The sequence below is a fragment of the Xiphias gladius genome, chromosome 22 (assembly GCF_016859285.1).
Source record: "Xiphias gladius isolate SHS-SW01 ecotype Sanya breed wild chromosome 22, ASM1685928v1, whole genome shotgun sequence".
NCBI classification, from domain to species: Eukaryota; Metazoa; Chordata; class Actinopteri; order Istiophoriformes; family Xiphiidae; genus Xiphias; species Xiphias gladius.
Window position 1 is genome coordinate 30,255,598 of NC_053421.1, and position 60,948 is coordinate 30,316,545.

At 44.1% G+C, this 60,948-nt stretch overlaps 4 protein-coding genes and 2 long non-coding RNA genes across 9 annotated transcripts; 4 read left to right on the forward strand and 2 right to left on the reverse strand.

Moving 5' to 3' along the window:
* Positions 1-741: 741 nt before the first annotated feature.
* LOC120784678 lies at positions 742-2,828 on the reverse strand. The gene is made up of 3 exons (XR_005706474.1): positions 2,676-2,828; positions 1,015-1,356; positions 742-874 (listed from the first exon to the last, which is right to left on the reverse strand). It is a non-coding gene; the product is annotated as an uncharacterized LOC120784678 (long non-coding RNA).
* Positions 742-14,965, forward strand: bnipl (BCL2 interacting protein like). Its single transcript, XM_040118659.1, has 10 exons — positions 742-919; positions 6,350-6,430; positions 7,702-7,754; positions 9,443-9,697; positions 10,486-10,680; positions 11,571-11,673; positions 12,315-12,446; positions 12,680-12,766; positions 13,753-13,851; positions 14,133-14,965. The coding sequence occupies exons 1-10, from the start codon at positions 885-887 to the stop codon at positions 14,155-14,157; spliced, it is 1,065 nt and encodes a 354-aa protein (XP_039974593.1). The 5' UTR covers positions 742-884; the 3' UTR covers positions 14,158-14,965.
* A 2,577-nt stretch (positions 14,966-17,542) lies between these two features.
* Positions 17,543-22,375, forward strand: LOC120783672 (thioredoxin-interacting protein-like). 2 transcript variants are annotated; one of them, XM_040116797.1, is made up of 7 exons: positions 17,819-18,086; positions 18,823-18,898; positions 18,996-19,143; positions 19,831-20,043; positions 20,131-20,277; positions 21,142-21,474; positions 22,073-22,375. In XM_040116797.1, exons 1-7 carry the CDS (start codon positions 17,819-17,821, stop codon positions 22,118-22,120), a joined length of 1,233 nt encoding a protein of 410 aa, XP_039972731.1. In that variant the 3' UTR covers positions 22,121-22,375. The 2 variants fall into 2 exon arrangements, with proteins under 2 accessions (XP_039972730.1, XP_039972731.1); XM_040116796.1 differs by having other exon boundaries at positions 17,543-18,086; positions 21,142-22,375.
* A 5,031-nt stretch (positions 22,376-27,406) lies between these two features.
* On the forward strand, positions 27,407-34,490 carry LOC120784611. 2 transcript variants are annotated; one of them, XR_005706466.1, is made up of 3 exons: positions 27,407-27,503; positions 33,967-34,137; positions 34,400-34,490. It is a non-coding gene; the product is annotated as an uncharacterized LOC120784611 (long non-coding RNA). The 2 variants fall into 2 exon arrangements; XR_005706467.1 differs by lacking the exon at positions 27,407-27,503 and adding an exon at positions 33,472-33,859.
* On the reverse strand, positions 27,895-34,105 carry polr3glb (RNA polymerase III subunit GL b). Of its 2 annotated transcripts, XM_040118550.1 has the most exons (7): positions 33,965-34,105; positions 33,300-33,429; positions 32,881-32,949; positions 29,789-29,845; positions 29,375-29,469; positions 29,014-29,133; positions 27,895-28,749 (listed from the first exon to the last, which is right to left on the reverse strand). In XM_040118550.1, the coding sequence occupies exons 1-7, from the start codon at positions 34,076-34,078 to the stop codon at positions 28,663-28,665; spliced, it is 672 nt and encodes a 223-aa protein (XP_039974484.1). In that variant the 5' UTR covers positions 34,079-34,105; the 3' UTR covers positions 27,895-28,662. The 2 variants fall into 2 exon arrangements, 1 of the variants encoding a protein (XP_039974484.1); XR_005706465.1 differs by having other exon boundaries at positions 28,664-28,778; positions 29,014-29,469.
* Positions 34,491-36,336: 1,846 nt separating the features above from the next.
* Positions 36,337-57,545, forward strand: LOC120784518 (immunoglobulin superfamily DCC subclass member 3-like). The gene is made up of 15 exons (XM_040118385.1): positions 36,337-36,359; positions 40,542-40,555; positions 45,355-45,660; positions 46,945-47,089; positions 47,380-47,510; positions 47,614-47,751; positions 47,848-48,006; positions 53,401-53,566; positions 53,652-53,902; positions 54,626-54,790; positions 55,229-55,417; positions 55,796-55,903; positions 55,999-56,122; positions 56,266-56,365; positions 57,109-57,545. The coding sequence occupies exons 1-15, from the start codon at positions 36,337-36,339 to the stop codon at positions 57,187-57,189; spliced, it is 2,100 nt and encodes a 699-aa protein (XP_039974319.1). The 3' UTR covers positions 57,190-57,545.
* Positions 57,546-60,948: the final 3,403 nt, after the last annotated feature.

Sequence of the window (60,948 nt, forward strand, 5' to 3'; positions counted from 1 at the left end):
CTAAAGCAAACCCTTGGTCTCTGTACTGGCAGGTCCGCTCTGCGCTGGAGGTTTAAGGTTTCTTTTTCCCCCAACCCGCAGGTTGACGGGATTGGTTCATCAGGCGTGTGACGTATGAAACCCAGACTGTCTGAGAACGTGTTTTTTAGACTGTCATTGGTTCACTTCAGTTCCAAGATGGAAATACTCAGCCATGGCGTTGACTGTTTGTTTTGCTCATAATGTATCTTGTATCATATAAAAAACACCTTATGGACATGTTAAAAAGGTTAAAAACTTGATTTTCATTAGACCGGGTCTTTCAAGTCACAGTATATTTTGGATGACTAAAACAAAGATTTGAACTTTTGTAATTATTTAAGTTTAGAGCTTGAGCTAATTACAGAAATAGACTTTCAAACTTACAAATATTACTTATTTACTTTTTAAGTTAAAGCATTTTTTCCTGTATAATAATTTTTACTCACCATGAGTGTTTTTATTCATCATTCCTGATTTACCTGTGTCTCTGTAATAAAACATGATAAACTTTTGTCTCAGCAGAGGATAGGCAAAGGGACCCTGAGGACTCCTGTCACTTCCTCCTGCTTTAAATAGCCTCAGCAGCTGATTGATTGATATTAATGAGGTCAGAGGGAAGCTGATCTGCCACTTCAACTGTCTGCAAGGAACAGGTGAGCTTCAGCCAATCCGATGGCGGCTCAAATGTGAAATGTAGCCGAACCTGTCTGGAAAAGAGAGAGAAAGAGAGGGCGTGCAATCCCATAGAGTCAGAGTGGGAACTCCCTCAGAGAGAGAGGAAGCTGTGACTTCGACACACACACAGCGGCGTCCAGCAAGTCATATATGTTGGTCAGAACACGCTGTGACATCACTGTGACATCATGAGTGGGCGCACGGAGAGGAATGCGGAGGAAAGGTACGTTAATAAATATAATTAAAACACTCTGTCTGTGTTTGTGTGTGTGTGTGTGTGTGTGTGTGTGTGTGTGTGTGTTTGTGTGTTTCCTGTACCAGCAGCAGTAAGAGGAAGTTTGGTTGAAGTTGTATTTTGGATGTCAGCGTTCCATCTTCCAGACGGTCTGTGAAGGGGTCGCTGTTGTGCATTCGCTGTCATCTCAATATTTTTTTTTATTAGTGGGAAGTGATGTCAGCTGACTTCATGTCTGCTGTGATGTTTTGTTTCTTGGTTCAGTCCAGGTCCAGGTCCAGGTTCAGACCCACATCAGTGCCTTGGTCTCTGCTTTCTGTTTCATTCGTCAGTTCTGCAGCTCTTCATGGATCCAGATCACATTTCAGAGTTTTTTCTCTCCCCAGAACCTGAGGTCATCAGACATCTCTGGCTCTAAAATGAGTCTTAAAACAGTCAACATGGACAGTTTAAAACAAGAAGGACGAAAATCGACGCAGCAGAACCAGAGACATTTTATGTTTTCGCCATTCACTCTTCTTCTCTTGTCAAAACCTGGTGCTTACATTACCCACAATGCACCTGGGCTTATGGGTGTGTCTTGCTAGTAGGTGCTAATGTGTGAGGAGCAGCTAAGAGGTCTGTTGAGCTCACTTCTTTCTTACATTTATCAAACTCCACACAGCTCCCTCTGCAGATACCGAGGGCTTCACACTGCTTTAAAACACATGCAGTCACACCCCCAACAACTGGAAACACCCGGAGATGTGCTAAATCCCCCTGGAACAACCTGAAATAATCTAGGAACCTCCTCATCAGAAATCCTGGAACCTTGTCAAGCACTCCTTAAACTGCCTCAAGAACCCCTGAGTCCCCCTCAAGCATCCTGGACCTTTCTCAAGAATTGTGGAACCTCTTCAGGTACTTCTGAATCTATCTAATCAAAACCTGGAACTCCTCTCAAGAGTCTTGGATCCTCCTTAAGTACCACTGGAAGCACTTCAAGTACTCTGGAACCTTTTCAGGGACCCTGGAATCTCCTTACAAAACCCCAAGCCTCACTCAAGAACTCCTTGAGCCTCATTAAACATGTCTGGAACTTCTTCAAAAAGTCCTAGAACAACCTAAAATAATTGCTGAAACGTCTCACCAGACTAGAATTGCCCCAAACACTAATTTAACCTCTTCAAGCACTTGGAAACCCCATCAAGAACCCTGGAAATTCCTCAAGAACTCTTTACCTCTCAAAGAACTGTTGGAAACTTCTCAATTTTATCTGGAATCACCTGAAAAATACCTTAACCATCCTGAAACCTTCCTGGAGTTTTTTCAAGCACTTCTGGAATCTCTTCAGGCACTCCCCAAAGATATCTGGAACCTCCTTAAGCACTTTAAAAAACACCTTTGAATTTCTCAGGAAACCTGAATCCCTCTCTAGAGCCCTGGAATCTGCCACAGAACCATCAACTGGACAAATAAGGACACCCGTAAGACCCTTAGGGATAACACCGAAGCACGCTGAGTGTTTCTATCCGCTGGATGTTTCAGTTCTGTTTTTTCCCAGCTGGACCATGAAGGCAGCACATTGGAAACATGACCCCACCACCACCACCACCACCTGAGGAGGACGTCCCACTTTCTGTTCCACATCTGATCTCCTTTACCTGTGACCTGAGCTTACACCTGAGTGGGTGTGTCAGATAAAGCGTCTCAGTTCTGCTTCAGTAACAAGAAACGGAGGAACAATAGAGCCCCACCCCCTCACCTGCTCAGGTGTGTCTCTTTGAACAGTCAGAATCAGAGCAGTCAGGCAGGTTCGTTCCGTCTGATCGGATTCAGATTTTATTGGAACTTCGAGCTCCTCACTGGCTCGACTGGATGCCAAACTGAGTTGCCTGCCAACACGTGACAGGTGAGAGCCACCTGACTGCATGTCTGACCAGAAATAACCTTAAAATGAAAGAAAAGTACATGGAGTCTGGTTTCAGAGAGCAAACACAGGAATATTTGTCTGCGCGTGCGTATGCGCATATTTATATGTGTCTGGTATTCATGATGTTGTGGGGACACATGTTCCCACGGTCTCATTTTGAGGGCTCACCGGTCCTCACAAGCTTAAATGTTTATTTATGGTTAAATTTTGTCTTTAAAGTTAAAGTTCATGATTACTAACATGTTGAGCTCAGATTGACCTCGAGAGAATGAATGTAAATGAATACAGTGTCCTCACAGTTGGAGTAATCTGTGTTTGTGCAGGTCTGTTTTGGTTGTGTTGACAGAACAAAAGTTCAGTCTGTTGATTCAGCGTTTGTTCCAACTTACAGCTCCACTGTTTTCTCTCCGGAGGGTTTGCGAACTTTTCAACTAATGTGGTTTTTGCATTATTCTGAGAGGGTCCCTGTGTCCAGATTGTAGTCTCCATTCTGCCCACGTGAAGGGTGTAGGTCTGGTTTTAACTTTTGTAGGAACGTTTTTGTCAGATGACCAATCTGGAGGATACAAACGAATCAGTTGGATATCCTATTCTGTCCATGTCCATGTCATAATGAGCCATATGATAATATCTGAACTCCTGGTCCATACATGAAGGGGGGTGTGATGGTGTTAGTTATAATATAGTGTTAATACTTGTCTGTTTTAATCAACTCACCTGCACAATTATACCTTTTTGATAGTGGACCACCAAAGACTCTGTACATGTGTGTGTCTGGTTTTATCAATGATTTAGTTGATCATTTTTATGTAATTATTTATTTTTTATATATTAATTTTTTATTTAACCTTTGCAGTGCAGTCAGTGAGCACAGTGCCAGCATTTATCCATCCAAAGCTCTTGACATCTTTTTACAGGAAACACCCAGATGTGGCAACACTGCTCAGATCTGACCGGTAACACTACGGGGTGTTAACGTTATTGTTAAAGTATCGGTAGGGACAGTTCCCCAACACCTGGACACCGAGCAGCCCCAGATCTGTTCAGACATGATGAGCATCACCTGTGGGGCGGGGATCAAATCTTCCCTGTGCTCATCGGTAATTTAACACATGGTTCAGGACGACATTTTAACCCTGGTGAAATGACAGGATCTGGTCTGTAACAGACATGGACATTCAGCAAGACAAAGACAAAGACAAAAACCTCCCCAAGAGGGCGCCGCAGAGCTGAAGGGGGGGCAAAGACACTGAGGTGAATCAGTCAAAACTGGTCCTCCTTCTCAGATTCCTGAGTCAGACCTGGACACAGACATGAAACACGTTGATATGTTTCAGTGAGACTTCCACTTCCCGAGGACGTCATTATCTCTGATGTCTCTCCAGAATAAAGCTTCAGAAATCCACTTAGGAACCAGAGGAAAAAGAGGCTGCAGAGCTTCATTCAGAATCTTCATGTTTTTAAGTTTCCTTCAGTATCACAGTGATTCAGTGACAGTTGTCTGAACATCCACGGCAACACTGAAAACGGGAGGTGGTCACAGCTGATTCAGCAGCTTTTACTGGGACAAACTCTGAGATCCACTTTAAAATCCTCAGTAAAAGTTAAAATCACCAACAGAAATCCAGTCTGAATGTACCTATTCCTAATAAAATAGTGTTTGATTAAAGTGACAGTAAACAAAGCGAGGCACTGAAGCTGGAGCCTTGTGCAACACAGGGAGATACAGGGTGGAACATACCGCAAGGAGGACTGGAGCGGCTCACCAGACAATATTTGCCCCCTGACGGCTTAATCCACGCATGTGTTAAAGTTTATGACAAATCTACAGAGGGAAGAAGAAAACACAGATCTGACATCAGTTTCAGCAGAACCAGTTCCGATCAAACTCCTGATTTGGTTCTTTGGTCTTTCTGGTTTTTCAGAGTGTCTGAGGACAATAAGCAAATATTTATAGTTTTAACACGACACACCTCCACCTGTCTGTCAACCAAATCTCTCTCACTGTCTGAAGTCTGTTCGACCAATCAAAAAGCCCGTCAGTAAGTGGCTGGAGTTGGAAATTCGGTTGATGTTTGTTTGTTTTGCTGTCAGTTTTCATGTGAAGGGGAAAAAACTGTTGAAACTAAAAAAGTCAGACTGTCATTTAAAACCTTAAACATTCGGGATTTCAGAGCTGCACGAGTCCTGACTGTCCCTGAACTCACCGTACTGTCCTGACACTAACACCTGACTGATTACATTATGATGATGATGATGATGAAGTAAACCTCGGTCATAGTCTCTCAAACAGCCACGTCGGTCTGACATGAGCTTATAAGATACCGTGAACTAACGCAAACCAGATCCGGATACATCACATGCTCTTTTTCACGACATTACAGAGTCCAAAAATATAAAAAAAAAAAAATTTGAGAACTGTTGTGTCTATAATATCATTTATAAATTACATACATGACACATCAGAGAAATCAAAGTAAATACCGATTAATTACTCCATTTTACTTGTTCTCCACACTTCTGAAACAACATCTAAAGAAACTTAAACTCCTCACAATGAATCATTCTCATTATCTGGGCAGCAGAATCATTTAGGGTTGTGTTGAGCCTTTTTATGGAAAACTGACCCTTTTTTTCCACTTCTAGAGAAAAATATTGTACAACTAAAGATCTCTGACATTATGTATAAATAAGATGTAGCGTGATTCAGAGCCGTATTTAGTTTAATATACAGATAAGTCCTGAAAGGAGGAGTCCGTGATTCTGGAGAAAGACTTGATACCTGAACTCAGCCAAACAAATACTCCCTTCAGCGCTCCTTCAGAAGCTCCGCCCCCCCAAATCATGGACGCACATCGCCAAGGCAATGACAACATTGGGACCCGGGAAAAATCCCGGCAGGCCGCTCTTTACCGGCCCTCTCTGTGCGCCTGTCATGCGGGAATCCAGCGCAGCGTTTCTTTCCCAGTCCGACCGTTGGAAAACCTCACCGGCGTTAACGCGGGTCTTCCCTCCCGCCTGATCATACCACTCCTTTCTCAACTTCTGTTCCTCACACCTTCTCCTCTTAGGCTGTTAACTGACAATCTCTCCTTCTCTGTCACGTTTCACGTTAGCACGCGCCAGAATTAGCGTCTCTCTCGCGCCCACTGCCCCTCCCGTGCACGAGCATGATCGCCCTCAGGTGCTGATTGGCCGGAAGACTCGGTCCAAGCCTCTGTTTGTTTCCCATTTACAGAACCAGGCTTGTGTAGGAAGTCTGGTTCTTTTGGTTTTTGTTTTTTCTGCACACACGGACAGCTAGAGGACTGTGAGGCGATATTCACTGAATTTGACAAGAGGTGCATTGGATTAGAATCACTCATGTTATTGTGCCCAGAAATACTGAAAACCATTTTTTTTTCTCTGTTCCAATTTGGATTAAAGTTCTTTAAAAAAAAAGCTCAGATTAGTTTTGTCGTCAGTTGTTGCTGTTGATTGTAATGGTCCCTCTTTTTTCCCTGCAGGGCTCCTATAGAGACGTCGGACCCCCCCAACATCCAGGACATGGAGCTGAGGGAGGAGTGGCAGGACGACGGCTTCCCCAGGTCTGTGCAGTGATGTTTGACCTCCGACCTGTTAGTTCACCTGCCGCCTCAGTGAGAACGCACAGACACACTGAACCTCTGGTTTTATCCATAAAGCAGCAGCTGGCTGATGACATGTTCGCACGTACAACGGTTTTTCTGCAGTGATAATGTGGATAAATCTGAAAATATGTTTTGCAGCACGTCAGGTTGTTCTCTGAGTTTTCTGTCTTGAAACAGAAAAATACTGAAATCTTTTTCTTCGTTTTGCTTTCATTCAGTTGTTTCCTCCTCTTTCTTTTAGCAGATCCTCGGATCTGTTCCGTCTCCGCCGAATATCTGATCTTCTTATCAAACAGTCCAGCTCTTGTCGTTGATCGCAGTTTTCGTGACAACAGACACAGATTTGTCAATGAGAAAAGGACAACAGCTGAATTTGTGTTATTGGCTTAAACAAGATATGACGGAAAAGAATGACAGCTGGTTTATATTCAATGATAATAATAATCATCTTTATTGACCTGAATATTGAGGTTACGTTTCCGCGATAAAATAAAACAGATATATCAATCAATAAATCACAAGGCAGGTGTTTCTCTGCCCCCCTGTGGATCGGTAAAGTCGAATCTCTGTTCACTCCAGCATTTTTAGATTTTTCAGTCTGATCCTCTCTGGAAAGCGTTTTCCGTCTCAGTGTGGATGAAGATCAGACTGACAGTTATAGTTTAAATCAAATCATCACCTGTGTGTTTTCAGAGTCAAACTGCAGCTCAGATTCAACCCAACAGACTCTGTTTCTTATTCTTCGCTCAGTTTCTGCAGCTGGAAGCTTCAAACAGTCGCTCGGTGAAACCGGTTTCCAGCAGCAAACTGGAGGTTTCTGTTCACTGTGTTACAGCCACTGATGGTGGATGAAGCCTGATGAGACTTTGGGGTTTTCTTTCTGTTTTTGCTGAAAAAAGATTCAAAGTTTCTGGCTTTCAATGAAGCAAACACAGCGACATCTGGTGGTTTGTAAAACTTACAGCAGCTGAATCACCAGAGCACCTCACTGATTTTAATTGGTTTTAGTCTCATGTGGCAATAAAAGAAAATCTCTAGTATTTTTGTTCAGAGATGCTGCAGTAAATATGGATGTTACTGTGCATTATGTTGCAGTAACATTATTAATAAATGTATTGTCCAAAATGCCTGGATAAAAATATTTTTATTGGTATGAAATATGAATGTACCTTACTGGTAGACTTTGTTTTTAACTTCATTATTTCATGTTTCTATTCACTGCGATCCAGGCCTCTCCCCGAGGATTGTGGGAATCCAGAGGAGGCAGAGAGCCCGTCAAGAGGTGAGAGCAGCAAACAGGTAACCCTGAAACTCATTTTTGGGCTGGACTGCAACAGTGGGGGCAGCTCTATAAACATGAATGTCAGTGACTGACTGACTCACTGACCGACAGAGTGTTGGAGTTTCCCCATTGGTCGTTGCTCTTTCAAAATGAATTGGGCAAAAACAGTTTATCACGTCATCGGGGGTGTTTACAGGAAGTGTTGCCAATTTATTTTGTCGCTAGATTTACCGACTTTTCAGACACACCTCTGTATGTTTCTCATTCAACTGACCAGACGGCAGCTGACACAGACGTGAAAGAGCTTCTATCTTCCTCTCAGTACTGATCATTTTAAATATACCTGACATCTCAGCTCAGCCGTCGTCTTTAACTCATGTGTCTGGTGATTCTGTCAGACGACGTCGATGTTGTAAAACCAGGATTTTAGCAGCAGAGCAGCAGCTTGGAAACGTCTTGGAAGTGACTGCTGGTTCACATGTCGTCTTAATGGGCCACGTTTCAGTCACTGTTTCATACTTGTTCCGTCGTCTGACAACAGAAACAAAAAAACACGTAAATACGTGACTAAAGAGACTAGGAGAGAGTTGCAAACAGATAAAGGGCGGTCCAGCCATATGCTAGGTTCTGAACTGGTCTTGTTTTATTTCTACATCTTTATTTGGTTCATACAAACTCAGACAAACCATCAAATGTTACATTTTTACTTCATCAAACACCAAAGTCCTTGTTGCAGTTTGGTGTTTTAATGTGGGTGTTTTCTTATTTAATCCGTGGTGATGTTTTATTGTTTAATTTTATGTTTATATCTGTTAACATCTCGGGGACCATGTTGGAAATAAGTCTTTTCACTTCTATGTTATCCCCGGGGTTTTTTTATGTCGGTAATGCATAAATAAATCTGTATCATATCATAACGTATAAACAAGAAAAACGAAAAGAAAAAGTATTATATAAATATTTAAAAAGAGGTTTTCATTGTAGACGATCATTGTGTTTTTGTCATGTAGTTTCACAGTCTCCTCTCAGTCCTGAGCTGCTGTATTCTGGCGTGAGATCACATTTGTTTTTGTGAAGATTTATTTTGTAGATTCATAGTAGCTTTCATTAATTCTAACCACATATAGATTACGCATTTCATATTTTATTCCTTATTTTACATGGGCCCTACATAATGTTTACTTTGCCTGTAGTGTTGGTAATTATTTAGATTTGTGGATTGATAGAAAGACGGTGAAGTGTCTTATGTGTTGTCAGTGTTCAGTTGTCCCACAGTTTAAGAGGACATTGAAGTTGACCAAGTTACACGGAAGAAACTGTTTTTCCTTGCCCTCAACGTGAGAGCAGCTTTAATTCAGTATCAATTAGACAGTTAATGTTAAGAGTAACCAGAGTTACACCGGGGTTTCTTTGTGACCGTTTGCATGTACAGATATAAAACCAAAATGATTTAAAATTTAAAAAATAACTTAATTTCTGAAAAGAGAAGTCATCGTCCCACACAGCATTTGACACGACTCATTAATCTAAAATAGAATTCACATGAATACGTTCAGAAAATAAAGGTTTGTTTTTGTGTCAGTATTATAAAATCCACAGGATTCACAAGGTCAAATTAATATTTTCAATATTAAATATTTATATTGTATATTCCAGTAGCGTCTAATGTCCCGCCCTCCTCTCTTTAGCCCCGCCCACCAGCCTCGCTCTATCGGGTATGGTTAGGGGCGGGACTAAGAAGCGCCTGGCAGCCCCGACTCTCAGCCTGACTCTGAGCCACAGAGACTCTCACGACCTGAGCACCGACGGCTTCTCTGCCGCTGCCCTGTCAGCGACGCCAGACGACACACCGTCACTGGACATCAACCTGGAGGCTCTGGAGACTCCATCAGACAGTGAGACGGGAACGCTGCCGGACAGCACCCACGAGCTGGAATGGGATGGTGAGACACCAGTCAGCTGACCTTTAACTACAGCTGATCTGACCTGCTCTAAAGGACTTCACTGTAGTTCATTTTGTTTTTTTGTTTTTTTGTCCCTTTGTGGTTGTTTTTTTTTTTTTTTGTATCTTTGAGGTCAGTTTTTGTTTCTTTGAGGTCAGTTTTTGTGTCTTTGTGGTCGTTTTGAGGCTATTTCAGTGACCTTCCAGCAAGGGATGTTAACACTTCAATCTGGCTATATGGCTCAAAAGCCTCCTGACCCTCTGGCCCCTGGGCCGGTTTTGGTCTGCCCATTCAGTAATCTGTTGAAGACTCGGGAGCACAGTGAGCTGTCGGATGACGAGCTGCAGGCGACAGGCTGCACAGCTCCACCTCCCTCCAGTGTTTCCTGAAAACTGCTGACTGAAGCATGAAATCAGATGGAAGCTGTAGTTATTAAAACAACCTAGGTTTGTTTGGCTGCACTGGGACAGGTACACCAGCTGAACAAAGTAGCTGCTATAACACTGCTTACCGTAGTGTTAAACCACACCTGCTGTTATCGTGGTAACCACAGGCGTCACCAAGTCAACCAGGACTGAAGAAATTTTTGATCCATTCAATCACTGACCTCTGAAATGCGGGTTATGAGTTGGGGGACGGGCAGAGATGTAGAGCTGTGTGGCGTCTGCAAAGCATCTTGACCGAAATGTCATGTTAATAAAACGGGACCCTGAGGAACACCACCAGAAATATTTACTTCTGAACAGATGGCCACTGATTACCTTTGAACTCTAAACTCTCTTTGACAGATGACCTCCCCCGGGTGGGGAGGGGGCGCGCTGTGGGCGTGGCCAGCAGTCCGGTGGAGCAGTCAGAGGGTCTGATGGGGCTGGACCAGGTGGACAGCAGGGGGCGCCGCTGGAGGAGGTTCTGCATCTCCGGACAAGAATACCATGTCAACATGAGCGTCCTGGAGCCGTACCTGCAGGTCCTGTCTCACGGAGGTCAGAGGTCAAATATATTACTCACCTGAAACTGACAGTGAGGTCAGGAGGGGCAGTCACACATACTGCCCACCCTGCTGGCAGAAAGCAGTAACTACAGGAGCAGTAAAGTGAGAGAAGAGAGTTTGAAGTTTGAGCCGAATTTGGTTGAAATTGGATGAAGCATTCAAGAGTTATAGCAGGTTGAATTGATTTGACCACACCCACAAAAGGTTGTTAGCCAGCCCTCTAAAAACGACACCTGATATCTCAGATCAAACGTGGACAGTGTTTGGGGTCGAACAGACATGGTATGGACCACGTTTGGAGAAACTAGGTCCAAAAGATGGAGGATGTACGATAGGGAGTCCAAAGTGTGTCTAGCAAAACATTGTGAAGCATTGAGGTATGGGGAAGCTTCTTCTAGCCATTACAGGGGTTGAGATATCCATCATGTGTCGTCATGTTTCGATCATTCCCCATAGAAATCCATTAAAAAAAATCCATTAAAAAAACCATAAAATCCACCGTAACATAAATCAGCACCAGAATTCATAGCAGGTATCTCCTGAACATGATTAACTTTTAGCTTTGGGACCAAGTTTCTACCTACAAGCGTGAAGGAGTAGTAGGAAGACAAAAATGGAAGAAACAGAGGATGACAGCTCCTCTGGACAAACCAGACTCAGTTTTGACCAGATATGTCGTTTCTGTCTTTTCTGCTTAACTTTTCCTGTTACACTTTCACAGCTCAGGCAGCTGCTCTGGACAGTTATCTGTAAACAGGTGTGACTGTAACACACCTGTAACACACCTGTAACACACCTGTAACACACCTGTTACCTGCGTGGTACGGTGGTACATCAAACGTCAAACTGTGACTCCTCTGTGTGTGTCTGATTGGTTGTCAGGTTACTATGGAGACGGGATGAACGCCATCATCCTGTTCACTTCCTGTTACCTGCCGGAGAACACGGTGGAAAACTACGAGTACGTCATGGACAACCTGTTCAGGTGAGTTTGGTTGTGTTTGATCGCAGAGACGGAATCTACAAACACGATGTTGCTCTTTCTCTGAATAGACTGCGGGCTGATGAGAAACCCTGAACATTTAGGACGATGAAAAAAAATGAGAATTATGTTGTAGATGATTTGTATGTTCCCAGCTGAGATCTAGTGTTTTACTGTTGATACTGGTTTGTCAGTCTGGAAGAAGAAAAGTGGATTTGTTCAATGTGACGTCTGACTGAGAAAATTTTCCACATCAGTATGTTATTTGATCGATTATAAAAGTGTTTTTAATGTTTTAACTTTCTTTGTATGTTTTTCCTGAAAATTACTGTTTTGTAAATCAGCAGTGTCTGGTAAACGAAACTAAAAATGAACTTTACTGAAGGAGCAGATGGAGACGGAAAAAACTAGACAATGAGGATTATTCACGAGTGTGAGCACTGAGACCAGTTTGTGTGTAAAAATGAAGCGTCCGCTCTGAATGGAGCAAAGTGTCAAGCGGAAGTGCTAAGTATCTGCACTGGAAGGAGCTGAAGAGTCAGTTTGGATTTAAGACCTTCATTATAAACCGGGTGTTAAACTGATGAACTCCTGGACGCAGGTGTAGCACAGCGTGTGTTGTACATGTGTTTGTGTACCTGCAGGTACATTGTGGGGACGTTGGACCTGATGGTCTCGGAGAACTACCTGCTGGTCTACCTGTGTGCCATGGCTCCCAGAAACAAACTGCCATCCATCAAATGGCTCCATCAGTGCTACACCTCCATTGACAGAAGGTACGATGGTTTCGCTCACCGGGACGGCGCTGTGGGGTGGAGCTATCACACACACACACACACACACACACACACTTTGTTTCCTGAGTCTGACGTTCGTGTTGTTTCTTTAAATGTCCAGAAACTGCGGAAGATATTACACATTTTTTTGTCATTTTAAAGAAATGCGTAGAAGAAAATAAGCTTGTTTCCATGACGACAAGAGGCGTAATTTGTGTTTTTTTTGTCTCCAGGCTGAAGAAGGACCTGAAGGGGCTTCTGGTGGTCCATCCTGCCTGGTACATCAAGGTTCTCATCACTGTGGTCAAACCCTTCATCAGGTCTGCAACACACACCCATCTACCTGTTTATCAGGGTAACCATAGCAACAGTACATTCCAACGGTTAGGCTGCAGGTAACCGTGCTTCAGTCAATCGACAGGTGGACCTAATCTAGCCCAGGGTTAAACTGACTGCACACACACTTTAAAACATGGAGGAGGATTTTATCACAGCCGACGTCGGTTCCTCTGGTCGGTGGACAGAATACACGATAACAGACTCCGAGGGGTCCACACAGAGACGATGACGGACAGGACATCTAGCCAGACACCCCAAACACCACAGCAACCACCTAACAACCACCCTGTAACGCCAAGGCATCTTTCTGGAGCAACATCACGACCGCCTACCGAAGCCCTAAAACTGAGCAGAAAGACTTGGCGACCACTTCGTACTCACCGCAAACACCCAAGTGACCACCGACCAAACACACTGAACATCATACCAGCCACCTCACAACCACCCTGTGATGCCATGGCAACACTCTTTACTGCCATGACAACCACCTACTGAAGCCCCAGCAACTGCAGTCAAAGAGATGGTGACTGCTTAGCAAACACCTGGAGAAGCCCCCGAAGAGACCCCTAGCCACATCCAGCTAACCGTGTTAAAAACACACGTAGTGGCCACCTGACTACCATTTAGCAACCACCAAGCACCTGTCCACCATGGACCAGAGCAGCTTGTAATACCTGAGCAGTTACCTGGGAGCAGCACATTAACAACCACTTTGAAAATGTGACCAGCCGCTCATCACATAAGAAACACTGCTAACACCTCAGTGACTAGTCAGCATTCATCTGTTGTGCATCCAGTAACCACCGGTTAACATGAGGCACGGACACGTTAGCGGCTCAATGTAAAGAGGAAGCTAATGAGTTAGCGCTTTGTGGGACACACAGCTAGTAGTGAGCCCACTTCACTTTTCTCCATTAGCTCCCTGGGTTTCTGTTGTTCACCAATGACCTCTGACCTCTGCCCACAGTGAGAAGTTCAGCAGGAAGATTCGGTTTGTTCAGAGTCTTCAGCAGCTTTCTCATCTCATCCCCACAGACAGACTGCAGATCCCGGACACCATACGCCAGTAAGACCCAGAACTCTACCGTAGTTCTACTGTCGCTGTTCTACTGACGGGTTGCACTGCCTCGCATGTTTTCCGCTCCACTTCAGTTCGGAGCTCTGGGTAAACTGATATTGCGTTAAATCCCTGACGGACCCTATTGCACCTGTCTCTCTCTCTCTGCTGCCCGTCTCACTGATCTTCACATCTGTTGAGCTGCTTTTCCTTCACCTCTTTTAAATGCACTTGACTTTCCTTTAGTGTCCCGCTTGCTCAATCCTGTTAAATCTCTGATCGTCCTGCAGGTTTGACGAGAAGTTGAACCGATGACGGTAACAGACTCTGAGGTCGATGGAGTGGATGGATCCGAAAGGTCAAAGGTCAACAGGGGCCTCTCAGCCTGCTGACCTTTGACCTGCCTGCCTGCACAGAAAACACACCGACTCTGGGTTTACTTGTCGAGTCTGTCTTTGAACTGGGGGAGGGGGGTAAGTTAAACGTCCGGTTCTCCGGCAGCTTCAGACTCCAGACTCCCTCCTGTACAACTTAGGTTAAAGTGACTGTAAGTACAAACAGAGCATGGATACTGTAAATACTGCAGGTGCACATCAGTGTCGACTGGAGGCATTTTCCCTTAAAATCCCGGGGTCTGGTTTAATCCTCGCCTCTGCGTTTAGTTTTTTCTCATTCACCTCGGTCAGAGCGGGACGAACTGCAGCCGAACACATTTGAATATCAGCACATTGAACAAGGGTTTTACCCGTTGCACTTACATGTACCTGTAATAAAAGCCTCCATCATTGTACTAAATGTTTCTCATATTTTTAATATCTTAGTGTTTGTCCGTGCTGTTATTCTGTTCTTCATCGGCAAACACTGAAGAGATGCTGCGAACGCCAGAAAAGGCAAATAAAGAGGGTGATCAGAGTGTGAAGCGCACAACCCGGGATTTCATAACACGGCCACGACCTCCCAGAACCCGCCAGACCCCATCGATCAGTCGGGAATTTTTCTGGAAAGAACTGCATCAACTCATTTAACTGTTGAGCCATAATTTATCGTAAATGTTAGTGTTTATTTCAAAGAGTCAGTTTGTCCTAGAGGCTGTTTTCTAAAAGCTTTCTCAGCTTTGCCAGGAATAAAACTCTGGTGAGGAAATCACTGAAATCAATAAATTGTTGTTGAATATTTTTTTGCTTATGTATTTCTCTATTATTATTATTCTCCCTCTCTAGCATTATTATTACTCATACCATAAATATATTTCAATTCACAGTCTCTAAAGTCCTGAAACATGAGGTTTTTTATGTTGTGCACACAAGACTAAAAAATAAATCATCTTTCAGGACTTCGGGCAGGTTCAAAAAGAAACGGTATCAGCCTTAAGAAAACATGACCATGTTCGGCTTAAACTGTGAAATGTAAATTGTTCTTTACATGGCTAAAATCATCACATTTAGGAGAAAGAAGAAGTAGAGCCCTGCTGTTACCTGTTGATCAGGTGTCAGAGCAGGTTTTTCCCAGAAGGTTTTGGAGAAAGTGTTTGTACGTAAAAGGGGACAGTTTGGGACAGATTGACCCAAACGGCTAAACTGGGTTCCACAAAATCCTAAACGCCAACTGTGTCGTTTGGACACGGCTGAAATAATCTGAACTCACGGGCTGAAGTTGTTGTTGCTAATAGCATCTGATTTTAGGTCTCAGTAACAGCCTGAGTATCTTTTCTCTGTGTTCCTGTTCTGTCCGGCAGGGGGCGGTCTGCTCCCACAGCTAGGTCTCAGACCGAGGTCCTGGGACCTGCTGGGGTCCCGCAGATGGGTCCAGGGTCTCTGGGAGTTTCCCAAAGACCAATGTAAGACATTTAAGGATTGGATTTTCACTTTTTACAAAGTTCCGTGAATCACGTTGTTGACTCTGATGTTTCTGACGAGTGAAATATTCAAACCATTTACTCCAGGTTTACGTCGCATCATTAAAATATTCGATATGAAATATTCGACATTATTTTGCAAACGTTTCCCCCAAATTCAGCCGGACACTCCGCCTGAATTTAAAACTCAGTTTTCGAAATAAACAACACGAGTTTGTTAAGTCTGTGTATCAGACCCTGGAAATAGTGTGAGGAGAAAAAAAAATCAAGGTCCACTTACTAGTTTGTTCCAGAGCTTTCAACTACTATTTCCTCAGTAAAGAATGGACTCTAGTGCTTCACTCTAAGGCAACACAATGGAAGCCCTGAAAGTGCTGAAACTCCATCGATGATGAAGACCGTGTCATATCGCTGAGGATCCACGGACGCGCGATGTCGACCGTGAAGGTTCCGCAGATCGGAAACGGCTCACCGCGGCAGAACGACTGCGATCCCGGCCGCTTGGAGCGAAAGCGATTTGTTTAAGACGCAGCAACGGCGAGGAGCAAGCTGCTGTTATGGTAACGTACCGTTGCACCGCGCCTCATCTAACGCCGTTATTCAGCCGCTGTGTATTTTCTCTTTCCTTTACCGGCCACGTATGAGTGAGAAAACGGCTTCAACTGACGTCAAATCGCTTCGAATATTTTCCTTACTGACGCAAAAATACATCTGCCAGTGATTTTCTTAACTCTTCACGTGACCCCAGCGATGAAATGAATCTACGTCAAACCCATTTTAAGTTTGAAGTTCTTCCGTAAAAATACTGATTCTCCAGTTCAGGGAAAGCGTAACTACGACCACGGAGATTAAGTTAATCTGCACCCGCTCGCCAGTTTATTAGGTACACCTCGGTAAAACCGTGCTCCGAGTGTTTTGTCAACCTCAATTCATATAAGTGGGACGGACGAAATATTAGGAACACCTCTCGGCGTAACCCAGCGCGGTTCGGCGGCAGCACAAACGACAGCCTCGAAAACGACCGTCGCAATAACTCGACATCCTCTTCCACAGATTCAATCAAATCGGAACATTAGAATCCTCAGGAAGGAGGATTTACTGCAGGCCTGATCTGCTGCATGAGCGTCATCCAGGTGTACTCCGGTATCGTCTGATCAGGTATCTGACAAAGAGGGTCTACTGCTGTCATCCATGCCATCACACGGCAGTGACGTTGGAATGAATAGAATTCAACTGCTGGTATCCAGCGGGTTTGGGACGGGCGCTGCAGCGGCGTTTTGAAAGCTCCGGGACACCTGGTAATGGCAGATGGAGTTGGGACTGCACGGTGGTTTAGGCGCTAGCCAGGCTGACGCGATGAGTAACACCTAGCGGCTACCTGAACGGTGCGCTACATTTTGGGGCCCCAGGGGATCACGGGGCCCCGGCGTCTGTTGGACCACAGAGACAAGTAGAACCACAGGGAGATTCATACTGTGGATTTAAATCACGGGCCGTGCTGGACCGCTCGGGGTCCGACTCTGGTTCTAGTCCTAGTCCTAGTCCTAGTCCCGGGCCTGGTAGAGTTCTTCTCCTGTGACGGACTTCAACGGCGTCCGGCTGATGCCGTATTGTGACAGTAGATCCGTTTCTATTCTGTCTCTCATGACTCTACCGTTCAAACGCTGTCATCTATGGCCCGCCAGCCACAGGCCCCGCCCCCCCCCCCCCACGAAGTGTCCACGCGTCCTGTCTGAGCTCTGATTGGTCACATCCGACCAAACAGCCCGGGCTGTCCAATCGGAGAGCTCCATTCGCCGACGGGGGCTGCGTGTCCACACTCGGAGTACGTGGTGGCCAGTAAGACGGTAACGGGACACCGGGACATCCCTGCCCCCTCCTGCGGTATAAAGCTGACCGCGCACCGTCAACCGGCTCAGAATCACTGAGAGCGACGGTTTCTCTTTATTTGATTTTCTTTCTTCTTCACTCGAGTTTTATCATTTTTCACTACGTGACACGCTCGAACGCTTTAATCAACCTTCTATTATTTTCCTTCATTGTCATTTACTTTTGCTCCATTTTACTTTTTTTACTTTCACATTTGAGTCCTCGCCGTCGCTGTCAGCGTGTCGGTCCGTCATGGTCCTGTCTTCGGCCAACAAGATGATAGACTTCCGGCTGGTCTTCTCGGACCCCGGCAGGTCCTTCTACAGCAGCGGGGACAAACTGTCCGGCTCGGTGCAGCTGGAGGCGGCTCAGCCCTGCAGAGTGACCGGCCTCAGGGTCACCGCCGCCGGCTGCGCCCGCGTGGATCACCGCGGCGGGAAGAACCGCAAGAGCCGCAGCCAGGAGGTGGAGTACCTGAAGTACGAGGAGGAGCTGCGGCTGGAGGAGCAGCTCGCTAGAGGTAACGGCGGAGTCCGCTTCAGTCCGAGACACCGGAGACGCGCTCGTTCACGGCCTGTTAAATAACGGACGACGCGTGCTCCCGTGTTTGGACCCGAGACCTGTCGTATGCTACGCGAAGTTTTGACGCACGTGGAGTCACACCTGTAGCTCTGATAGAAACCGGTTCGATAAACAGCGAAACGCGGGTCCTGCCCATAGTTCACCCGGTGACGTGTCCAGGTGAACATCGTGGTTCAGGTGGGTTTTTGGTTGCAACATGTTTGACGGTTAAAGTGGCAAAGATGACCTGATGAGCTCGAGTCACCTTTGCCACTTTAACCTGCTTCAAACCGACCTCTTTCAAGAACTTGCCACAAAAAGGAGAAATTTCTTGACACAAACCGATATCTGTAACCATGTAGAATAAAATCAGTGAACGGGATCATCCGAGGGGTCTGGGTCTTGGTTCTGGTTTTTAAAGTAGTCACGGAAAATGGAAAAACCCGGAGCCCATCTGAAGCCCGTGGTCGCACGGTCGCCGGGGTTCTGCTGTGGCTGCGTGTTTACAGGGAAGTGGAAAAGGGGACGTTAATGACGGGATGTTTCAACGGGTTGGGTCTGACGTTGAACTAGAACCGAGCGTCTCGCTCCGAAACCGGACACCGGTCGCGTACCGCACGCGCGGAGGTGAACCTCAGCCTCGGTGCTGCCGCCTTGCTCGTGAACCGTCTCTACCCTCTGTGTTTTGTCCTCAGACTCGGACGGCTGCTTCCTGGTGCGGCCCGGTAAAGCCTACAGCTTCCAGTTCGGCTTCGAGCTGCCGGCCCCGGGGTGAGAGTCTGCCGTTGATGAGAGTGGATCTGACAGCTGCTGTGTGTTCGATCGCAGGAGCTGACCGTCTGTCCTGTTTCCTCTGGTCTGTCCTCAGGCGTCTGGTGTCGTCCTATAAGGGAAAGTTCGGTTATGTCCGGTATTACGCCCGGGCGGTGCTGGACAGGGCTTCCCAGCGTGCTTTGCAGTGTGACAGGGAGTTTGAGGTGGAGGAGCCGCTGGACGTCAACCGGCCCGACCTGCTGGTATGAAAAGACCTAACTCAAAGACTTTGACGCCCGAACAGTGAGTCAGTAACCGAAGGAAGATCCTGCGGTTCTTTTGAGTCGTCCTCAGCTTTTAGGTTTGCTTCCTTCGGGCAGCTCGTCAGTTTGGCTTTGATTTCTTAGAATCCGGAGACGTACAGAGACTCGAAACCACTTTATTTGTTCCTGGCAGCTCCGCGGTGAAGCAACGGGGTTTGTAAAATGGTCTTTGAGGATCTCAACTTAATAACTTAGAGAGTTCGACGATGTTCTCGCGCCACCGTAGATATTAGCATCCGGAGCTACCGAAAGGATCAGTCGATTAACGGGTTCGTTGATTGACGGAAAAATAATCGGCGACGATCTTGACCGTTTTGACAAAATGATCTCAAGGGCCCGCGTCCTGCCCCTTTCTAACCATTTTGGGCTCTTCATCGGCGAGTGGAAGGTTATGCGACGAGGTCGGGGTGTTTGACCAAACGGTTGAGATCTATGTAAAGTGACGACGTGTTGGGGACGACCGCAGGGGCTTTAAAAAGACCAAAAAAGACGTAAATCGGACGAGAATCGATCTACAATCTCTGTAAGTTGATTTTCACAGACACCCAGTGACCTCCGCGGCTGCCTGGGATAAAAGAAAAGTGAAACCTCACAGACCTCTCACCAGGTGAATCTGTCCTCCTCCAGGCTCCGGCTTCCGCCTCCAAACAGAAGAAGGTCACCTGCATGTTCATACCTGATGGTCAGGTGTCCATCAGTGCTCGGATCGACAGGAAGGGATTCTGTGAGGGAGAAGACATCAGCATCAACGCCAAGTTCGAGAACACGTGTTCACGCATCGTAGTGCCAAAGGCCGCCATTATCGCCAAACACTCGTACCTCGCCGATGGACGCAGCAAGGTGACGCGCCTCCGCCCTCGGAAAACAACACTTCTCCGGGGTCGTCAGAAGAGGTCTGATCTAATTTCTGTGTGTTGTTCCGTTCAGGTGTTGCGTCAGAAACTGTCGGCGGTTCGAGGTAACCACATTATCTCTGGGATGTGCGACATGTGGCAGGGGAAGACCATCAGGGTCCCCAAACTGAAGCCGTCGCTGCTAGGCTGTGACATCATCCAGGTGGATTACGCTCTCATGGTGAGTCCCGCCCGATGACATGGCAGCCCTGTCAGGACAGACCGATACCCGAGGTCTAAATGGACCGACGGAAAACCGAGGATCCTTAGGGCCCACCTATGGCTTCTCGGGTATTTAACCCGTTGACACGAGATCTGCAGAAACACAACAGGACCCGATCACACCTAATTAGGCTCGCTATAGCTCGGACCTGGACTGACTCGGGTCCAGACTTAGGTCCTGGCTCGGGTCTAGATGCAGAAAGCTGATTGAGATTTTCCAGACGTTAACCTCTTCTCTTCAGATCCAAAAGAGAGAGATGAAATTAGCTGAGATAAGATTAGATAAAGCAAATTAAGTCCAAACTGATGAGATAAAATCAGATGATATAATATGAATTATGAGAAAATAAGATGTGATCATATAAGAAAAGCTGTTAAAGACACATTGAGATGAGGAAGGTTGAGAGAAGAGAACTTAACCTTGTGTATCGGCTGATGACAGTACAAGATAAAACTTGACCAGATAAAGTTATATAAACTCAGTGAGACTACATAAGATGATATGAGATTATATGATCTCAAATGGGGAAAAATGAAATAAATTGAAACGAGACTGGCACTAAGAGCACGTACCTCCACCGAGGCCAAATATTGACAGAAATGTCGAGAAATGCCCGATCCCGCAATGTTAAGGAAAACCGGACCCGCCGGCCCATGTCCCATCCACCGCCGGTTATGTTACCTCCTTGGCAGAGGTAATAAAACAAATGAAATAGAATTGTTATATGAACTCAAACTAGATGAGAAAAGATAAGTTGAGATGAGATAAAATGAAAGATGTTCAAATGAGATTAGACATTAACATTCACCCCTCCCCCCACAGCTCTACCTGCACATCCCTGGCAGTGAGAAACTGACCCTGGAGCTGCCACTGGTCATCGGTACAATCCCCTTCAGCGGCGTCGGCAGCAGGACCAGCAGCATGAGCAGCCAGGCCAGGTCCCTCGGCAGCCAGGCCGGGTCCCTGAGCAGCTGGTCCTCCTTCCCCTCAGCCCCGCCCAGCTACAGTAACATCCACAGAGACCTGAGAGCGGACGGCCCTCGCACCCCGCTGCTCCACAACTACGATGGCGGGGAGGACGAGGAGGAGGAGGAGGGGGGCCTCTTCATGAGAGCACCTGAACTGTACTACCCCCCTCCACCCGCTTACAGCGAGGTGAGAGGATCTGATCGGTTTAGTGTCTTCTTCGATTCTGTCCGCATGAAAACAGATACAAAATAGACGAGTTTAAATAAAATGAGATAGTCTGGGGTTGTCCTGAGTCAGGATCATCTGTCCGTCCGCAGTAGAGCTGGAGATGAAACGAGGTAAGATGACATTAACGGAGATCAAATGAAATGAGAGAAGATGCTACGATAGGAGGTGCGATGAGATAAATGAGAAGAAGGTTCAACAAAATGAGGGTTAGATGAAATGATAAAATGAGATAACACCACAAGATATGAGGATAAAGTGAGATTATATCAGATGACATGGAATAAAGTGAGATAAAAGTATGAAGTGAAATAAAGTGAGACAAAATAAGATGGTTAAAGATAAGATTAAATAAAATGAAACAGGATCAGATGCAGTAAGACTAATAATATAAACAATAAAATGAGATTAGTTGAGATGAGATTGAAATCGGATAAAATCAGATAACACAAGGTAAAATTAAATAACATGAGCAGATGAAATGAAGTAAGAGATGAGACAGTCTAGTGTCGTCCACCCTCCAGTTTTGTTTGATGGTCTTCTATCTGGTCGTCTTCAGGTGGATCAGGACACCGTTGACCCTCCTCAGGTTGTTCCGGTGTTCTGAGGACGTCCTCGGGAGGTGCAGAAGGCTCTCAGATGAACGGGCAGAGCAGGATGTCCTGTCCCGCTCCACTGACGGGACTCGTTATCCGGCCCGTCGGTTCAAGACCGAGGCGGCGATGACCCAGCAGTTTTCTGTCAGTGACTCAGCGTGTTTTGGCACTTTGTCGTGTAGTTTTTTGATATTTGCTGTTACTCAGTCAATGTTGCGATTGGTTGTTTTGTATTAGGTAAAGAAAGTTACAGATGTATATATTTTGTAAATTAAAGCAGATGTTTATTTTTTTACTCTGAATAAATCAGTTTGACGACTTTAAATCTTTGTTTTCCTTTTTCAACTTTCCGTCCCGATCTCAGCGTGTGTCGCCGGGGGCTGATGCGCGATTGCAGAACAAATAAAACCAACAACACGCCGAATTTACAGCAGGTACATGTCAGGTACATGGTATCGTTATTAGACACAATACAAACCACTCACCAAAACCCTTTGTCACTGAGCTGCCGACAAAGAAGAACTTCAAAACCGCGGTGAAACCGCCGCAGCATTTAACGTCAGCCATAACGGGCTGAAAGCACCCGAGCGAAATAACCGCCCAGGTGTGAACACGTGTCATCAGGTCATCAAAATGCATCACCGTACCGTCTGTTGATACTTGTAGTTCAGAGTGGGGGGGTGAACCCTTTTAGCTGGAGGGACACCAAACAGCTGATGACGGTAAACAAGAAGAAACAAAACTCTCCTCGTAAACACGGTCAGTGTGTTGAGGAGAAATCATCTGAATGGTGCATTCAGCAAGTTATTCTACCGGAGTTACTTTGAAAATTCGAACTCTGAACATTGTTTTATACAAACGGTCTGATCATCTTGCAACTGTGACACGTGAAACTCCCCAACAGTACACGGCGTAGTTTAAAAGCTGCCAAATCCAACATTACGTACCGGAACGCTCAGACGTCAGTAATAAGAATGGGACGCTTTAACACTGACGCTGGCCATTCTGCATAATCTGCACTTTTACTTTAGATGCTTCAGGACTTTGACTTGTAGCAGAATATTTTTACGCTGTTGTCACGACATTTACTTCAGTAGAGCGTCTGAATGCGTCTCACGCAACTGGACTTCCACAAATGGAGGTTTGGCTCTCTCTATAGAGGTATGTCTCATAGCTAAACAGGAAGTTCAACTACGAGACATTTCCATCACCATGTGTTGTCAGTATAAATGAGAAGTGGGATAAAGGTCAGAGGAGTCTGGCTGTTCGTCTTCTTTGTTTTGACAGATGCACGGACACGTTTAGACTGAATGTCTCTGCGGGGACGACATTTCTTCCATGTTTTCTGATCTCGACAGGTGAATCTTTGCCTCAGGTTTAGCTCGTATTGAATCTGCGTCTTTTTTAGAAAATAAGGACATTTTGTGTGGATAGTTTTATGGAGCGCAAACATTTTTAGAACGTAATGAAACGTAAAGACGTTTTCATAGAGTAATAAATATTTAGAAAATGAGGACATTTTTGCATGCTAATGAGATCTTTGTCAAGTAACGACATTTCTGAAAAGACTTTTTTGTCGAGTGTGGACATTTTTAGAAAGTGTCAACATTAATGACACTTTCAGGAAGGAAAGACATTTTTGAAAAGAGAGTAACATTTTTGTACAGTAACATCTTTTAGAAAATAACAAGTCTTACAAAGTCAGGACACTTTTGACATGTGAGGACATTTCTGGGAAATGAGACATTTTTGGAAAGTAGCAATGAAGTAATGACACCTGCAGAAAATAATATACATTTTTCAAAACTGAGAGCATAACTGTTACGTGTAGACATTTCTTGAGAGAAAGGACTTTTCTAGAAAGTAATGACATTTTCACCATTTTCAAAAGTCTGAACTTTTTTTAAGGTGACGGCGACATTTCAGAAAAGTTTTGGAAGCGGTGACATTGTGGGAAATCTGAAAAAGTCTTTCAGAGGTTTAGCCCCGGCAGGTTCGGGGAAGTCCTCCAGGAATGAAAGTAAGTCAATGCAGTGTCCTAAAAACAAGCGTGTGTGTTGTATAAGCAGCGTAACCCGACTCTCTTGTTTACTGTGACTGCAGCTGTTGGCATCAGAATCTCTACAGTCTGTCCTCTGACGACGACACATCAACACACTGTAAGTACAGACACACACGTTCGTCACATATTGAACATTTACTGTGGGTCACATCGGTTTAAACTGACGATGACAAAGTTCAAACAGCCTGAACCGTGAGGACAGAAACGCATCCCGCAGCTCTGCGCTCATCGTGTTACATTTGGCCTCGATTCCTCTCGCTACCCCCAAACCGCCCTCTTCTTCCTCCACCACCTGCGTGACCGGCAGCCTGCCTCCGCTCTCATTGGTCGGCAGGGTGTCCCAGGCTGCGTGCGATTGGCTGATGCCCGGCGGTCACTCGTTCAGAGAGTGATCGGGTATCTGAGTCGGCGCTGCCGCTCGGAAGTCTCTCTCTAGTTCCACATTTAGAAGCACTGAGCTGCCGCTGACGGTAGATCTGAATCAACTAAACCCGGCAAACGGGGGGGGGGGTCAAAGGTCAACCAGGACCGAGTCCAGCTCCTGCAGGTTCTGGTCTCCGGTTTTGTTTCGTTTACCAGAGCGTTTGCAGTTTGAATTAAACTGCTCCTGCCGCAGCCCCGCGCTCACGTTAACCAGTCACGGTCAACACACCACCAGCCAATCGCAGCACAGCCGACAGTTACCGAGGTGACCCTTAACGAGCGCCTGGCACGTGTTCGGGTCCACCTCAGTCGGAGCGAGCCTTTGTCCCGGTCAGGACCCGAGTCCCCACGGCAGGAAACGAGCTTCCTAGAAAGCGTTTCCGAAATGAAAGTGTAAAGACGGCGGCGTGGCTCGGTCGGACCCTGCGCCAGACCAGAGTGGCTTTCCCGGAAGAATGCGAGACAGGCCCAGGGACAGATGGACCGTTATTTCTGGACTTCCAGCAGCAGCTCTGCTGTAAATAGAGTCCCACGTCCTCCGAGCTACGACGAGTCAGGGGTCGTCTCAAAGTCCTCTCAGCGTCCTCTACAGGCCGCAGAGTCCATTACAACCCGGACCGACGTCCCGATGATCTGTCTGTTCCTAGTCTGAACCAAGTGCGTTTACTCAAGTTAAGACATGTGGTCCTTGTCCTTTACTTGAGTATTTAGCTGCAGCTCAGATGGAGAAATATTGTACTTTTACAAAACATGATGAAAAACGCCGAAGGATTCATTAGTTGACCGACAGAACATGAACCGGTAAAAATGTAAGAACAAAAAACCATTTCATGGTTCCAGCTTCTCAAATGTGATGATTTGCTGCTTTTCTTTTAATCATTTTAATAATTACGTGTTTATGTTTCATGATTTTGAGGTTTGGACAAAATAAACATTGTGGAGGTGTCACTTTGGATTCTGGGTCATTGTGACCACATTTCTCAGTATTTTCTGAAATTTCACAAACCAACAATCCATTGATTAGATCAAGAAAATGATCATCCGTCGCAGCCTGATATAAACTAGTTCAAATGAGCGAAGACGACGGCATCAAAACGCTGCCTTTACGTTACCACGTGAGGAATAACAACCTGACCTCGATCTTGTCCCAGACGTGGTCAGACTGAAGATTCACTTTGGAGTCTGGTTTTATCTTCGCGGTCTCTGGCCGCTGCTGCTGAAAGGTTCGCTGCCCCGCTGAAGGGGCAGGGACGGTGATCCCTGAAATCCACCTGGACTCAGCATTGATGGTCTGATATACCGCATGCACCTGTAGCCAGGTACAGCCCCTCCGCCCCTTGGGACCACTCGGTCGACCGGTCCCCTTGTCGGCAGGAGCTAAGCAAGACACCTCTGAGTTGCTCCACCATGACCCACACGTTTCCCATGATGCTGTTCCTCTCGGGTTCAAGACGATGCTCCCCGTGGGCGCCGGGCTCCTACATCTCAGGGCTGATCCCCTTGTCCAGAGTTCTCTGCGGTCTCGACGCTGTACGACATCCAGGTGGGTTAGTCTGACTCAGGGCAGGACCGGCTGACGAGGGCTGGCGGTGCAGGTGAGGAGGGGGCAGAGCTGGACCTGGGCCAGGAGGCCGTCTCGGGGCTGCGGGACGTTTTCTCCAGCATGAGGAAAAGGCTGATGCTGATGCAGATATTCTACGCTTTCATTCATTTACTTATGGCCTCTTATTTATGTCTGGGTTTTGACTCCATCGTAATCTCCGATCAAAAAATCCCATAATCTAATCTCTCTGTAAAGCACTTTGCCCAACGTTTGCTAACTGGTTAAGTCTCTTCTATAAATAAACTGACTCGACTTATCGTAACTACTGTCAAGTAGTTTTATCTGTACTAATGAACGTATCACGTTGTAATTCTAATCCCATTTTTATGATCTGACTGTGTTTTGTTTGTCAAATCTTCATCTGAAAGGGAGCCACTGCAGTAAAGACAGCAGTCAGATAAACGTACTGCAGTAGGCGTTCACAGTAGCAGAAAGTGGAGATACTGAAGTGGAGTACGAGTACAAGTACAGCACTGTAGTAAACGGACTTGGTTTCTCCTGGATTAGTCAGATAATCCAAATGTACAAATCTCCCTGCAGCTGCTGACTTTGCAGGTGTGCACTTGAGGCGTGAGGAGTGTCGAGGTTTGTCCGAATCCACAGTTTGGGGACTCTCTGGTCTGCTGGCGTGTGCTTCGTGAAAATGTCCTCATCGAAAAAAACTGCCTCGTAATGTTTCAATTTAAGTGTATTTCTGCAGCGACGGAGTCCTTCAGAGCTGCTCTGCACCTGAGGTCCGGTGAGAACTTCAGATGCAGTCTCTCTGTTGGGAGGGAGATATTACCTATATTTATTTTATTTCAGATGTTTTACATTTGAGGATTGGACGACTGAAATGTGATGTTTCTGACGTGTACTTATGTGTACGTTTATATTATTATCGTCATTATTAGTAATATCAGTAGTAGTATTACTGGAGGTCGGTATATCAACGTTCTCTGGAAGCAGACGATGAGACGGTGACCGCTCGTCTCCCCCCCAGTGGACAGGTGTCGAACTGCACCCGTCTGTGTGGATCTGAGTCTCCGTCGGGTTCACCGTCACCTGGACTTTTCTCACCTTATTTCTGTCTGTCAGGATTTATGAACTGCAATAAGGGGAGGTGAGGTCAACCTGTAGCTCAGGTGCGTCGCTGTTTGACCTGCAGGTTTAAATTTAAAGTCGTATTATTAAAAACTACCCAGGTGTCCTGCTGCTTCCATTGTGTCTCATCAGGTGATTTCTAGGTTCTCAAGGCTCGTGTGACCTGAAATCCCCATTCATGTTTTCGTATTTCAGTGTCTGGCGGAGAAACACCCGTCGGCAGGTAAACGGACTTCGGATTTATTCGCTCACCGTGGTGTTTGGTTCCTCGGGCTGATTCTAACCGTCAACACTCTGTGATTACACTGTAAGAGCTTTTTCTTCCACAACTGGACTTGGTAAAATATAAAACAGCTGCACAACTTCACTCACCGACAGTTGCTGGTAACACTTTGTTCTTCAGCTCTGTAATTTCCTAATAGTTTCTTCTTCAGGCTTCTAACCCCAATTACAGTTATTTGACTTTAGGGCTGTGACTAACAATTATTTTTATTACTGATTAAATAATTAAACCTGATAGGAAACATGTCAGAGAACCGAGACAAAGGTCCAGGCCGGTTGTTCCACAGTCTCAGGTGACGTTTTGGTCTCACGTTGTCGTCGTTAAACGAATCTAAACTCTGCTACTGTTTATTATTAACCCGATGGTTCACATTCAAGAGTAAACTTACAAAAGTCATGTTTTAACATTTTACAGAAATGATACTCAACAACATATGCAAACACTTTCTACTTCAGAAATGCAGCACCTGCAGTAATTCTTTTCTGTTGTATTCGGTTTGATTATTTTTTATTTGATTGATTGATTTTGATCGATCGACAGACTGTGCTAAATGATCAGGCCGTTTAACATCTCCGGGCTCTGTGGGAAAACCTCACACAGACAGACAGTGCGAGTCGAGTCCTCCAGCTACAGGCAGTCTGGATCAGTTACTAAATCAGGTTATTACAAACCCATCTTTAACTCCTCGTGTAGCTGCCGTTTGTTTGTCCACCGGCCAAACCGAACGCTCACAGACGTTACTCAGTTTTTTCAGGAACAAACACTTCCGAACGACGATAAAAACGCTGGTACAAAAGCTTAAAAACATTTCAAAGAAGCGGCAGCGGTCCAAAGATACATCAGTGCTGGTTAAACTCCGTCTACCTGAGGATTTCCGCCGAATCCTCTTCACTAATGACACAGTCTCCACGTGGATTTGGTCCGTCTAAAACCGAATGTAAAACAGCTGCTGGACGGTTCGTCTGCAGAGATCAGTACATGAACACAAACCTGATCACACGTCATTATAAACACATAGCTGCAGTAAAAAGTGACAAAACGCTGCAGAATAAAAATGGGATTTGTCCACATAGTGTTCAGTGTGCGTGATGCTGGTGTTTCAGTAAATAGCCTCGTCCATGTTGTCGTCACTGTCTCCTCCGAAGTCCTCTCCGTTATCGAAGTACGACATGATGTAGTCCGTCTCCTGCAGACGAGGAGCAGGGACAGAGAAATCTGAAATTCGTCGGGCGTACTGAGCGTTAATGTGTCGTATCAATCCTCCCGTCTTCCTCCGTGTCAGTTACGGCCACACTGAGCATTGATATCACCGTTTTTTAACTCATTAACAGGTTCATTACAAATTAATGTCTCTCATCTGATTTCCGTCTTACTGATATGTTTTACAGTTTATAACACTAAAAACAAGTTTAACTGATTTTTGTAAAAATCTGTTCTCAGGATTTCTCACCTCCTCAAACTCTTCCTCGTCGTACTCCTCCTCTCCCTCGGCCTCCTCCTCCTCCTGTTTCTTTTTCTCCTCTCCCTCCTCCTCCTCTGAACTCTCCTGCTCCTCCTTCTTTTCCAGAGTCTGACACAGGACAAAGTTAAGGTGGAACGGCAGGTTAAGGGAAATCTGCTGCAGCTGAAACTTTGCCCCAGTTATTTATTGATTATATTCATTCATGAACAGGCTGACGACAGATTGTTCAGTGATGTTTGGAGAAGACGTCTCTGCTTCAGTACAGTGACAGACACACAATGTTAAACGTCCCATGTCTGTGCAGGTGTTTTCCCGGGAGGAGGGAAACTCCACATTCATGTCTATTCACCTCCAGTTTGAGCAGCACCTCCTCTTTTTCTTTCACCCGTTTCTTCTTCTGACCCGACGGAACTCCGTCGGACCGACTGACCGCCACCGAGACGCCTGAGGGAGACAGAGAAACGTTAATCCATCCCTCACCAGAAACACCTGCGAGACACAGCAAAACGAACATCTAAACCCCTGTGACACAGAGAATCATCCGACTCTGATGATGACTCAGCTTCGTACTTTTCCGTCTTATTTCCCAACATTTCCTCAGTCAGACATGAGCGGTCTGCTGGCGAAGTGGGCCAACAAGGAGGACAAGGATGGAGGAAGTCCAGGACTTGACTCGTCTGTCTCTGATAAAGTCTGACAGTGTATTCAGAGTACTGTGTGTATTCAGAGTACTGTGTGTATTCAGAGTACTCAGTGTACTGACCGTCTCTGCGAGGTTTCCTGACGCGGACTCGGAGTTCTCTGGGGAATCTCTTCCAGTCTGAAACCACAACAACACATCAGAAACCAGTACACTACAACGACTGGACTGTGTTAACAGTTGGGTCTTTATTGTTGCACTTTAGAAAAGAAGCCTGTGGCAGAAAAACTTCTCCAAACTAATCCAACGATAAAAATATAGACAATAAAAGTGAAAACAGATAAAACAAATAAAAAAGAACAAGTTACAAACAGAAAAGTCAAAGACAATAAAACAGATGAAACAATGTTTTGTTACTGATATAAATTCATCGCACAAATTGAAAAACAATATTACATACGTGTCTATCACATATTAAATCTATTCATTTATTAGTATCATGGATTAAAAGAACATCACAATAAGTTCATGGCCAACTGCAGCTGCTCACTCACAGTCTGAGTCTCCAACACTTTGTTTCTCCCAGCTGTTTTTTCTTCCAGGTGCTTTGTCTTGCAGCTATTTTATTTCCAGCTGTTTTGTCTTGCAGCTGTTTTTATTCCAGCCGTTCTGTCTTCAAATGGTTTTTTTTCCAGCAGTTTTGTCTTGCAGCTGTTTTTTCTTCCAGCTGTTTTGTCTTGCAGCTGTTTTTTCTTCCAGGTGCTTTGTCTTGCAGCTGTTTTTTTCTTCCAGCAGTTTTGTCTTGCAGCTGTTTTTTCTTCCAGGTGCTTTGTCTTGCAGCTGTTTTTATTCCAGCCGTTCTGTCTTCAAATGGTTTTTTTTCCAGCAGTTTTGTCTTGCAGCTGTTTTTTCTTCCAGCTGTTTTGTCTTGCAGCTGTTTTTTCTTCCAGGTGCTTTGTCTTGCAGCTGTTTTTTTTCCAGCTGTTTTGTCTTGCAGCTGTTTTTTCTTCCAGGTGCTTTGTCTTGCAGCTGTTTTTTCTTCCAGGTGCTTTGTCTTGCAGCTGTTTTTATTTCCAGCTGTTTTGTCTTGCAGCTGTTTTTATTCCAACCGTTCTGTCTTCAAATGTTTTTTCTTCCAGCTGTTTTGTCTTGCAGCTGTTTTTTCTTCCAGGTGCTTTGTCTTGCAGCTATTTTATTTCCAGCTGTTTTGTCTTGCAGCTGTTTTTTTTCTTCCAGGTGCTTTGTCTTGCAGCTATTTTATTTCCAGCTGTTTTGTCTTGCAGCTGTTTTTTCTTCCAGCTGTTCTATCTTGGAGCTGTTTTGTCTTGCAGCTGTTTTTTTCTTCCAGCTGTTTTGTCTTGCAGCTGTTTTTTCTTCCAGGTGCTTTGTCTTGCAGCTATTTTATTTCCAGCTGTTTTGTCTTGCAGCTGTTTTTATTCCAGCTGGTTTGTCTTGCAGCTGTTTTGTCTTGCAGCTGTTTTTTCTTCCAGCTGTTTTGTCTTGCAGCTGTTTTTTCTTCCAGCTGTTTTGTCTTGCAGCTGTTTTTTCTTCCAGCTGTTTTGTCTTGCAGCTGTTTTTTCTTCCAGGTGCTTTGTCTTTCAGCTGTTTTTTTTCCAGCCGTTCTGTCGTCAAATGTTTTTTTTTCCAGCTGTTTTGTCTTGCAGCTGTTTTGTCTTGCAGCTGTTTTTATTCCAGCAGTTTTGTCTTGCAGCTGTTTTTTTTTCCAGCTGTTTTGTCTTGCAGCTGTTTTTTCTTCCAGGTGCTTTGTCTTGCAGCTGTTTTTTTTTCCAGCTGTTTTGTCTTGCAGCTGTTTTTTCTTCCAGGTGCTTTGTCTTGCAGCTATTTTATTTCCAGCTGTTTTGTCTTGCAGCTGTTTTTCTTCCAGCTGTTCTATCTTGGAGCTGTATTGTCTTGCAGCTGTTTTTTCTTTCTGCTGTTCTGTCTGCAAACTGTTTTTCTTCCAGCAGTTTTGTCCTGCAGCTGTTTTTTCTTCCAGGTGCTTTGTCTTGCAGCTGTTTTTTTTTCCAGCTGTTTTGTCTTGCAGCTGTTTTTTTCTTCCAGCTGTTTTGTCTTCCAGGTGTTTTGTCTTCCTGCTGTTTTTTTCCAGCTGTAATTTCTTGCAGCTATTTTCCAGTGTTAACCTTTGATCCTCTTAGATTCGGTTCTCAGAAAACGCTTTCAGTCAAATTACAGGTGAGGCAGAACTTTATTTATACAGCTCCTCTCCGGAGCAGCAACATCACAAAATGCTTCACAGATGAGATCAAGACAAAGACACATACAGACATAAAGCATTAAAAAAAAAAACAATGAATAGAAAAATTACACAACAACAAGACTGCACAAGCTGCTTTTTAAAGGTTCCACAGTGTCCACAGATTTTAAATCCCATGGGTGAGGGTTCCAAAGTTTAGGAGCCACAACCTCAAAAGCTCAGTCTCCTTTAGTTTTAAGCCTCCTTCTAGGAACAACCAGCAAACCCTGATCAGAAGACCACGGAGGCCTGCTGGTAACACAGGTCTGCAGTAGATCTTTAAGGTAGACAGGCCTGACCATGTAGAGCTCTATAGGTGATCACAAGGACTGTGAACTGGATTCTGAATTTGATGGGGGGCCAGTGAAGAGCAATTAGAATTGGTATTACATGAGACCTTTTGGAGGACCTGGTCAACAGTTTAGCAGCAGCATTTTGGACAACTTGTAAAAGATTCCGGGGATGTTTTGATAAGGCAGGTGAGAAGAAAGTTGCAATAGTCTAGACGGGACGATATAAAGGTCCGGATTAACATTTCCGTCTCTGCTTGAGACGCAATGGGCCTGAGCTTTGCAATGTTTCTCGGCTGGAAAAAAAGAAGAGCGAATCAGAGACTTAACATGTTGGTCCAGAGATTTTTTATGGAAGATTTAACCAACAAACTGAGAGTTTTTTCAGCATTTAGCTGTAAAAAGGTAGTGTTTATTAGCGTTTAGGTGAAGAACCAAACGTCCTAGAGATGTCATGTCCTGTTTATCTGCTCTGACACTTCGCACGCCGTCTCTCGCTCACAGTCATAGCGTTACTGGAGGACAGACCCACGGTGTCCTCCACCGCTCAGGGACTGGACAGAAAAATGGGCTTTTAGCTGCAGTAACTGAACTGTCCCTCTTAAAGGACCAATCGATGGATCGATAAATATCAGATATGTGTCGATCAGAGTGATGTCAGAGAGTCTCACCTGGAGTCCAGTCCAGAAGACTGTCTGTCTGCTCGCTGCTGTGATATTTATCCGAGTACCTCTCCACATCTGTACAGGAAACACAGAGCCAAGACCTTCACAGTTAAACTAATGTATAGGAGAAGTGAAGTCAGCTGATCCAGGACCTGCTGATTGTTGTTTATGTTTCATCATGTTATATCATGTTTATTTATGAGTCAGAGAAAAGTGATTGATTTGATTGGAAATTAAACTATTGCTTATTGATGTGATGTGTTGTTCTGTGTGTGTTTATCTGTGAGCTTTTGTGAGGACCAATTTTAGTTTTACACCATCGTACTGAGGACATTTCTGCGTCGTGAGGACGTTTTGTCCGGTCCTCACACCTTCAACAGGCGGTTTGAGGGAAAGACAAACGTGTGTGTACTGTAACCTCCGACCTCTGTGTGCAGCGGCGGGTTGGATGAAGCAGGGCAGACTCCTCATGGCTCCTCTGAATTCCTGTTTGAGAGCTAACAGATACTCCGCCTCCTCCCCACCTGCCAGTGGGAGGGGCTTCTGCTCCATCACCTGGACAACAACACATACACAGAGTCGACAACAATTACCAGAATGCACTGCTGTCAGAAACATCCAATCATCCAATGACAGTCTGTCTGTTTCCATTCAGTCAAATTTTCTCTATTAACAGCTGCTTTATCAGCTGTGATCCGCTCCTGTTCTCAGTGTAGCCGTGGATGTTCAGACAACTGTCACTGGGTCAATGTGATACTGAAGGAAACTTAAAAACAGGAAGATTCTGAATGAAGTTCTGCAGCCTCTTTTTCCTCTTGTTCCTAAATGGATTTCTGGAGATTTATTCTGGAGGGACATCAGAGATAATAATGTCCTCGGGAAGTGGACGTCACACTGAATCATATCAACATGTGTTTCATGTTTGTGAGTTCAGAGAAGGACTCAGGACTGAGAAGAGTTACATGTCTGCCTTCCTGACTTCTAGGTTAAAATTACTCAAGTGTTTACATGAGACCAACATGTTAAATTTCCAGAACAGTTCTGTAAAGAGTTTCAGGTCTGAACGGGATCCGGTCTTTGTGTGTCTTACAGGGAACGGAGGTGTAGGCTGCTGCATGGATGGAGGTAAACTGTCTCCTCTGTTGATGCCGACAGCATCCACACTGAAACTCATCGTCCTCCGACCACGACCACGACCCGCCATCACTGCTGCTCCTCAGACCAGATCACACCAGGACAGACTGGATCTGCAGCTGGTTGGAGGTGAGTCTCAATCCTGACAGTACAAACAGAATAGAATAAAACTTCATTTATATATTTATTTTATTTTTATTTATATATATACACTCTCCAGCTGGTCTCTACCACAGCTGCTGACGTTGCTGCTGTAGCAGAGCCAGTTAGAGCTACTGACTCCCTCTGCTAACAGCTGTTAGCATCTGCTAGCTGTGTTAGAAGCTGCAGTGCAGTTAGCATGTTTAGCGGTCGTGTTTCACCTTCAGTCCGTGTTTCTGTTTTCCTGCAGATAAACCAGTTTCATCTCCACATCAGAGGGACACAGAATTATCTCCTCGCCTGGGCATCCTCTAACAATAAAAAATCTTTGTTTACTTCCATCTCCACGCCATCTTGTTCTTCCTCTTCTTCTTCTTCTTCTTCTTCTTTTTGTTTTTTTGTTTTTGTTTCCTTCTTCTTCTTCTGCTTCTGTATTGTTTAGTTTCTTGCCGCCACCGCCACCTGTTTTCCGGAAACGCTGTTACACGAGTATTTTTACGGTTCTAAGCCCGATTGTCTAGAACCTTAGACTGGGAGGACTAGAAGGGCATTGGTGGAACCTTTTGTGTTCTCGAAAGAAATACGAGCCCCATTGGCCAGATGGTGGCGCTGTAATTCAGGCTCTGGAAGGACCACGCTCCTCACACCGTAAGTACGATTCACCTGGAGTTTGACACACAAGTCCAGCTCAGTGTGCGCCACAAAAAATCCTTCGGACCTTACATGATGGATTTTTCGCCATTTTTAAATTTTTGTAAAATCCTTTTTTGACATCTCCTCCTCAACCATAGGTCCGATTGCTACCACATTTTCTGTAGATCGTCATTTCACCAAGTTTATCAAAAGTTGTAAAAACTTGTCGATATTTGATTTAGTTTTTCATGATATTGACCGATAAACTTCACAAGGGGCGGGGAGTTGACAGACAGAGGAGCCCTTGTTACAGCTGCAGTTACTGGCCACAGTCTCAGATTTCACATAGAAAATGTGAAGTGATGGATTTTTAAAATGTCAACATTAAGCAGAGCTGAGAGTATTGATCAGTCCATTGATCAGTTCATTGAATGGTTAATTGGGTGACAGAAAATCAGTTGGCGACTAATTTAATAATGATGAAGTAATTTGAATGTAAAATAAACATTTCATGGGTTTAGCTTTTTAAATGTGAAGATTTGCTGATTTTCTTTTTAATAATTTGAAATTTAAGAATGAAATAAAAAACAGACATTTTGAAACTAAACAATCGATTGATCAAATAATCAGTGGATCGATCCAGGATGAAAATAATCATCAGCTGCACTTTCCCTGACGATACTTTTGCTTCAGGGAAGGACCTGAGTTCTTCCACCTCCTCCACCAGACTTCATATACCAAAATCATCATTTTTACACTTTCTGTCCTTCCCTCCTTCATCTCTCCTTCACCACTCCTTGCCCACATCATCCCTCCATTCTTTCTCCTTCTTCTTTCATTTCCTTCCCTCTCCCTTTCTATTTTTATTCCTTGTTTACATCTTTCCCTCCATCCTTCTCTCCTCCTTCTTACCATGCCTGCTCTCTTTCTTTCCTTTATCCATCTTTCCTTCCTTTCCCTCTCTCTTCTGTTCCTCCCTTTCTTCTTTCTTTCCTTCTTCTAATCTTCTTTATATTTTCTCCTTCCTTCCTCTCTCGCTTTCCTTCCATCCTTCCTTCCTTCTTCCTGTGTTTCCTTTCATCCCTCCATCCTTTCTTCCTCTCTCTCTCATTATAATCCTCAGCTCCACACTGACCTCAGCAGTGACCTCCTCCCTCCCCCCTCCTCGCTTCACCTCAGGGTCAGGTTCACCTCCCCCTCCCCTCTCTGTGAGCCCCCACCCCTGGTCCCTGCGGCCCCTGCGGCCCCGCCCCTCCCTGTGCCCCCGCCCCCCGCGCTCCGTCAGTGTGGGGTCAGTTTGGATCAGGTCTTCAGGAGGCTCAGCTGGATCTCTGAGCTCTGATTTGATTCTACCTTCATCCTCGCTCAGTTTACATTTGACACATTTTTAAATCAAGAGGAATAAGAAGAGTCTGATCTGGATCTGGATCTGGGTCTGGATCTGGATCTTTCCTGTCTGAGCTGCTGGAGGTTTGTGTATCTGATGATTTGGATTTAAACTGAACAAAGTGAAACATGAGGATGATTTGGAGCCGGACGACAACGACGACGACGATGATGATAATGATGATGATGATGCTGGGGCTCTGCTGCTCAGGTCTGATATATTTATTGTTTATTATCATTTTATTATGAATTAAATGGGAAGAAATATGATGACTAAGCCTGCAGCAGGTACAGATTCTCACCTGTGAGATAACATCAGATTTTCAAACAGACACAGCTGAAATCAGGTCTGTGTGTAACATCAAAATAAAAATAGAAATATTATTTAAAATAAATGGCTTTTAAAAGAGACACAAAGACATTTGTCATGTTTGAAATCAAGTTACTTTTGCTATAATGTTTGGTAAACGTAAGACGATGAATTCAAATGTTTGTTATTGTTCCACTTTTGTTCCTTTTCTACCTGTGTTTTATGTTTCCTGAAGTGTTGTATGACAACACACAGTACTGAGGAGTCTGGGAGACGATGGAGGGAATTATCCTCTAAATAATGAAGACGCTTTAGTTTAGTAAAATGCTTTTAGTGTTTAGTTTCTTAGTTAGGTTTCCGAATCTGAATTTAAAGAGCTGAGTCCAAACAAAATAATGCAAGAAATTAGAGGAAAAAATGGAAAAATTTTTGATGATGCAAACAATAATTTTTTAGCTTCTCTTCATTTAGCACTTTAGATATTTTATACTGTAATAATAATAATAATAATACTTTTAATAGTAAAATGTGTGTCTTGTGTCATTGTGAGGAACTCTGAAGCAGACAGAAGGTCACACACTCTCCATATTCATTAGCCTAATTTTCATAAAGCAGACGGACGGTGTGTGTGTGTGTGTGTGTGTGTGTGTCTGTGTGTGTTTTGCTCTTGAACTTGATGTGTTGAAAAGCTCAAATTAAGTGAGAAAGAAAAACCCTCTTCACTGTTGTTCTCTGTGACACTGAGGACCAGTTTGTCTGAGGTGTCAGACTGTGGCCTCATTCCCATATTTTACTTGAGTAAAAGTAGCAAAGTACAATCATTCACAATCCTTCTTATGTAAAAGAAGAGAACACACATGTTCTCAGCTTCACGTAGTTAAAGTATCACAGTAAAGGTGCTGGTTCTGCAGCAGACTGACTTTATATAACTGGATTATTACAGTTGCATTACTGTGTATGTTGCAGCTGGTCAAATTTAAGGTATTAGAATTAAACTACTATTATAACTATAAAAATCCATCTATACTTCATCTATAGTGCATCATATTTTATAAACAGCATATCTTTAGTAAAGTTTGATCTTCACACTAAAGTAACTCCAAATGTCCATTCTGTTCATTTTAACATTTGTGTGTTGATGTTTCCACTGACTGATAAATCAGTGATGCAGTGATGAGCGTGTAGTAATCGGTGTGTTATGAGTGTGTTATGAGTGTGTACAGTTAAGCTGTGGGTCATCAGCTGGAGAATCGATTATGATAGTTTGCAAGTGGGTCCACAGGTCCTGGAAGAGATTCCAGGTGTCTGGGGTAGGTTTCCCGTGGTCCTTGAGGATGTCCCAGTGGTTCTGGAGGAGTTTCGGGTAGTCCACTATAGCATCAGTCCTGTTGCCATGGTCACCTGCAGGTTAATACACCTGGTTCTATGATGAAGAGCAGAGGAGAGCAGGATCCTGTCTGCGGTACAGGATCAGATGAGTGATCTTCACTTGTTTTTTACTTTTGATTTGATATTTAAATTCTGACACGTAAAGTCTGTTGAGACCTGAACCTGAAGTGAACAGGTCGTAGTCTCCTTCATACCACTGGTTAATTAATCTGAGTTAACAGGACGTGGGTCAGCAGCTTCTTAATTGGATCCAATTAAACAATTAAAACCAGTGTGTGTGTGTGTGTGTGTGTGTGTGTGTTCTCAGGGTTCAAGCCTCCAGCTGATCCACAGTCAAACGCGTTTTTGACGATGGATTTACTGCTGTTTGTCTTCACTGGTCTGTGGGGGGGTTGTTCTGTGTTGGGCGGGGGGGGGGGGGGTCATTGTCACTGCAGAAACCATGAAACCCACGTCCATGGTCAGAGTCGGCCGTGTGACAATACGCCACAGAGAGCGAGGGAGGGCTGCTGAACCTGAACTGAGACTCTCATGACCTTTAGGGGCCGAGGTCCCCGTCTGCAGGGGCCGAGGGGGATTTTAGGGATTTGGAGGGCAGGTCAGGATGAGGAGGGTGAGGAGGGATGGACTGTCTGCTCCAGTGTTTTAAATGCCCCCCCCCACCCTATTTTATAATGAGGACCCAGATGGGAGGCGTGTGATTTAATCCTGAACCTTCAGTCTGAGACCCATCAGTTCACATAGGAAGCTGAATGATTCATCATCAACTGATCAGGCGACCTCACACACACTGAGACATTAACTCCATCTGTCCTCAAAACCTCATGTCCCCTCAGTCTTACAGAGATCTAGGTACAGTTGAAAATCAACAGAGTATGAATCAGATTCATGGGGTTCACACAGACAGAAGAGAGGTGCTGATGGACACAGGTGTCCTGGACCCAGTCTGTACACCTGTACCTGCACCTGCAGAAGTCTTTGGGTTTGGTCTCAGGAGTGTGGCGGCCCAGTGAAGTCGTGGCTTCTTCTTTAACCAAAGAGAGGAATTCATTCATTCTCCATTTCCGCTTTCAGTGACGTTGGGGTCATAACAAAACATCACAGTGCTATGTACATAGCTGCACTAGTGATGCACTTACTCTACTTTAAATCCCATTTTGCCCTGAGTAGTGTCTGCAGGGCATCTTGTCAGCCCCAACTGCTCCAGCAGTAGGGTAGGATAGACTGTGCAAAGCCTGGGAGGCAAAACCCAGGACAAAATCCTCCGTCTTATGACAATGTTAACAGAAATTGACTCAAGGGAGTGAATCCGCATGTTGATCAGCAGCGGCCCAGAACCAGTACTGGTTCCCGGTTGGACTGGTGTTAGCTGGCACGATTCTTGTGATTTATTGATCAGCGAATTCAGGAAACTGCTGGACTGAGACGCTTCCTCCTGAGGAAATAATGCAGAGAATCAGTTGTGTAAAAATGAGTTTTGAGATGAAAGGAGAGACAAAGTCAACAGACCTGAATCTGATCCGAGTCCAGTCAGTACAGTTTGCAGACTGGATCCAACCAATTCCAGTGTAGGTTCCAGGTAACCAGCTGAGTCGGGCTGACTGCGGCTGAATGTCGGCACACTCGGCTGAGTTCAGGCACCAGAGAGTGTTTGGGTGCTGACAGAGATATTTCTGCCAGTTTTGGTTTTGGACTTGACTGAGAAGCAGCTCCATTAAGCAGCACTCAGCCCATCTGTGGCCCAGTGTCGGTACTCGGGGTCAGACTGCTGGGATGAGATTCGTGCCTGATTAATCCCAGGTCCAGTAGTGAAATGTCATGGAATCCAGGACATGTTGATTTTGGCTTCCCACTGACTTTTTGGGAAACCAGTTCTGTATAAGAAGCCATTCAAACAGCCGGACTTATTGTGGCTCAGTGTCGGCTGAGTTCTGGCTCTGGTCTTGATGTCTGAGATATTTTGGCTGCCTTGGAAAGTAGAGAATCTGGAAAAATCAAATCAGTACTGAGTTTGTCTGATTTTAAATAAGTGTCAGGACTGGAGAACTAGACGTGATTGTGCTTTGGTCCACATCTGGGTCAGTTTAGACTTTGGTTGTTTTGGACTGAATCAGCTCCGGCTACCAGCAGTTGGCCCAGTTTTGGCTCATTGTTGGCAGCAGTACAGCACTATTTTGGATGATTCTGGCTCAGGAGGCTGATGTGCTGAGACGTTTTGGCTTCTTGAGTAAAAGGTTTCACAGCTGTCCTGTGAAACATTTTCACGAGCTACAAAAAAAAGCTGAGTTTTCAGCTTTTTGACGATGCATTTTAAGATAATTCAGTTTTAAATTTGTTTTCTATTTTGATAAAGAAACACTTAGTCCTCAAATTATCTCTGAAATGTAAATCAGCCAAAATTGTGGTTTTCTCCATAAGCTGGGTCAATTCTGTAAAAATAGGTTTTGTATTTTAAACCGAGTGAGCACTGGTACAAGAACTTCATGGTTCAGATTCCTTTGTCCCTACAGAGATGAAATTGAACTTGAACTTTAAGCTGAACTGAACCAGGACAGAAAAAGGTGCAAAACACAAACGATGACAAACAATGAGCAGCTTGATCACAACAGAGAAACTGTAAAAAAAAACACTGGAATCAAGTTTGTAAAGTGAAACAGAAGTGGAGCAGCTGCAGGGTTAGGGGGTCTGGTGTGTTTGGTGGTTTTGGTGTTTTTAGGGATGGGGGGGGTCTGTTGTGTCTGGGTTCAGACTTTTGTTGTCATCATTGTTGTCATTCATACTATAGGAGGTGAAGGGTCTGGAGGAGGTCTGGGGGAGACTTTGGGGGTGTCTGGGGTTTCAGACGTTACAGGGAGTCCTGCTGCCATCCGTCGTCTCATTTTCTCCTCCCACAGCATCCTCTCAAAGACCAGCTGGGACCAGAACTAGATGGGGGGGTTCAGTGGTGACATCATCTGGGTGTGAATGATGTGGCGGTGGGAGGAGGGGGTGAGAGGGTGAGAAGGTGGGGGGAGGGCCTGGGAAAGTCACCTCCACCAAGTTCAAGTTGAAAGGAGGAGGAGGAGGGTGGAGAGAGAAAAACGATGCGTCCAAGGACCAACCAGCGAGAAATGTTTAAGACAAGTTTTCCTGTCTTTTACAGCTTATCAAGAGTTTTGTGTCCTAAATTTTTTCTATTTTTTGAAAGGAAGTTAAATCTGAACAAAATCTTAAAGGTTGTGATGTTGCTGGCAGGTGTGTGGACTCACAATGTTTATCATCAGCAAATACAACATAACAAGATTTTCTTCCGTAGTCCCTGTATAGTTGTACTACAGGTGTGAAGTACGTTTCCCATGAGTCTTTGCATGGCAAATCCCAGGTGTGCTGTTTGATGTCGTTATGAGCTCTGTCAAGTTTGTTTTCATCTCGATATTTTGGGTCTCCCTCAGCTTTCTGTGTCATGTCTGTGGTCGGTGTTGGAGACATGTTTCTGTTTTCAGTAAATCCAACTCTCAGCTCACTGAGGAGAGTTTATGTGAAAGTTGGACGGTTAGAAACATTAGCAGATCTACCCTGATGTTTCTAACCTGGTAACGCTGATCTGAACAGACGCTAGAGACGTTTTATGGTCTGTATTTTCTTTGTTGTCGTCTGTTGTTTGATCCAAAGCTGAAAGTGATCAGATTTACCCGGTTGGTCTCCTCACAGACACATCAACACTAAAGACGACTTTAAAGCTCTGTCACCTGACAAAGGGATTGAAAAACCGTGTTGTTGTGTTTGTGTACACACAGAAAACTAAACTCTAAATGTTGTGTTTTGTGGTTTAGGGACAGTTTCTTCAGAGTGACTTGTGTCTTTGGGATGATGATAAAAGTTCTGGCGCTTCTTAAAGATCAGTGGGTCACAGTTTGCTTCTTTTCTGAAGATGTAGTTTATGTAGTTTTATTGAAGGCATTGCTTTTGTCTGTGGAGTTAAACCAGACTTAGTCTTGCTCTTAGACTTGATGTGAGTTTCAAACGTTCTCACAAAGATAAAGGTACTGGTAACAGTTAGTCTCAGCTGATGACAGACGGAGGGAAACGTGGTTCAGTTACTTAGAGAACGTTTCCTCTGGAGACAGGGACACTGACAGACATGGTGTTTAAACAGAATCCTGCTGATGACTGAACTTTAGATATTAAACAATTTATCTGTTCATCAGAAACATACAAATATTTTCATCAATGAGAGAAATAATCCAATCGGTTCTGTGGAGATACCAGGTTTTATCAGTCCTTTCAGACTCTCAGAGGTCAGAGGTTAGTTGAACCTGACCCCCCGCTCCGTCAGTCTGCAGACTCATTCAGTCAGAGTGTGGGGGGGGGGGTCTTTAGCAGAGCTTTCAGTCACCAGCATCTTCACACAGTGATCAGACTGAAAACTGCGTCATTTCTACAACAAAGATCTAATTTTATAGATCAACTTTCTATCGAATACAAACATCAGATAAAACACATTTCTCTGACTTTGTGTTAGGTCCTGAGGCTCAGTCAGACTGGTAGACCAGTTCAGCTACCAGTTCATGATCCAGTACCAGACTCAGTATGGCAGGATCAAACTAGTATCAGTAACTCAGGTACTCAGATATCAAAATAAAAGCACTGATACTGAAAAAACCTTGTTTCAGTTCAATTCCGTTCTCTTTTATTTATACAGCTCCAAATCATAACAGAAGTTATCTCAGGGCACTTTTCATGTAGATCAGGTCTAGACCGGACTCTTTGTTTCAGAGAATTTCAGTAATAAAGAAATTAAAGAAAGAAACAAAATGATGACGTTAAATAATGAAGATGACATTAGTTGTGTATTTGGGCTGATCTCATATTGAATGTAAATTTCTTCAATCTTCCAGTGCAGTGAAATTATTTCAGCCATCAAATGAATCAAATGTTTTCTAAAGAGAACAAAGAAAAAAGACAAAACTCATGAAACAAGTGGATTTAGATACAGATCATCTCAGCACACAGTGTGTGTGTGTGTGTGTGTGTGTGTGTGTGTGTGTGTGTGTGTGTGTGTGTGTGTGTGTGTGTGTGTGTGTGTGTGACTGAGGGTGTCTGATCCTAAACGTTGGCTGTGATTGTGAAGTTATTTGTATTTCCTGTTGCCTTGTTTCTAATCAACAGTGAAGAGATAATGCATGTGTGTGTTATTGATCATCATCGTCATCATCATCGCCATCACCATCATCTTCATCACCATCATCATCGTCATCATCACCATCATCATCATTACCATTATCATCATCACCATCACTATCATCTTCATCATCATCACCATCATCATCATTACCATCATCATCGCCATCATCATTATCATCATCATCATCATCATCATCATCGCCATCGCCATCACCATCATCATCATCACCATCACAATCATCACCATCATCTTCATCATCATCGCCATCATCATCATGATCACCACCACCATCATCATCATCACCATCATCCTCATTACCATCATCATTGCCATCATCATCATCACCATTGTCATCATCATCATCATCATCATCGTCATCACCATTGTCATCATCATCGTCATCACCATTACCATCATCATTGCATCATCATCATCGCCATCATCATCAGTGAGTTTTTCCTGTTTCTTCTTCTCATTGACATTTTCACATTTCTGTCATTTGTTCAACTCACAGCAGCTCTGACATCACTGACATGTCAACATATGATCAATAATAATAATAATAATAATAATAATAATAATAATGATAATAATAATGATAATAATAATGATAATAATACATCTGTTTTTTCACGGTTGACGTAGATGTAGTTCGTTATCTGCAGAGGCGAACAGGTGAATATCTCTAACTGAGATCTGAGGATCCGTATTTGAGGGTTTGATGTGAACACGCAGTCTAAACAGTGTTTATGCTGATGTAAAGGGGACCTGGACCTGTCAACCTTTACCTGTCTCTGTTCAGCTCTGGGAACCAGCACACCTGCACATACAGAGCGTTAGATGTTTTCACATGTCAGAACCACAAACAGTGAAGAAGAACTTGACTTCATATGTGTGGAAAGAAATAATCTCTGAGGTCCTGTATTCTCCACATTATACCTGAGGCATCGTAGCTCGTGCGTAAACTAAGAGAGATGTTGGAAAATGAATGATGTGAGAAGAACCCGTCACACCTTAGACTTAAATAACAGAGTTATTGATATTAACGCAGGACCTGTGTCAGGACACCTAGTCGAGAGATGTGACAGCATGTGTGATACACACGCATTAGGTGAAATCAAAATGAAATCTTAAAATCAAGAAAATCATGTGTCTTTTTTTGGTCTTTTTGTCATTTTGATTACCAGTGCGCCACCGTCTCATTACTTAATGAAATATCATTTTCTTAAATATCACACAACAGTTTTTGGTATTAACACAGTTATTCAACCGAGACCAGTCCGCCACCACAGGTAGAGGGTTTGTCAGTCATGTGACGACTAAGTGACAGGTGCTCAACTGAAACACAGATAAATACATAATGTGTTTTAAAAAAAAGACCAGGATAACACATGTCGTGTTACAATGTGGCACAATCAACAAATACACACAAGTGTGTGTAAAATACTGTATAACTACACAGTACGACTACACAGTAACGTGGAAGTAACGAGTTACATTCTGCCACGTTACTGTAACAAAATCGTGTTTTTTTGCGTTTGTACTTTTTAAAGTAATTGCACTCGTACGTGAGTATTTTTCAACTCAGGTATTTTCCTTAGCTACATTGAAAGTGGAAATCATTACTGCGTAAGAACAAAAGTCATGTGATGACGTAACGATTGGCGTGTGAGAAGGCAACAAATGAAAAGAGCCAGATCAGCAGCTGCAGCAGAGAAGAAGCTGCTGCTGAGTGTGTGGCCCCTGGAGGGCAGAGCTCTGCTCTGATTGGGCGAGGGCAGCATTCACACCTGGACCAGGTCTAACCATGCAGTACAATTTAGGATGGTGTCTTTATGTGGCCGTGGTTCAGATTAGCATTATCTTTTAATGCACCACGGAAGTGTCCCAAATGGAGCACACCTGCCGTGTCTCATGACCAACGGGTGAGTGCTGTTAGTAATGTTAGCAATGCTAAAACTACTACACGGTGCGACTACACGTCCTCAGAGTGCTGGATGATGTGATCGTAGCTCAGCGCCGGGTTCAGGGACACTTTTCTCTGTTTGCAGCTGCACCAAGGATCAAACGAAATCAGTGAATTGTGCAGCAGAGTACATCTCAGAGTGAGGAACACAAACCGCTCAGGGTCGGTTTTACATCACTGACTCAGCTCCTGTAATAAAACACATACAGCTTTATTACTGATTAAGTATTAGATGTGATTTTTGATTGATAATCTAAGATCGATCAGATAGGTGTTTGGATTCAGCCTTTTAGTGAAGCTCTTCCTGTAATCTCTCACCATCAAACTGCTCCTCTTTCACCTGTCTCCTCCTCTCAGGTGTGGGCGGAGCCTCGGAGCTGGCCTTCCTCAAAGAGCCCAGTGATGTCATTGCAGTGAGGGACCGCCCCCTGATGCTCGACTGTCAGGTAGAGGGGGAAGGGCCTATCTCCATCACCTGGAGACGCAACGGTGTTCCCGTGGCAACCGGCGTCAGGGCAACGGTCCTCATTAACGGCACGCTGCTCATCAGAAACTTTTCCAAGAGACGAGAAAGTAACGAGACGGACGCAGGAGAGTACGACTGTGCTGCACAGAACCGTTACGGCATGCTGATCAGCCGCAAGGCCCGGGTCCAGCTTGCATGTGAGTTACATGGGCGTCAACATACTGCAGCGTGGAGTATGGAAGTAACGAGTTACATTCTGCCACGTTACTGTGACAAAATCGTGTTTTGTGCGTTTGTACTTTTTAAAGTAATTGCACTCGTACGTGAGTATTTTTCAACTCAGGTATTTTCCTTAGCTACATTGAAAGTGGAAATCATTACTGCGTAAGAACAAAAGTCATGTGATGACGTAACGATTGGCATGTGAGAAGGCAACAAATGAAAAGAGCCAGATCAGCAGCTGCAGCAGAGAAGAAGCTGCTGCTGAGTGTGTGGCCCCTGGAGGGCAGAGCTCTGCGTTCAGAGAGGAGCCGGTTCTCAGCTCACGGCTACATACGTGTTCTAAATGTTTACATTCATGGATCCGGGGTCAGGGAGGGCGAGGGCAGCATTCACACCTGGACCAGGTCTAACTATGCAGTAAAATTTAGGATGGTTTCTTTTATGTGGCCCTGGTTCAGATTAGCATTATCTTTTAATGCACCACGGAAGTGTCCCAAATGGAGCACACCTGCCTTTTTTCATGACCAACAGGTGAGTGCCATTAGTAATGTTAGCAATGCTAAAACACTGGAGCCTTCAGCTGTGACCTCTACCTTCCAGGGCTGTAGTCAACCACAGAAAACTGAAATTGTACCTACTCTCCAACCAATCGATTGGTTGGGGGGGGGGGTAATCTGCACGTTATCTCTAGATGAACCTAATTGGCCCCAGTCTTGTGGACTCTACCTGATAGGATGATTTACTGCAGGACTGTTGTATTACGCTGCATTAGTGTTAGCTAGGTGTACCTAATTAACTGACAACTGAGCATATATTTGTAATTATCAGTGGTATGCAGAGGCTGCAAAGTGCCTGACTGGAATTTATTAGTTGCTTCGGTGATGCTGTTGCTTCACCTGAGAAAAATACCTGCATATTCACCTGGTAGCATGAAAATGTTCCGTAATAGTTTTACCATAATCATTATTATTATCACCATATAACATTTTGTACCCCCTTCCCCCTTCTAAAAATTTAACGCAGTTACGTTTACTCAGAGTATGTTTTAACTGACTTACTTTGAACTTTGTATCTGAGTACATTTTAGACAAGTAATTTTACTTTCTACTTGAGTAAAAGTTCTTTAAGTAACAGTATTTTTATTTGAGTCCAATTTTCCAATTCTCTTTCCACAACATACATACAGATACAAACATACACAGACAAAAAGATAAACATACAGCATGATGTCTTTATGAGTCTCCTCCGCCCCCCCCCAGCCCTCCCGAAATTCCTGTCTCACCCAGAGTCTGTTGCTGTGGATGAAGGGGGTGTGGCCAGACTCACCTGTCAGGTAAATGGAATCCCAGAGGCCAACATCACTTGGCAGAGAGACCGATGTCCACTGAGCACAGAGGACCCCAGGTATGTATTTAACTCACACACTGTCACGTGTATTTAACATTATAAATCTCTCAAGTAATATGTATTAATGTTTACATAATATCTACTTATATATGTATATAAAGCCACACATGTATATATTTGGATGTATATACATATATATAACCAAATGTATATGCATATATATGCATATAAAACATGTGTTTGAATATACAGCGGGATATAGGTCTGAAACACTTTCCCAATGGGAAATGTAATGTAAATTTAACATGGACCCACCAGGTATTTGACGTGTACTTTGTGTTGTACAGGTACACTCTGCTTCCTAATGGCATCCTGCAGATCACCGGTGTTCGGCGAACGGACAGCGGTTTGTTTCGCTGCGTCGCTTCAAATATCGCCAACACTCGATACAGCCACGAGGCCCAGCTGTCTGTCACCGGTAAGACCAAACTCAGGGCAAAGAAACACAGACAGAGCTTCGGTTTGTTATAAGGTGTCTGTGTCTCAGTGTTGTTGCTGTTTTCTGGTTTCTGTGGGTCTAGTCGCAGGATCCAGGATCTACAAGGAGCCCGTCATCCTATCTGGTCCTCAGAACCTCACCATCAACGTCCACCAGACAGCCATCTTGGAGTGCATCGCCACAGGAAACCCCCGCCCCATCGTGTCCTGGAGTCGTCTCGGTAACGACTCCACCATAAACCTCCACCTGATCACCTCTCCTATCCATCTTTCCCAGTCGCCTGTCCTGATCACCTGTCTGTCTCTCTGTTTCTCAGATGGGCGGTCCATCGGGGTGGAGGGGATCCAGGTTTTGGGAACAGGAAACCTGATGATCTCTGATGCGACTCTGCAGCATTCGGGAGTTTATGTGTGTTCAGCAAACAGACCGGGCAGCAGATCCAGAAGAACAGCACTCGGACGACTCGTAGTACAAGGTGACCTACGCTCGTACACGACATCACAGCAACATCACGACAACCATACTGCAACACAACAACACAGGAAACAGTCGGTGTTTCAGGCGTTGGGGGAAAACTGAGACTTTACAGAGCGAAGCTGTAGCGGCTCAGTGAGGGTCGGAGCTGTGAGACGGTAAAGTGAAGAAGACGACCTTTAATCTTCTCTAACTTTCTCTGCGATCCATCAGTTTAACGTGGATTTGTCTGATCACAGCGGAGCTGCTGGCAGGACTCTGATGATAAAAGCCAGATGTTATCAGCTGGCTGCCTGTCTCACTCCTCAACAGATGTTGTTGTGATGCAGTTTTGCTGTTTAACTGAAAAGTCTGAGGCAGATGATATTTACCTGTTCCCATGTTGTCCAGGTGTTTGGCTGCTAAAACCACCTGGAGCCTCTTTCAGTGTGGACACAGACTATTTTCACATGAAAACTGTGTTTTAAAATTCAGACAACTTCATGTGGACGTGGTCTTCAGCTGCTGCCTCACTCTCCAAACCACTGCAGTGTCTTTCCATTTAAACCAAACCAACCTACATGTTAGTTTTACAAACACTGTGACTGTATCTGGTCCTGTTATGTGGCTTTTCCTCCCCGAGACACCAGATGTTATAACCGCAAGATTTGATTGTTACATCTGTCCAAAAACATCCAACAGAAAATAGAGGTGATCTAAAAATAGGTCAATTTGGAAAATTACCAACAAATATGAGCAAAAAAGCAGGAAGTGATCTTGTGAAATTCTTGTCTCTGTGTCTGCATATATGAGACAAACGATTCCCTCAGTCCACTCCAATTTGTCCCCATAGACACAGAAAATAACGGAGACCAGAAGATGAGAACTACCACAAGTTCTCAGGTTCTGTCTCACGTCTGTGACCTCATTGTGTTAGAGAAAGTCAAAGATTAAAAGCAGGTCTTCAGTATCTGTTGTCTTGATGAATCCAGTGTCACGTCCATGTTTCAGGCTGAGGTCAGCGCTCGTTTTTCAGCGTCTGACGATCTGTTTGCTGCTGAACTTGAACTCGAGTGTGTAAACACACATCAAGTGTGGTCTGTCAGTGTGTGTGTGTGTGTGACTGTCCCTACTCTTGAACGTCAAGTTCGGTTCAGTTTGCTGCTGCTGTCTGACTCCTCACTGCCGACCCCTGACCTCTGACATCTGACCTGCTCTATAAATCAGATCTCTTAGTGTGTGTGGGGCTGGGGGTGGGGGGGCTTCAGCTTCTGTCAGGACAAAGAAACAAAGACGCAGCTGCAATGATAACACTACTACTGCTGCTAATAATAATAATAATAATAATGATAATGATAAAATGTGTTGTTGAGGTTGTGAGCCTCTAACTCATCAGTTTAGAAAAGATGTCGCTTGCTTTGCATTTCTTTTTGTTTTATTGCATTTTTTTTTTTAAACGGGATTTTCTTGGGAAGGATGAACCCAGACCGAGAACCTTTAGGCTTTACATACATTTTGGAACATTTAAAAGTACTAATCTTCTGGGACATTTAGAAACATTTAGGATCATCTGATAAATATTTATCAACCTTAATGAATATTTGACAAGATTCACAACTTGTGAGAACCTTTAGAGACATTCACAAATATTTATAAATATGTAGGAATATTTTGAAACAGCTGAGCACATTTGAACACGTTTAGGAACTTTTAGTAACATTAATGATGATTTATAAACCGTTAGGATCCTTAAGGACCTTAGAAACAAGAAAACCATTTACAAAGCTTTGGGAACCTTTAGATGACTCTTAAAGCTCAGACAGAGCAGCAGCAGAGCAGCAGTCACCTCTGACCTCTGACCTGTGACTTCCATCACAGCAGGAGGAGGAGGAGGAGGAGAGATGGTTTGAACCGGATTGAGATCAGGACGACGCGTTGTCTCATGTTTTCAGGGTTAACCTCAGACTCCTCCTGTGTCACACCTCCTGCCATCTTTACTTCTCCTTACTCTCTCTCTCCTCACTTCCACATTTCTTTCTTTCCTCTTCCTTCAGTAACCTTCCTTTCTTTCTGTCCTTTCAGTGAGCTCACCTTCATCTCAGCGGTTTCTCCTGATTCACTTTTCATCCATCGCTCACTGATGATCTCTTCACACCAGACTCTTCCTCCTCCTTTCCAATTTTGCTTTCATTCTCCTCCTCGGATTCTTCTTCACACCTCTTCATCCGCTACTCCTCCTACTCCTTCATGCATCACTCACTTTCTATTCTCACAACTCACACACAGACTAAAACTACAGAAGAAGAAAAAAATGTCTTTTAGTTTGGATCAGTGAAACATGAAGACCTTTGTCTGGCACCTCCTCCTCAAGTTCAGGTTCTTCTCACTTCTGAGGGTCCAGGACCAGGACCAGGACTGACCCCTCAGTCTAACCCTGATCTGGGTTAAGAATCTGATGTGAAACTTTTCACTGAAGTCATTTTGTGCAAAACCCCGAGAGATTCAGTTCAAGAGACAGAAAACAGAGGAACTGCACCGACTGGAGAAGCAGATGTTGTCATTGATAAATAACCGAATTCTATCAATCCGTTTTCTAATTAATTGATTAATTGACACGTAGTTTTGGCTGTGGTTCAGTCGGGTGCATGTAAACACATCAACATCACAAACACATAACTACTACACCCTTTTTGGGGGGGGGGTCAGAGGTCAGAGGTCAGACAGGCTCTATGTGTGTGTGTGTGTGTGTGTGTGTGTGGGTTTCCCAGACTGAGAGCTTCATTAGAATATGGATTAGCATGTGAAGAGTCCCACTTCACAATGAGGACTTTATTCACACTGAAACTCCGTCTGTCACCCAGTCTGACACACAACAGAACAGAAAACACACTGATTATCTTTATATTTGTGTGATAATTACAACAATTAAACTGATTATAAATAAAACCAGGTGATATGAAATCCTTCTCAGGAAGAAAAAGGAAACATTTAGTGCTGATTTGAAGTAAAATAGAAAACTTGATTACACTTTATTTATGGGTTTGTATTTTCAAAATTAAGTTCAAAGAAGTTTCTTGGACGTTGGTTCCACATCCTGGGAAAACTGGTTCACCCCCACTCATAATCAACAAATAATGGATGAATAGTTTTTATAGGTCTGTAATTTTCATATAATCTCTAAAAATAACTGTGTTACACAGCGCTCACTTTAATGTAAATATTGACTCGTTATTCATTTATAATGGGCAACTTTGCTCTTCATATATGTTGAAAGAAACTCTGGAAGTTTAGAAATTAAACTTTTTATTTTATCTGCAACGAAAAACACACTGGAGTCTGGGAGCTGGGAAACTTGGGGAAATGACTCTGAAATCACAGACCTGTTAAACGAAGCTCTTCTACTTGTCATGAAGTATTTTTACTAAAGTTGAGTGTCTGAATACTTCATCTTCCTCCTCTGTTGATTCAGTATCTAAAACTGTTTCCCACATTAAATTCAAACAAACCAGAAAACTGATTTAACTTTCAGCTGATCATCTGTTTGAAGACGGGCTGTTTGTTTCCAGCCTTTCTCTGTGCGTGTGTGTGTGTGTGTGTGTGTTTTGCTCTCGAACTTGACGTGTTGAAGTAGCTGAAGTTACAGAGTGTGTGAAAGGTCGTCTCTCTGCACAAATCAACTTTATTTCTCTGCTAATGAAACCCCCCCAACCCCTTCTTGTATTGATAAATGGCTCCTATTCGCCCCCCCACCCTCTCTCTCCCCTCTGACCTCTGACCCCCCTTTAACATTTAGAGGAGCAGGGGGCAGGGCTTAAGGAGGTTATTCGAGGTGACAGAGACGTGTATATGTGGTCTCTCTGTTGCCATGGAGACGGACCGGGTGGAGGCGAAACAGCACCTGTCTGTCTGATGGAAGACAGAGGGAGGGGGGAAGGGGGTGTCAGAGGTCAAAGTGGAGTTCAAGCATAAAGATGAGTTCAAGTTCACATTCACGTTTGAGTTTTCACATGTAGATTAATTTAAATTAAGACTTTTAGTTCATATTAAACCGAGTCAGCATATAAAACTTTTAACGTGTAAAACATATAAAACATATAAACACATTAACAGGAAACATATAAAACATGTTACACGTGCAGATGAGATAATTGAACCTGTGTTACATGTGTCTGCTGATAAATGCAGGATGAGATTCAGCTCAAAAGTCAGAATGTCAAGAAACAAAAAAAGAAGTACTACTACTACTATATTACCACTACTACTGGGAGTACTGAGAATTCTGAGAGCGATGAACGTGATGAGAGTGATGACAATACTGCTGTATGTGTCTCCAACTCTGTTTTTAAAGCTCTATTAATGTCATACAAACGTTTAAAGAGGCACCAGAGAACATGCCGTTAGCTTATTCTGATATATGAAATCAACAACATAAGTTCTAGATGAAGAGACTAAATCAAATTACCATTAATGATAATAAACTTAATTTATATGGCACCATTCAAACCCATGTTACAAAGTACTTAACAAAGGAAATAACCTATTGTAACAAATCTTCAGCAACCAGGAAAAAATACAATCAAAACAATGAAGTAAAAAAAAGGCCAAGTACCACAAAATGTCTTGTGAAAGCGCTGAAAGTGGCCGATTTTAAACAGATTTGTCGGGAGTCACATCCTTTTTATTTCTTTTTTGGGCTGATACAAAGATTTGAGAAAGTGGAAGATTAAATATTTGGTTCCAATTAAAAAAATACACGGAGCATCCTAACGCAGACACGTTAGCTACCGTTGTTAGATGATCTGCCACGTTGGTTGTTGAGCCGTGATATGAAAACTGCTTATTTCCGAGTAAACGTTCAGTAAATATTAATAAACGTTAAATAAGTTGGACCTAGCAGCCTTCATTAAGTTGGGTGAAAAAAAAGTTGTGAAACCCCCCCCATTTCCACAGGTAGTCTGTCCCTTCCACCGTTGCCAAAAATAATGAATTAATCCTAGAAGGTTTTTGATGTTACACTTTTCTCCCCATGAAAGTAACACTGGCGACTGCCTGACCAGACGACCAATGAGAGTTTGGTGGCACGACCACTTGACCGGGAGACTGCAGCCCTAGATGTCAGACTCTAATTAGATTCTAGTTATATTCAGCGGAGTCAGAGTGACGTCAATGAGGCACTGGACTGCTGTTAATACTACTGATAGTACTACTGATCGGACTACTGATAGTACTGAGAACTGTCATGTTGTTAGTTTTTTAATGTTGTCTCACAGTCATAACAAAACAACAAACTGATATAACGAATCCATCCATTTTCTGACCTGTCTGTTTCAGTGGAGACGAATATATTTCCTCATGATGAGTGAACTGATACATACAAAGACATATTAATACTCTGCCCTTGTCTGCCTTTGTGAAGCTCCTCCAGAGTTTCTGCAGTGGCCTCAGTCTGTCTCCAGACCGGCAGGAGGCAGCACTGTCTTCAGCTGCACAGCGTCTGGTGTCCCTGAACCTCACCTCATCTGGCTGAAGAACGGCAAACTGTTGACGCCCAGCAGCAACGTCAAACTCACCAACGGAAACACGTAAGAGTTTTTTCACCGATGAGATTAACAGCTGAAGTCAGCAATGATTGGGGAGAAATAAACCTCTCTTTGTCTCCCCCTGCAGGACGCTCGCCATCACCCGGATCACACCCGAGGACGAGGCCATCTATCAGTGCATCGCTGAGAACAGTGCCGGTACAAACCAGGCCAGCGCTCGTCTCGCCATCAGCCATGGGCCCGAACTGCCCGAGGCCCCCGGCGGCCTCCGGGCCACGGCCCTCAGCTCCAGCAGCCTGCAGCTGACCTGGGAACAGCCGAAAGAGCACGTCAGCCAGCAGATTATTGGATATGTACTGCACGTACGACGACTGGGGGGTAAGGGACTGAGATTAGTCAAATCAGATTACACAGTGAGGAGACAAAATGAGATCAAACAAGAGTAGATTAGATTACATGAGAAGAGTTAAAGCATGATTAGAACTAAATAAAAATGAGAAAAAATGGGATTAGATGACACAAGATTAAACAAATCAGTTTAGACGAGAGGAGACGATAAGAGAGAGACAACACTAGATGAGATGGGACGAGACAAGATTAGTGGAGACAACACGAGAGTAATGAGGCGAGAAGAGATAACATTAGATTAGATGAAGCAAAACAGGACAGAATTAGACAAAGTAAAATTAGATGAGACGATACAATATTAAACGAGACACGATTAAATTATTATATCGATATTAGTTGAGACAAAGTCAAATTTGTCGAGACGTGATAAAATTTATTTGAGATTAGCTGAGATGGGTTCAGGTGAGATGAGACAAGATTAGACAAGGCAAGAACTGATTAGACTGGATAAAACAAAACAACATGGGATTGGACATTCAAAATGAGATGAGATTAAAATATACTAATGAGATTTACACCAATCACAGCTAAGTGACAGGTTCTGATTCGGAGACTGTCTTGGATTACCTTTGACTGGCTCGAGAGAAAAGTTGGTTCTGGTTTCACTTTATACAGCAGGTTATTGCGCTGACCAATAAAATACAACCAAGACCGTGACCTTTAGTCTCTGACCTCTGACCTGTGTGTCCTCAGAGCCGGACAGTGCAGAGCTTCAGGAAGCCGTCAGTAAAACGACTTTCAGACACGAGTTCAGCAACCTGGAGGCAGCCACCACATACTCCATCTACCTGAAGGCTTACTCTGCTCTGGGAGGCAGCCAGCAGTCCGACACCATCACCGCCACCACACTGGGAGGAGGTACGTTGTCTAAAATACTTCATAATGTTCACTGAAACTCTCTGATTACATACTGTCGTAAGACAATAGTCAGGTGTTCAGATGGAGACAAATACTGTGGAGACCAGCTTTTAGCCTCATGTTAAAAAGACGAATTTGCCCGACATCTAGACTTAATTCAGATTTGGTTGAAAAGGGAAAACTTTAAAGGCCTTTTTTTCAAGTAGTTCTTAAAAGATGACTGTGAAAGACAACTGTCCACATTTAAAATTCATGGGAAAATAAAAAGTGAAAAGATATATTTTTCAGGTTGTTAAAAGACATCTATAAAAAAGAATAAAAAAAATCTATTCAGTCGTTTTTTAAAAAGCTTTAGTGGTGTCATCTTTTTGTTACGTTTGTAGCATCTCAGACATGTTCATCATGTAACCACAGTCTGTCTCTGTCTGTCTCCCACAGTTCCCAATTCTCCCAGTTTCTTCACTAAAGTCTTGAACCAGACGGCCATGCAGGTGTACTGGGAGCTGCCCAGTAAACCGGGAAAACTGGAGGGCTTTAGACTGGATTACCGCGCGGTTTCCAACCCCGGCGTCCAGGGGCAGGAGACGTTCCCGGGACACATCAACACCCACACCATATCCCACCTGGGTCAGTACAGTTAAAGGGACAGTACAAAATTTCACTGGGAACATTCCCCCCGCTAAAACTTTACCCCAACTCCCAGTATAAACTCAGATGGAGCTAAACTAAGCTGACCATGTCTGTCTTCCAGAAAATGTATCCTCTCCAAACCTTTTGTATCACTCAAACACAGACTGGTTAAGTCTCCTGACTAAACACAGAAACAAACATGAGCAGACAAACTTTCTGTACACAAACTGCCTTTATTTTATCTGACAGAAGCCGTTTGATCATTTAGTTTGAGACATAATCAATTTATAAGGATGTAATATCTGGTTTATGTATCTGTATAACAGGCGTATACAGGTAAAACAGATGTTTGTGTTTCTTGTGTCCTTCCTGCAGAACCAGCAGCAGTTTATGAGATCCAGCTGGTGGCATTTAACGGGAATGGAGACAGTCCGTCCAACCGCCGCCTGGTGTCTCTGGCAGAGGGAGGAAACGCTGCAGCAGGTAGGACTTCCAGCCCAACCTCTGACCTCCGACATAGCGACCCCTCCACTCAAACCAGTGGAACCAGTCTGATGTAGTATTTCTGTCTCTCTCAGCCGGTTTGAGCTGCAACTGTGACCAGTCTGATGGCTCGACGTCAACTCTGCTGGTCGGCATTCACAGCGGCCTCGCATGCATCCTCTGCTGCCTGCTCTTCATCCTGCTAGGATACAAACGCAGGTAAGACCTTCATTATCATCATCATCGATGTCATCACCATCATCATTATTATCACCATCATCATCTCCATCCTCATCATCACTATCAACCTTATCGTCATCCTCATTGTCATCGCCATCATCCTCATTCTGCTGTGTGATCAGTTTGTTCTGCAGGAAGGCGGTGAGCTGGGAGGCTCCACCCACCCTGAATGGTGTCAGAGGTCCTAAAGGTCACACACCTGAGAGCATCGAGCTCAGCCAGGTAACACACACACGCTCCTTAGCCTTAAAACCATGTCTGAACCCTCAAACCCACAAACATTTGAATGTCTGTGCCATGTTCTCAGTGATGACCAGACAAAATGTCCTCACCCCCAACAGTGTAAAACTGGGCCTCACAAATATGGACATACAAAAGCATACACACACACACTCTGAAGTGTTCATCACAGCGAAGGTTAAAGTCACACAGGTGAATCCTCACATCTCCTCAACTGCTTCTTCAGCCGCTGTCTTCTTGGCAGCATGGAGAAGCACCGGCTTTGATTTGTTAGCTTGCCATCGTTGTAACCTACCTGTATTTTGTCAACTGTTGAGATGCCTTCCAAGGGTTTACAGAGAAACAAAAGCTGGAGAGCCACTCACAGCATGTCTCGGTCCACCGCAGTCATCTTGATCCCAATATACATTAGAGTGAAAAGAACATGTCATTGTGAATGGTGTTGGCAGACTGGAGATGACTGCCTCAGTAAACTTGCATGATTTGCATCATTTATCATCCCATATTTATTAGGGAACAACTGTCGTCAACAAATATTTTTCATCGTAGTTTTCATTGACAAAATTATCCCTGCATTACAGGAGGATGTCCACCTAACGGGGCTCTTATTTTGGTAGCTTGGTCCCTAACAGTCTTAGCAGAGGAAATATGACTACATCACATTTATGTGTGTCAGGATTATTATTATTGATATTTAACAGTTTACCTGTCTTCTCCGCCCACAGAGATGTGACTCTGCCCCTCCTCCAGTGATGGTTATGGTTGAACCAACACCATCCATCCGGCCCGGCACAGGCACCGGTTAAAACACCATAACTACTACTACCCTCACCTTACCCTCTTTCTCCTCCTCCTCCTCCTGAACTCCAGCCTGGTGTCACCTCCTCTACTCCTGACAGCCTTACAGCCACTTCAGCCTTTATGAATGACTGAGATTAGAGCTAAACTTTAAGATTATTGAGATGAGAGATGATGATGAGTCTGTCTGAGGAACATCAAGAGAGCATCTGATACCACAGGGTATGAAACTCCAAAAAAACCTTCACAGCACCAGTTCACATGTCCATCTGTTTTGACTCCAATTCATGATGATTTTGTCTGCAGATAGAAACCAAAGCTGAAATCTTCTGCTTTGATCTTTAAAACAAACATTTGTCAAGAATTCAAAGCCATCAGCCAAATGACTCCAGCTAGTTTTCATGTGGTATCAGATGCTGATGTCGCCATCATTGCGTCCTCGATGTTTGCTGTTGAAACCAAAACCTTTTTTTTTTTGTTTGGGGTCATTTTGAGTTTGTCACCATCGGTGCCGTGTTTCCTGAGACGATGAGGCCTTCCGCCGGTCTGACCAGAGATCAGGTTCTCAGAGGATCCTCTGTGGGTTTATTTTACCCATCTGAGCAGGCAGTTTACCTGTTGTGTGTTGGTCCTCTGAGGTCCAGAGCCAAAGGGATTTATTATTTCTCTGGTTAGCAGGCATCTGTAGAGGATGTTAACTCTCCTCTGCTCTGCTTTAGCCTTTTAGCATTTTGTTTTTCTCACCGAGTTCACCTCAGGTCAGTACGTAGAAGAAGCCGACAGTCAGCTGGTTGTTCGCCTCCCTCCCTCTGTCCCCCAACTTCTCCACCAAACTCTTTACCTCCAAAGAGAGCTACCTCGGGCTCAATGCCAAACGCCTGAGCTACAGGCGACCGTTAGCCTCCTGCTGCTAGTCAAGCTAACCTATCTAAAACCAAAAGGCTCCTCCAGGGCCCCTTTGCGATTTTTTTCTACCTTTTTTGTACCAATGCCGATGTCCTGTAGCCGACCGTCACCAAGAAACCCTTAAAATATGAACGTTGATCATCTGAACCCCCCCCCCCAGCAATGGATCTGTTCATTGTAATCCTCCTCAAAGAGAAGCTGACAAAAGGGAAAAGGATCTCAGCTCTCCCTGAGTTTGTTTTTTTGTTTGACTCCTGAGTGACCCTGTCTGACTACAACAACCTCCTCCAGTGCTGCTTCAAGGGCCCAATAACCTTTTTCAACTTACCCCAGATACCCCCATATATCCTCTACAGCGACCAACCTGCACAAGGTCTTACTTTGTCTTGGTCGTGTTGTAGCTTTCAAAGTTCAAAAAGCTGTTTTAAGAGTCTTAAGACCTTCTGGATATATTAGGTTTGTAGAGTCCAACAACTTCCCAAGTTTCCAGCTTCCGCAGCAGAGAAAGCAGCCCCAAAAACTGAGTCATCAGCTGCTGTGATCAGCCTTTAGAGTCTAACAACTGATCATAGCTCTTAACTTCAGCGGTCCAATAACCTGCTCTAGATCTCAGCCTCAAGATGCCAAATTCTTGTCGCAGTTATTAGCTTCCACAATATAAAACCTTTTAAAACCTTTAACTCTCCAGAAAACTACTGCAGATCCTCATGAGCAGGATATTAAAAAAAAAAAAAAATCAGGCTCTGATTTAGATATTTAGGGTGTACTCACCTGCCACGTTAGTTTCTAGTGTAGCATCTAGACTGTAGTCCTGGCCTTCGCCCCTCCAGAAACCTGAAGGCTTCCAGAGCACAGTGACTGACTGTAGTCCAGAGTTGTAACAATCTAGAAAGCCTGATTCAGATCATCAACAGCAGAGCTACCTACACAAGATCCATTTTTATCATAGCAATGTTGTAGCTTATTAAGTTCAGAAACCTGCTCCAGAGCTCAGCTTTTAACATCTAGAGACCCTTTGATTTTCTGAAGAAAATAATGCCCAAAGTCATATATTTTAGGGCTGTGTAACCTTCCCTGCTAGCTTCTACATTAACTTTGAGAGCTGAGTAATGAGCCATAGTTTTGACCCGGGTCAGTCCAGAAAGTCTGTATGGTCTGTTGACGGTTTGGGCTCTGAAGCTCACTGGAGTTGTTGGAGAATGAACCTTTGAGTGAGCTGCAGGAGAGATGTTTGATTGTTTGAGGCTAACTGATGGAGGTCATTAAAAAAAAGAAGAAAAGTGCATCTCTGCTGGTGATCATGGAGACGCCTCCTCCTCTGCAGATGTCTCACCTCCACCTGAGAACAAATGACGAGGAGTTCAGTCTACAAACAGTCGACATATGAGAGACAAACAAGTGAAACAGAAAGTTTGGACAGTGTGGACATCTCAGTATGGGACGCCTCGGCCCTTTTCTGTCCAGAGTTTTAATGACAGTTTTGATGTTTTATTTTTTGCTGAGGCAGCCACTTCCTGTCACCTGCCTGCAGGTGTGTGTAGCCTCGTCAGCCACGATTAGAATGACCTCTGATGATTATAATGTCTGAAATTAACGTCTAAACTTTCCTTTAGATGAAAGGAACATATAGCAGCTTTCCGTAGAGTTTCGGCCAAACTTCCAAATGTTCTTTAAAAACAAGCTGAACGACGTCCAAAGATAAAAATAGTTTTCCACCTTTTTCTGTTGTAACTGTTTGTTTTCGCTCTTTTTCCTGTTCCCAGAGTTGAAGAACAAAAAAAAAACCAAAATAAATACACGCTTTCACGTTTTATAGTTCACATTAACACTTATGAAAAAGGAGAAGTGATTATATATTTTCATATATTGTAGCATGAAGAGCTCTGTTCATCAGGATGAGTTTAAATAATAAGTCAGAAGCCAAATAAGTGAATGATATAAACATGTTGACCAAAAGCTCACTAATAACTCTGATATATTACCTCAGTTCTTTGTATTTAGAACCACAGAGAGTCTGTGTGTTCAGTTTGTGGTTGAATGTCTTTACAGCTTCTGTCTCTGCTAGTGACAGTGACCATGAGACCATGAGACCCTGAGGACCCAGGGTCTTTCAGATGTTTTCTTTTGAACTCTAAGGAAGCATTTTGGTATTTTGCCCCACTGAATTAAACAGAGTTCAGCTGTGACGTGTTAGACCGAGACAAAAAGACAAAAAGCTGTTAGTTGAAATGTGATGCTCAGTCTTCACACTGAGGAGACGTGACATCATATCATGTTAAGTCACTTTGGGTATCATCAAGTTTAATCGAATTTAGCCACTTTGATTCACCTCAGTTCATGTTGACCTCATTGAGTCCCGTCAAGTCACATCAATGAGGCTCAATAAGTCACTGAGTAACATCAAGTCTCGTCAAGTCCCAAAGAGTCACATCAAGTTTTATTGAGTCACATCATGTCTCATGTCACCTCGAGTCATGTTGAGTTTCAGGTCTCTTTGAGTCAAAACAGAGATGCACATTGACTCATGATGAGTCACGTGTAGTCTCACTGAGTCTCAAGTCACGCCCAATTTCAAGTCACATTGAGTTTAGAGTCTCACATCGAGCGACTTATCAAGTCAGCTTGAGCCACATAGTCACGTCCACATTGAGTCATGTTGGGTCTTTTTGAGTCTCATCAAGTCACAAGTCCTGCTGTCCTCAGGGTCAAAGTTCAAAGGTCAGAGGTCACTGTCAGGTTGAAGCTCCTTGCTGCCTTCCTCTCTGCTCTGAAATGAACGGAGTGTTTCTAAAAATTTAAAACCAGAACAAACTAAAATGTTCTATAAAAATGTTAATAGTTTTGGCTGTTTTTTTTTTCTA

Bases quoted from the DNA above. Each gene is read 5' to 3' on its own strand.
- polr3glb (XM_040118550.1), bottom strand. From the start codon at position 34,078: ATGGCGGGTCGTGGTCGTGGTCGGAGGACGATGAGTTTCAGTGTGGAT. The intron at 29,470-29,788 runs GTCAGTACACTG...TGTCTCCCTCAG, and splicing joins CAGGAAACCTCGCAGAGACG to GCGTCTCGGTGGCGGTCAGT. The intron at 29,134-29,374 runs GTGAATAGACAT...GTCCTGTGTCAG, and splicing joins AGGTGCTGCTCAAACTGGAG to ACTCTGGAAAAGAAGGAGGA.
- LOC120784518 (XM_040118385.1), top strand. From the start codon at position 36,337: ATGATGATAATGATGATGATGAT. The intron at 47,090-47,379 runs GTATGTATTTAA...TGTGTTGTACAG, and splicing joins CTGAGCACAGAGGACCCCAG to GTACACTCTGCTTCCTAATG. The intron at 54,791-55,228 runs GTACGTTGTCTA...TGTCTCCCACAG, and splicing joins CGCCACCACACTGGGAGGAG to TTCCCAATTCTCCCAGTTTC.
- bnipl (XM_040118659.1), top strand. From the start codon at position 885: ATGAGTGGGCGCACGGAGAGGAATGCGGAGGAAAG. The intron at 6,431-7,701 runs GTCTGTGCAGTG...ACTGCGATCCAG, and splicing joins CAGGACGACGGCTTCCCCAG to GCCTCTCCCCGAGGATTGTG. The intron at 12,447-12,679 runs GTACGATGGTTT...TTTTGTCTCCAG, and splicing joins TACACCTCCATTGACAGAAG to GCTGAAGAAGGACCTGAAGG.
- LOC120783672 (XM_040116796.1), top strand. From the start codon at position 17,819: ATGGTCCTGTCTTCGGCCAACAAGATGATAGACTTCCGGCTGGTCTTC. The intron at 18,087-18,822 runs GTAACGGCGGAG...TTTTGTCCTCAG, and splicing joins GGAGGAGCAGCTCGCTAGAG to ACTCGGACGGCTGCTTCCTG. The intron at 19,144-19,830 runs GTATGAAAAGAC...GTCCTCCTCCAG, and splicing joins TCAACCGGCCCGACCTGCTG to GCTCCGGCTTCCGCCTCCAA.